The sequence below is a fragment of the Salvelinus sp. IW2-2015 genome, linkage group LG32 (assembly GCF_002910315.2).
Source record: "Salvelinus sp. IW2-2015 linkage group LG32, ASM291031v2, whole genome shotgun sequence".
Classification (NCBI taxonomy): Eukaryota; Metazoa; Chordata; class Actinopteri; order Salmoniformes; family Salmonidae; genus Salvelinus; species Salvelinus sp. IW2-2015.
In genome coordinates, this window is record NC_036871.1 from 6,566,746 (window position 1) to 6,638,834 (window position 72,089).

At 43.8% G+C, this 72,089-nt stretch overlaps 2 protein-coding genes across 2 annotated transcripts in view; both read left to right on the forward strand.

Moving 5' to 3' along the window:
* Nucleotides 1–1,651: 1,651 nt before the first annotated feature.
* Nucleotides 1,652–28,543, forward strand: LOC111957209 (neuronal tyrosine-phosphorylated phosphoinositide-3-kinase adapter 2). Its single transcript, XM_023977975.3, has 7 exons — nt 1,652–2,505; nt 5,944–6,147; nt 14,801–15,123; nt 18,408–19,487; nt 21,702–22,745; nt 23,694–23,791; nt 26,019–28,543. The coding sequence occupies exons 2-7, from the start codon at nt 5,969–5,971 to the stop codon at nt 26,232–26,234; spliced, it is 2,940 nt and encodes a 979-aa protein (XP_023833743.1). The 5' UTR covers nt 1,652–2,505; nt 5,944–5,968; the 3' UTR covers nt 26,235–28,543.
* A 26,212-nt stretch (nt 28,544–54,755) lies between these two features.
* LOC111956261 (collagen alpha-3(IV) chain) overlaps nt 54,756–72,089 on the forward strand; it is a 62,781-nt gene continuing 45,447 nt past the window's right edge. Inside the window, exon 1 of the mRNA XM_070436788.1 lies at nt 54,756–55,126. Within this exon, the coding sequence (XP_070292889.1) occupies nt 55,061–55,126 (66 nt within the window). The 5' untranslated portion in view covers nt 54,756–55,060. The remainder of the gene's footprint in view (nt 55,127–72,089) is intronic.

Sequence of the window (72,089 nt, forward strand, 5' to 3'; positions counted from 1 at the left end):
ACCAGCCAGCTGGTCTGCGCATGCTCTGAGGACGCGGCTAGGGGTGCCGTCTGGGCCAGCAGCCTTGCGAGGGTTAACACGTTTAAATGGGGTGTCCACATACTTTGTAGTATATATTGTTCAATATTTTGTTGATCAATACATGATTATCTTTCTTTCTCCTGCCTTGGTATTGGCTCTGAGATGAAATAGGCTAACCTATTGCACAGCAATACTGCAGCCTACACATACAGTTGAATAGTTTAAATAGGCTACTGTTCTATTTACTTTCAAGCGTGCTTGGCTATTGAATGAACAATGGATAAAGGGTAGCGGGAATAAATCTATTTGACCTTTTGATGTCAGAAAAGTAGGCACAGTAATATGTCCTGCAATATGATTATGATTTAAGCCTACATAAGAAAAGTAAAACAAACATAGGCCTATTCGGCTACATGCTGCTTTGCGATGTCATTACCAATGGCAAATGCATCTGTTTAATCATTTGGCCTACGTTTGAATGTTTTTACTATAATTCCCATCCACCAAATACCTCCAAGTCCCCCAAAATAACACCATTAGCTTGCAATACAATTGATCAACCACTAGAAGTTGTGCGTCCACATGGTTTAAGCTTTGCGTGGAGACACGTACATTTTGACCAACCTTTGCAAGACAACTGAGCCTCCACTGCTCCCTATCTGCTCTGCTCTCTGCTGTCCCTAATTCAATACAATTGAATTAGGGACAGCAGTTAATACACCCTAAATTCCCATTTGTTTCTGTAAACTAATTTGTGGTCGCCTCTGACACAGTCCCCGCCCCCCCCCCCTCCCCTCTGCAGGACTCCTTGTTTCTGCAGCCGAGTGCGAGACCGAGCGAGGGGGGAAGGAGGGAGGGGGAAAGTGAGGGGGGCGAGGGGAACGGAGGGTAGGGTTGATGAAAACAACAGATCGCTGCTACCCTAATCCTTTTGTGTATACGGTGTTAATCCAGCCGTAAAAGCCCGCTGCTTCCGTGCCTTGTACCCGAGCGCTCCCATCACACAAACAACTACCCTATGTCCTTATGGAAAGCAATGTCTGGATAGTCATACTGTAAACACAGCACTAGCAGCAGTAGCATCTCATAACAAACACACAAGAACACAACCTCAAACTCTAACTGTACCTGTTTGTGTGTCCATTCGTCTGAGTTGCGCACCAGGGATGTGTAGCCTTAACATAGATTTCCTCTTTGCGTGTTTGTGCAGAGTGCGTTTTAACTAATGGGGGGGGGTGAAGTTGTGTTTTGCAGATGGGTTTTGTTTTTTGGGTGCTTTCTGACATTTTCTCTATGTGCATTTGTTGTTTTTGTTCCATTTGTGCATACAGAGTTGTTGGTTTGTTTGGTATGGATGTATGAATGCATACATGTGAATGTAAGTCAGTGTATTCATTGTGTGCTGTGTTTTTGTGTGTAACCCAGGCTTGTTTACAAGCTGAACGAGAGGGGGGGGGGGGGGATGGGGGGGGGGAGCGGTAGGGTGGTGGCCAGGGCAGGGGGGGGCTGTGTCTAAAGAGGACACACCCTGGCAGCAGCGGAGGCACCAATGCCCCTCCCACCCCCAACCCCCTCTACTCCAACCCACAATGCCAGGCAGCTGATTAGAGAGCTCTCCGTGGTGCTGAAAAGAGAAAAACACATTCAGACACACAGTGAGTGCAGTACGGCAATGAGAGAGAGCGAGAGAGAGCGAGAGACAGAAAGTGAGAGAGAGAGAGCGAGAGAGAGAGAGAGGAAGGTAGAGTAGGCGTGTTCTTTGTGTTGTGATCCACACTTCTGAAGCCTGGACTCATCTGCTGTGGCTCAGGCTAGCAGAGAGGAGCTCTGTGTGGATGAGAGAGGCAGTGGAGGGATGCTCCGACTGAACACCCCCTGACACACACATACACACACCGCTCTTCTTTTCAACTACGGACACAAACTGCACCTGTGACACACACACACACCTGGAAAGCCGAGAGTTCATCGGATCAGACAGAAAAAGCCACGAAGAACAAGTCAACTCCGGCGTGTGAATTCATTCTGCAGAAAGTGGCTGCAAGTCAAGAGGAGTGTGTGCGAGGCTTGTTTGTGTCTGTCTGTTTGTCACTGAGGTTGTGTGTGTGATGCTGGTAGGGTCTGGTCCAGTGCTGCTGCCTCCTCCCGTGCTCTGTAGCATGTGCAGATGAGTGTGAAGCTGGCCCCTGGGTTGGAGTCTAGCATCGTTTGGACAGGGGGCTTGGGTCTCTCCGGCTACCCAGGGGAGGGAGCACTGGTCTGGGCATCCACCGGCCTTGCTGGCACTGCCCCGGCCCTGGAGGACTCCTCTGAGCAAGCCTTACTGTCGGGAGCGTACAATGGCTACTGGACTTCCCTGTGGATTTAAGTGGAATTCTGCACAGATGCTCCAGGATCTGTCCGAGTTGTTCAGCGGCTCGCACTGGACTCACCTGGAGAACACCGCTTTGGCCCTCCTCAAGTCAGCTGGGACACAGCTCCACTGTAAGTATCACCACACACACACACACACACACACACACACACACACACACACACACACACACACGACACACACACACCACACACACACACAAACACACACACACACACACACACACACACACACACACACACACACCTTCCCCTAACCTATCAAATGAAATTGTATTTGTCACATGTGCCTAATACAACAGAATACAACCTTACCGTGAAGGTCTTACTTACAAGTCTTTAACCAACAATGCAGTTCAAGAAATAGAGTTAAGAAAATATTTACTAAATAAACAAAATGTAAAAAATGTAATACAATTTTACACAAGAAAATGACATAACAATAACGAGGCTATTTACAGGTTAGTCGAGGTAATTTGTAAAGTGACTATGAATAGACAGCGAGTAGCAGCAGTGTAAAAACAAGAGGGGGGGTCAATGTAAATAGTCTGGGTGGCCATTGATTAAATGTTCAGGAGTCTTATGGCTTGGGGGTAGAAGCTGTTAGGGAGCCTTTTGGTCCTAACTTGACGCTCCGGTACCGCTTGCCGTGCATGAGCAGAGAGAACAGTCTATGACTTGGGTGACTGGAGTCTTTGACAATTTTTTGGGCCTTCCTCTGACACCGCCTAGTATATAGGTCCTGGATGTCAGGAAGCTTGGCCCCATGATGTACTGGGCCATATGCACTACCCTCTGTAGCGCCTTACGGTGAGATGCCGAGCAGTTGCCATACCAGGCGCTGATGCAACTGGTCAGGATGCTCTCGATGGTGCAACTGTAGAACTTTTTGAGGATCTGGGGACCCATGCCAAGTCTTTTCAGTTTCCTGAGGGGGAAAAGGTGTTGTCGTGCCATCTTCTCAACTGCCTTGGTGTGTTTGGACCATGATAGTTCATCAGTGATGTGGACACCAAGGAACTTGAAACTCTCGACCCACTCCACTTCAGCCCTGTCGATGTTATTAATGGGGGGTCAGTTCGGCCCTCCTTTTCCTGTAGTCAACGATCAGCTCCCTTGTCTTGCTCACATTGAGGGAGAGGTTGTTGTCCTGGCACCACACTGCTAGGTCTCTGACCTCCTCCCTATAGGCTGTCTCATCGTTGTCAGTGATCAGGTCTACCACTGTTGTGTCGTCAGCAAACAGTGCCATTGATTTCATAGGGTTCACTTTTGTTACCTGATCCTCTGTATGATGAGTGATGGTTTTCACTGAGCTGGCTGTGCAATTTTGACACCGCTCGAGAATATCCCCATACCCCCAGTGCCACCGTTGCCTAGATACGGACGTAGTGTGCCACTTTCGTTCCCGTTTTGAGAAAAGGCCATTTTGGATGACCAACTGTTGCAGTCAATGTCACCTAAGGAGAGGAGAAGATGGAGAGGGCAAGAAAAAGTGAGGTATAGTGAGGGAAAGAGAGGATGTGGGTTAGGTTCGGAGCAGCAAAACATCATTTTAAGAGAAAAGATTGAGTGAAGAATTGCCCCCACGGGAGAGAGAGCTTCTCCAACAGATATAGCTGATTTAAAGAGAGAAAAGATAAGAGAAAGAGGTGAAAGAAAGGGAAGAGATGAACTGTGCAGGACCATAGGAGGAGAAACAGGGCTGCGAGGTTTTACTGAAAAACCGTGTGATAAACAAGCTGATGCCAGCGCTGCACAGCGCTGCAGGCTTACAGGGATTACAGAGGCAGGCTTAATTCAGCTCCAGCAGTGTTTGAATCCTGCATAGCCCCCCCCCCCCCCCCCCTTCATGTTCACTGACAGAATTTTACCTCTGCACTGAACACATCCACTTCACATATCCATATCCATACTCTGTGCCTGTGCACCATGATAAACTTCAACTATGAGATGCAATTCGGCAGCATCAACTGTAGCGCTCCAGCTACGAGCTAAACACAGTACTGTAAATGAGGTCTGTCTCTCGTCTCTCTGTGACACTATTCAAAACTGGGCCCTTTAAAAATGAGTAGTCTCTGGAGCAAACCGGAACAAACTGCCCCACATGCAGTTAAACTCACTAACCCCAACGTCGAGGTTATTCATGGACAGACAGAACAGACAGTAGAGGTATGATTGCCAGACAATTTTCTGGTCTTTTCTAAGTTAGCCATGCCATCCATTTGGCTGCTCTCCAACCTCTCTGACTCACACACGGTCTCACATGCACACATGTGGCAGACAGACAGTCTCACATGCACACACGGCAGACAGACAGTCTCACTTGCACACATGGGCAGACAGACAGTCTCACATGCACACATGGGCAGACAGACAGTCTCACACAACACAACACACACACACACACACACACCACACACACACACACACACACACACACACACACACACACACACACACACACACACACACACACACACACACGCCACACCGCACACGCACACACACACATGCACACACATGCATATGTGCTCATACACGGTCACACACAAACACACACAAACACACACACACTGTCCCCCAGGTCCCCTCCCCCCACTCCACACACAGTCCACTCAGTGCCGCTCACACGTAAACAGCATGAGTCTCTTAGGCTTATCTGAAAACATTGACCTACATAAAAGTGTGCGTTGTCTTCTCTTCTGCTACAGACTCCTGCAGGATGCACTGTGCTGTTGCACACACACATACCGGTACACACACATTCCCTCTCAAACAGCATCTATGCACAGTGTACACTCTGCATCTACGCACACATTGAATCGCCACACCACATCATTAGATGCTCAATGGTGTGTTTGGATGTGGCTGCAAACAGTGCTGTATTCACCGTCCATTCTTCTCATTTGAGCGAAAGCAAAGGGATAACAGTCGAGCAGACGTCAGGGAAGAGTCATTTTTTTCAATGGAGCATCCTCCCTCACGCAGCTCGCCAGTGACGCACAACTGTTTGTGGAGGAATCTTATAAAGAATAATCTGGTGGAGAAGCAGGCAAAAGCACAAGCCAGATTATTTGATCAGGAATCGCAGCAGTTCTACGTGTAAATCCAGCACAAACCACAGGAATGCACATAAATGCATGCAGTAACATGCCTGATATTCTGTATGCACAGCACATGACGTTGAAGGACTTCTCAGTACTGTATGTTGCTTCATCCTAAGCCTAAGGCTACTGTCATTCGGTTTTGTGTCATTTGTTTTCCTTCTTTCATCCGTAAGTTCTTGATCCATTGAAGCCATTTATCAGAGCGACTAGATTGTGGGGCCCCTTCAGAGTTGTGCGTTTGTACTATACGTTTCCCATGCTCCGGGGGGGAACATGATGAAACTTGTGGTCGCAGCCATGACGCAACTGTTACCACTAATACTAACAGCCCTTTATAAGCAAAAAAAACCCCGCCCATACACAGCCACCAGCCACCGCAAACGTCACCGAGCCACTATGCCATATTTGTCATTAACACTACGCTATGTTCCTCTCGCAGAAGGCTGCCGGATCGCTTGTGAAGAATGATGAGCTCCAAAGAGGAAGAAACTCTGAGATTTCTCCAGTATGTTGAAGATAGCGGACTAAGAGCCTACAGCGGGCTGGTCTCTCAGAACCTGGATCACGCCAGGAATGAGAGGAACAGGATTTACCTGCAGGAGAAAAACGACAAGAAGAGAAAACAGGAAGAAGCCATTAAGAGGTAGGAGGCTTAAAATGTGTTCGTACACCTACAGCACACTCCTTCCAAAACCTGGGCCGCAGACCTTTGAGAAATAATACACATGCACAGGCACGTCATGCTTGTCTGTAGATGTGAGATGTCACACCATACTAGTGTGAGGACTTAACATTACATGTAACAAAGCATCAAAGACCATCATGCATCTTATAATACACCTCAAAACACACACACACACGCGCACACACACACACCGCATGCTTGTCCAGTTATATATAAATCCACTTAGACATGACATGCTTGTGAAGTCACAGGCTTAAGTTGTTGCACTGTGCTGCCGATGCCACGGACCTCTTACAATTACAGCTAACCCAAGCCTCCAAGACAATGAAACCGGCCTAAACAAGCCCTTATGGCACCTTGTCCAATCTTTCAAGGAGGCCTTCGGAATTCCATTTCCTTAAGCTGGGTGTACACTATGTGATTTTGGCCCCGAAGTTTTTGAGATCGGAGACAAAATCCCCATGTCGTTGCCTAATTGGGGCGCGCGGCCGCCGCCAACCCTCGTTTGATGCGAACGAGTCAGAGACACAATCTGAGGGCTTTGACCCGTCTTTGAGCAGTCTCAGACGTCCCGGTATTTGGAAACATGTTCGAATTTATCGGCACAAAATCCGCAATGCTCTTGAAGTGTGAGATATGCAACGACAAGATTTGAGAACTGCGATCTGCAGTAGCCAGTGAGATGATGAAGTTGTTTCGCATCACTCAGAATGTGTACACTCGAGCAGGGGAAATGACTCTGACAAGCTCTTAACCACACAATGTTATTAAATTCTAAATGTATTGGCTAGATATTTCAACTCTGTATCGCAAGCGTGAATGTCTGACTGAAAACGTTTATGAGGCTGCTTTGAGCCATAGCTCGTTCTAGCTATCTAAACACAACCTTGTTTTAGTGAGACAGCGTGGTATCGAGAATCCTCACCACAAAGGGAAGAATCTTATAGTGTGTGACCCACGTCTGCGCCACATCGTTTAGTGGGCACAGTGCACACCACTACGTCGGCAATACAAAAACACAACAGGGAAGACGGTCACTTAATGTGAGAGGCTCAGCGATGTTAGGATTTTAAAAGTTCCGCCCGGCGCTGTGGTGTGCCATTCTGATTTGGAGCAATGGCTTGTCCTGCGTTGGTCAACACTGTTGAGTTTCCATACACAACAGAGAGGAAAGGATGTGTGTACTGTATGCGGTTTCTTGAGTGGTGTGTGTCGGGTTGTGTGTTGTGGTTGTGTGGTGTGGTGTGGTGTGTGGTGTGTGGTGTGTGTGTGTGTGTGTGTGTGTGTGTGTGTGTGTGTGTGTGTGTGTGTGTGTTTGTGTGTGTGTTGTGTGTGTGGTGTGTTGTGTGTGTGTGTTGTGTGTGTGTGTGTGTGTGTGTGTGGTTGTGTGTATGTATGAGTTTCTGAGTGTGTAACATGGCCTCAGTCCCTTCTTTTAAGAGCTCACAGTGTGTGTGTGTCCCCCTTAAGCCATTGCATATTGCTATACTTTGGGGTGCCAGTGTGTCGGTGCGGGCCTCTCTACGGAGTAGAGTTAATTTATCATTTACTGACTTATTTGGGACTTGTCCTTGGCTAGAGGTCGTCCCTGCCTGCTCCACTTGACGGAGAGTAGTTTTAAGGTAGCCTGGTCTCAGATCTGTTTGTTGCCGTACAGCCAACCCTTATGGTCATTGGTTTGGCATGGCAACAACAATAGGACTTGGCAAGAAGGCAGAAACAGATGACAACAACCATAGGAGCACAAACAGATCTGGGACCAGGCTAGATTTAGGGAGATTGTGGATGAGGGAGATTGATGGATGAGCCCACGTTCAATATTGGACATAAATGCACAAGTGTGTGATTGGTTTAAGGTTGTTTTTAATGTAGGGTCTATCAACAGAACTATAGGCTATATTTGTTAGCTGGCTAATGATGGAAGAGTTTGGCCCAAAATTGGGCCAAAACTCAAAACCAGTCATATATAATGTACATAATATTATTTACGAACTGAGAGTTTGTAATTTCAGTCGTCCGATACAGTGGTTACAAACACTCCTACAAAGCATTGGAATTTGCATTGGAATAGTCAGTAGTGTCTTGCAAATGTTTGCGTCCTCTTTCACCCTCTGTCCAGGTGAAAGTGAGGCAGAGGAGACTGGTTGTCCTTACTTGGGGCTATGTTAGCGGCACCACGTGGCATCCGGAAGCTGAGCGAATAGGAAGTGGCTGCACGACATGGGCAGCACGTGGAGACGGCGTGCTTTGGTTGTGTGTGAACAAGTAGGCGGTTCGCCCATAAAAGATGACAGCAGGTGGATAGAGAGGCGTCTGGTTGTGTGTGCTTTCCAATGCTACATGTTAACAGTGGTAGCAGAGTTCCTCGACAGATTCTCATTCTACAAGTGTTGGCAACATTTTCTAGGTCTAGGAAATGTGTTGCAATTCTGAACAGTCATCACTCTTTAAGCCTTGTATGGCATTGATTGTTTTCACCTGTTAAGCTCTGCAAATGTTGTAGAGAGTGTCGAGTATGTGCAGTGTATGTGCAGCTTTGGCCATTTAGTGTCTTCTTCTGATAGTAAATCTGACATCAACTACAGTTGACTCCTAATATTATAGTAGGTGCCAGCAGTGTAACGTTTTTCCATTCATTAACTGTATATGTTCTCTGCACTTGCAATGTTTCTATGCACAACGCCGTTTACATGAGAAGCGTTTATGAGCAAGTGCTATTTGAGAAACCAATAGTGCGCGTTTTGAAGCACGAAGTCCTAGGTCCTCCAGTCGTATGACGAAACGTTCTGGGGAGTGCACAAGAAACTCATAGAACTTTTCACTTAAGCACATTGCAGCAAAAGTTACCTGGCACGCCGACAGCGAGTCTGAAGTCATCCTAACTTTGTACCCATTCCAAGGGAGGTGCTGCCTTGATGAAAGTGCTATCTAGTGTCCTGATATCTCTCTATCTGTCTCTCAGCTGTTGTCAATGTAAAATATTAATACACAGTAGCTAGAGGTAGAGTATAAAAAAAATTGCTGGATTTTTGACGAGGCCTATAAGTAGGTCAATGAGACGACCCATTTTTACAGTAACTGACGGAGGGAGAGAGAGAAGCAAAAATAATGAGAGATCGAGCGGGGGAGAAAGAGAGATATACGAGAGAGAACGGGAGAGAGAGAACGAGGGAGAACGGGAGAGAGAGCGAGAGAGAGAGAGAGAGAGAGACAGAGGAGAGGGAGGGGGAGAGAAAAGAAACCTGTTAGAAAGAGATTAAGTGTGAAGAGCTCGCTAGCAGGAGATGTGTTCTGCCTGGTGACAGCTGGAACAGCCGCAGGCCAATCAGATCACCAAGTTGGTTTGAGTGAGGAGGGTCTTCCTGCCTACAATGCCATCTCACTTGTGTTTCCATTGTATCTGAAGGAATAGTTATTCACACACACACAGGGATATACACACACAGGGTTGTTGTCGGGCAGTTCTGGTTCTGTGTCTACTTGTGTCTCTATGTGACTTGGAATGTGCAATATGTCACCAACAAACAAAATAATTGGGTTTATGTGTGAGATTAATTGTAAGGGGGAAAAAGTCTGTCCATAACACTCAGTGTGTGTTGTCACACACGCACACACGTGCACATGCACGCACACACACACACACACACAGATTGATATGCACGGCAAACCTCACACACAAACTTAGTTCTGTTATTTTATTGGTGTCTTATCGTGCATTCAATGTCACATAGACTCAAGTAGCCTACTGACACAGAGCCAGAACTGCCCGACGACAACCCTTCATCCAACTGTTCCATGTGCACCTGTGGTCTAAGTTCCAGCCAATCACTGGGCAAGGCAAAGATCCTATAAATAACACACACATACACTCCACCAGTTACACACCTGGTACATACACAGTTCTGTATGTGTTTATGTTCATGAGTGCTTTCCTGCAGACACCTGTGTGTGAGCGAGCAGAGCTTAATTATTATTACGTATGATTATGATTACATTATTATTGTCATTTCTGCAGAGTATATGAATTAAGTACCACCATGTTATAGTGAAGCCATATTTCCACATTGCGTGGATAACGTTTTTGTAATTCTAATGAAGTAACAAATGATTATGAAAAAGGGTAATGTGACGACATTATTATAATAATTTCTGCAGCGTTTATGAGTTCAAAGCAAAAGCTACAACTCGTTACTTGATTTACTACACTGAAAACAATGAAGGTTCTTAAAGGGTTCRTCCTCAGCTGGTAAGGTTCCTTGGGGAACTCTTGGCCGAGAAAGAACCTTTGAGTTAAGTGGAGGGTTCTTGATGGGACATCTACAGTTCTTCGGAATTCTTAAAGGTTCTTGAAACAGATGGAAGCCTGCAGATGTGTCCCTTTCATAGCATACAGCAAATTGGCCAGTGTTAACTAGTGTTGATTTTTCTGTGTGACATTTTTTTGTGTTGATTCAGGAGTTAAATTAACACCGTAAAGAGTTAAATTAACACTCAGTGGTGTAAAATAACCCCAGTGTTGGTGACGATAACCAAAGTTGAACCAAAACCATGCCCATCGTTATCATATTTCCCAGCATGCTCTACTGCAGGTGTATTTTAAGAATTGTTTGTTTCAATATCTATGTTTTTGCATGTACACGATTGATTAATTAATCGTATTCTACTCAAATATAAATAACATACATTTTTGTAAACTAATTCAATCTGTTACTATGGACTGAGTCTATTGCACCCATTACTGAAATGATTGTTCCACTTTATATCATCTCATATCTTAGTCTTCCTAACCCTGGCAGTCATTCTGAAAGCAAATGCTGGCTATCCCCGCTCTTCCTGGATTCCAATAGGAATTACACATCACTTTGCAAGACAGCGTAATGTGACTTTCAGGCCTGATGTGGCCTGTAAACCATGAGTTTCAGGCCACTGTATTAGGGTAAAACTAGGGTCTCAAAATAAGCCTTATGAATTATGCTGTGTTAAAAAATATATATTTAATGATAACACATTCACTTAGGATTTCACATGGTGAAGGCCACAGGACTGAAAATGTATGAACGCAACAACCATGTCTCTGTCACTAGCAAACACAGTCATTGGTGGTACTGGTAACTCAAAAATGTACTTGAAAGGCACCCTGAGAAATATGCAAATTAATCTCAACAATAAGGTGTTAAGTGTGTGTGGTTCTTCAAAGGACCATCCCATTTAAGGTTCTTCAGAGAGCCTAAAATGGTTCCCTTATGGCAGGGCTGCCCAACCCTCTTCCTGGAGATCTACCGTCCTGTGGGTTTTCAGTCCAACCCTAATTGAACACACCTGATTCTACTTATTAGCTGCTCAACAAGACCTTAACTAGCTGAATCAGATATGATAAATGAGGGTTGGACTGAAAACCTACAGGACAGTAGATCTCCAGGAAGAGGGTTGGGCAGCCCTGCCTTATGGCATCGCCCTAAAGAACCTTATTTGGTTTCAACTTGAACCTTTATTTTTAACAGTGTACATGGGGGGAAAAAATAACTCCTGCCATTCAGATACCATGGTTAGTGTGTTTATGGTCAAAAAAGAATAGGGAAGTACTAAAGAGAGTGTTTGAAACAGGCACTGTCTTCTAGGCTACATAACATCAGCTGGTGCCAAGCTCCTCTGGGCACAAGGCATGACCAGGAATACACACTGAGAGCTGTGTGATTTTTCCCTCCCTGGTCTTGAAAATGCCGGCTCAATGCTACCTCTATCATGTGCGTGACTGGCACGGTCCACCGCAGTGATTCATAACCTGAGGTCCTGGAACCCTCAGGTGGTGTGTGATAGGTTTGATAGTTGGAGGAGGAGGGTAGGTGTCATATAGCTGTACACAAGGGAGGTCTACAGGTTCAAGGAAAGAGTCCCCCATTTTGAATGCTACATCTCTGAGCGATGTTCTATCGATTCCTGGGGTCATTTCATGTCTTCGTGTGTATCTGAGCTATTGCCGTTCAAGCATGCAGAAATTCGCAATGACATAGCATTGCGATAAAGCTGCTCTAGACTGGAAGTTAATAAGGAATACGACTTTTTGCAAAGTACTGGCTGATGTCATAACGCGGGAGCCATTTCTAATATTTTTCCAATATTCCTACCTTGAGAAATGTGTAATTTAACAGTGGGTCCTCCACATGTCTCCTATTTGTCTGCCTCTTCGGTCCAGGGTGCATTGCAAGGCCATTGCGAATGTCAGACTCTGCGAAGCACACCGATCTGTAGATTGAACATGGTGAGATTGTAGACTCCTACATTTATAGTGCTGTTTGTTTAGGCGATTTTACAGCTAACTAGCTACTTCACAAGCTGATATTGACTTTGGTATTGTTGTGTGTAGCTACATTTGCTAGCTAGCTACCTAGCTTGCTAGCCTGCCAGCCCATTGAGAGAGCATTGCGCGTGTTGTAGTCGACTTGATCTGCAACAGTTTTCCACAACGATTTTCAGATGTTGCATACAATCTTAGTATTTCAATAAAATTAAACATTTGTTCACCAAAAAATATTTTTCTCACAATATTAGTGTTTTTTAACACTGTGAATTTGAGGAATGAATGGTTTTGGGTGGATTTTTCCTTTAATAACTACAGATGGAAGTTTAGGACTTGGGAGTTGTAGTCTCTCATGTGTTCGTTTGTTGTGCGGAGCTGGACAGCAGCAGGCTTTGTGTCTGGTTTCCGTGGGTACCCTGTTGCTAGGCAAAGTTAAGCCCCTGACCAATGAACCCAGCCCTGCAAGCTCCTGCTGCTCAGCAGCTGGCTTGGAGTCAGTGGGAGTCAGCAAAGTCACACACACACATAAAACGCAAACATCCACCCACCCCCGCCCATGCATGTATTCAAGCATTTGTACGCACACAATGCCACTTAATGTCACAATAATCTTCCAACTTTGCATTTTGACTGACGCATCGACTTAATGTATGGATAAACTCTTGGACTTAATTTCCACTATGTGGGCTAAACCACCAAAAGATACCAAAAACAGAAAAGGTTTTAGGTTGGTTTTCCTTTAACTAACTGATTCAGTGCAGATGATCGATTCCCCTCAATGACAGTAACTGGACAAAAACGGTTTAAAATACTAATATATCAACATCACTGTTTCTGTCCAATTGGTCTTGATGGGACATTCATTCTATATTGTCCAAAACAATTTGGAAAGTTGGTCATTCCAATGTTGTAACCTTTTCAAAGAGGCACTCTGCAACTGGAGTACTGTCTCCACCAGGGTTGCATTAATTGCGGTTCAACTTTCATCCACGGACATTGTGAAAACTCTGCATCGGGGCAACGAGGTGTTTGAGTTGGAGTTGAGCACCAACAGAGAAAGATGCACGAGTAGGGAGGTAGTACGTATTCAACACAGCGGATGATGCACAGCAGTTTGAATGGCCCCCGTGTGAGTGGGTGTGTGCATGTGCAAAAAAAGTTCTCTAGTTTTGTGGTTGGAGAGAGAATAATTGTTAGGCTATTTGTTTTTGGTGTGTTCAATTGACTTACAGGTATTTACTCTGATTTAAAAAAAATGAATTCAAGGTGTTGACCATATACTGTACCACAATCAACACATTTTTGTATCTGACAATATCTGATGATATAGGGCTATAATAATTAAGACCAAAAACAATATTCAGACGCCCAACTAGACTACTTCCTATTTTTGTCCGCCTCATCATCTCCAAACTTTATTTAAACTTTCGCCATGATATATTCTGTTTGCTGGTGACCTTCTAAATAAATAAAAATAGTACTAGAAATGAAGCTAAAGTCCCCACCATCTGGCAGAAAGAGAGTCAGAAATCAACTCTACAGTCCTGTGACTGTTAAAGCCCCATCCTGCCACATGAACCACTCCATTCAGGCTAATCATCCATGTTTTTAAAGAGGGATCGATGGTGGCTGGAGTGGGGAGACTTCCATCGTGTCATTGTGTCTCTGCGGCTGGGAGCGCCGAGCTAACCATGCCCAGGGTTAAACACAAATCAATGGCTACCCACAGAGAGATTCTCTCGGCTGAGTGGCACTAATGTGGCTCTCATTGTTGACGCTCGCATCATTTGAGCACTCGCACAGAGAGTAGGGCAAGCGGAAACACACACACGTGCACAAACAAACATCGAAGTAGACCTCTGTGTGCTATTTTTGGTTCAAGTTCTTGTGAAAGGGCAGACCTCCAGAGGTGAGGGAAGGACTGATGTATCGGTGATGTTTTCAGTTTTCGAATTATCTTTATAGATTCATCTTTGTCACAGTAACTTACTACAACTGTTTGAATGAAAGATTGATCGATTTATTGTTTATCATTTCTGGATCAATCATTTTGGATTTGAAAGCAAGACATTTTGTCTTTATAGTGCTCAGTGTGGTTTCATTTGCTTGTTTTTCCATCCATAATAAATTGTTTCTATGTCGAATGCAAAGATGGTTCTACGTACCGTCGTGTGTTATGACACGAGCACCTATACTATCAGATTCCAGATCAGTCATCATGTATCATAACATAAACATCTCTCTCTCTCTCTCTCTCTCTCTCTCTCTCTCTCTCTCTCTCTCTCTCTCTCTCTRRCTCTCTCTCTCTCTCAGGACGGGCGAAGAGGTGGTGACTGAGGGGAAGCTCCTGCGCATGGGCTCCATGACAATGCCACCCCCCCCGGAGCGCATGCCCGTGCCCCCCTATCTTGCTTGCGGGCCGGGCTTCGCTGTGCGCTCCCAGTCCCTACACTCGGTGGGTGGGGGCAGTAACGGCGGTGGGGAGGAGGAAGTGGGCAGCCCCACGTCCCGCAAGCAGCCCCCACCCAAACCCAGGAGGGACCCGGCTACCAAGTTGAGCATTTCCTCTGAGACAGTGGACCACAGCCCCACCTTGGTCTGTAGGGGCTGCAGGGCCAATCCGGACAGTTGTGATGGTAAGTATGGAATGGCACGGCTAGCTAAGCAAACTACCTAGCTATAGCCTGTAATTCAACGTAGCTAAGGCAACATGGGCTTAGTACACAACTATGAAAAAAATACTACCCAACACGCAACTACACAAACACACAAGACCTGACAAACACTCTGAGAAACACTACAATACGCACTGAGTGGTTTATGTGTGACAGCACTGTACAGCATTCCTGTCTGACTTTACATAACAACAACACAATTTGGCCCACACTCCGTAAACAAATGACCGTCCGCTGCAGTGGGACTGAATGAGCCCTTTACAAGCCAGAGTGCAGTGAGTGTACATGAGGTTGAGTGTAGCAACGCGGATGAACATTGGCTTCCGGTGAGTGAGGCTCTGCTTGGCCATTCAATCTCACTGCTCCTGACGGTCGTGAATGGGGTTTACGTAGGCCCAGTCGGCCAATTTTTCCCACTATTGTTGGATGGCGGATGTGCGTGCAGGCTTTCTTTTCATCATATTTTCTCCTCCCCTCATGGACATGTTGCAGTGTTAGATCCCCCCCCCCCCCTCCAGTCGTTAAGACGAGCACGTTCTCCCCAACTAAGGTGCCACCAACCTCCTGTGGATTTCACAGCAACACAACCTGACTCTACTAACTCATTCAGGCTTGAGGAGGTTGGAAGGGTGCGTGCAAAGTGACCGGTCTCATTTTTGATGCGCTGTCGAAAGCTAACCGTTTGGAAAATGCCTCCCCACAGCATGTGCAACCTACAGTGTCTGCGTTCTACAGTGTCTGCGTTCTACAGTGTCTGTGTTCTACAGTGTATGTGTTCTACAGTGTATGTGTTCTACAGTGTCTGTGTTCTACAGTGTCTGTGTTCTACAGTGTCTGTGTTCTACAGTATCTGTGTGCTACAGTGTCTGTGTTCTACAGTTCTGTGTGCTACAGTAGTGTCCGTGTGCTACAGTAGTGTCTGTGTTCTACAAATGTCTGTGTTCTACAGTGTCTGTGTCTACTAGTCTTAGTGCTCTGTCGTGCTACACGTGTCTGTGTCTACAGTGTCTCGGTGTTCTACAGTGTCTGTGTTCTACAGTGTCTGTGTTCTACAGTGTCTGTGTTCTACAGTGTCTGTGTGCTACAGTGTCTGTGTTCTACAGTGTCTGTGTTCTACAGTGTCTGCTCATCCGTTTTCTCCTTAAAGCCCACAAAGATCCAGTTTACATTTTGCAAGAGAATGTGCTCCGAGAATGGGTCACATCCGGAGAGATCTGAATTTGATGTCCTGGTGTGACTCGTTAAGCCTATATCCACTTTGTGATCGGCTCTAGCATGAATCCTCACCAGGTAGACAAAAGTGATCCGCTCTGAGGAAAAAGTGTCAGAGGTCACTGTAAGTCGTTGTTGCATGCAATCGGCAATTCCCCTGAATTGAATAATAACAGCAGATCTCAAAGGAAAACATATGAATGAAACGAATGACGGAAGCGGGACACATTGGGAAAAAGATGGTTACTGGAATAGAAAATGTAAGTAGAGACAAGGTAATGAATGGATCGACATTCAACCATCTCTAATCAGATATGATTTGTTTTAACTTTATTCACTATAAAATCAGTAGTGTGGCCTTGTGGATACTGGGATGTAAACCAATAGAGCATAAGAGCCATAAATTCAATCACTGTTCCGCTGTAGACCTATATCAAATAGCATGAAAACAAAAAAATATTTGACAGAAACAAAGAACACCTGCTAAGCAAGGAAACAACAAGTGAAGAAATTAACAGGCTATTAAAGTCTTATAGTCTTAAAGGGCTGTGAGAGACTTAAAGGTGAATATACGGCCGCATTTGACTGCGTTGCAGTTTGACGTGTGTGCCAATGTGATGGTTGGTTAGGGAGTTGCCCTGGCTGTCTCAGATTGGAGGGGATCACTGTGTGCGCACAGATCTTCCTCTGCACCACGGCAACCATCCCACAGAAACAAGACCCCCCGTAGCCCGGCCAATCAGAACAGAGGCAGGCAGCGAGGGCCAATGAAGCGGCGGCAACGGTTGAGCTCTAAGGCGTCCCGGGCCAATCGCCGTCGGAGTGTGGGGGTGTCCATCACAGAAAGAAGGGTTGTTGCGTGAGCCGGAGCAGGCTCTGCGCCGAGCAGGGGGGAGGGGCCAGTCGGAAGCAGAATTCATTCAGGAGGAGCGATTGACCTAGATTCCTTTTCCCCTAGGAGGAGAGGGGGTGTGGGTAAACACATCCGCTACGGGGGAGGGGGCGAGAGAGCGGGGGAAGGGAGGAGGGGGAGGATGAACTCATCATCTGTGCGCGAAACAGATCTCAAGATCCACCATGCAACCCAGTTAGCATAATGATAGTAATAACAGGCCACGCATCCGAGTGCGGAGACACAAGTTACACTGACACATAGCCACATCAACAATTGAAAAAAACACACACACACACACTGAACCACAGCTGACTGTGCTCAAATGAGGGGTTGGGTGAAGTGCGGAAGAGACATTTCAGTTGAATGCATTCAGTTGTTCAACTGACAAAATATATATATATATATATATATATATATCCTATTATCATCTCATTATCTGGTTGAGAAAGTGGTGCTGGGATCTTAAGCCCTGTTGAATTTACAACCTGTGTTTGTGCAACCTGTGTTTTTATGTGCACTTGTTGGAGGAAAACAACACATTTGCCCTTTGCCTGTGTGTGTAGTAGGGAGAGATTTAAGTTCAGAGACTATGAATGTGAATATGTTGAGGTTGGGTTGAGGTTATGGATGTACTGTATATGAAAGATTTCAAAGGGATGAATGGTGTGTGTGTGTGTGTGTGTGTGTGTGTGTGTGTGTGTCGAGATGGCGGTGGTGAGTCATAGAGAGGAGCGTGCGCCTGGACCATCTGGCGTCTGAATTATTAAAGGTGTAAAATCTGCAGTTTGAAGGAGACATGTTCCAGCTCTTATCTTCCATCTGACCAATGGGAAAAAGGGACACACTAATACACTACACTATTTGACCTAGAAATACACTCTCTCTCTGCGCTACAATATACTGTAACCAGAACATATCTAGCCTAAAGGAACACCTGTCTCTATATGGCTGTGATATACAAGACCCAAATGGATTCACTGTCATACCAACCTGAAAAAACACACACAGTTTGACTCAGATACACTTAACTACTACACTACCTCATATCTGACCTAAAAACAAAGACATGTAAAACGTAATAATACAGTGAAGCTTTACTGTGATGTGGCTAACGCGTTTTGTTTCTCTGCTCCTTCAGCGCCACAAGGCTGCGGCGAAGACTGCAAGAGGGTCCCTCCCCCCAAACCCAGGAGGAATCCCAACACCCAGCTGAGCACCTCCTTCGATGAGTCCTACATCAGGAAGCACGGAGGCTGCAAGGGTCACTCCCCCTCTGCGGAGCGCGAGCGCAACCCCTCGCCGCCGAGCGACGAGAGCCCCAGCCACCACTCCGACTCGGATGAGCCCGTCTACATCGAGATGGGCGCCAGTGTTGGGGGCGGGGGGCAAACAGAGGCGCCCAAGAGTGAGGACGAGGAGCCGGACGAGTCGGTGTATGAGGAGATGAAGTACCCCCTCCTGGATGACATGGACTACCGCTGGGACCCCCCGGGATGCCGCTCCGCCTGCCCCACCCCGGCACCACTGGACCCTGAGCCCCTCAGCCGCTGCTCCACTCCGCGCAACATCCCCCTCTGCGACATTCCCGCGCCCTTCCCCAACCTGCTAACCCACCGGCCGCCTCTCCTGGTGTTCCCCCCTTCGCCAGCCCAGTGCTCGCCAAACTCAGACGAGTCCCCGCTCACCCCTCTGGATGCACTGACCAAACTGCCCATGATGGACAACCCCGGTGCCTACAGCAAGTCACCCACCTCCTCTTCCGAGCCCCCCTTGGCGCACCTACGCCGGGAGCTGACCGCCACGCCCACCCTGACCGTGTCGGGTCGCTCGTCGGCCCCGCCCCTGCCCTGCACCCTCTACAAGTCCTCGGCCTCCTCGGCGCACGGCTATCAGCGCAGCCACTCAGCCTGCCCCTCGCCCGTCAGCATGGGCCGCTGCCTAACTCCCCTCAGCCTGATGCGTGCGCCACCCTTCGACACCCCCATTCCCTTCCCAGGCGGGCTGCCGCGCAGCGCCTCTGCCACGCCCCACGGAAAGGGCTCGCCGCCCCAGGACTGCYTTGCCGGGGGCAGGCTGCATGGGTCGATGCAGAACGTGTCGACGGGGCGCTCACGCACACCGACCAGCCCCCTGGACGAGCTGACCAACCTGTTCACCGCCGGTAGGAACATGATGAAGAAGAACACCAGCGGAAGGAAGTCCAAGGAGCCCGGGGAGAGTGAGTGTCAATCATTCATTCAGTCAGTCAATCAGTCAGTCAATCAACGCATCATCTATTTGTCAATCTAGTTACAGAATCAGTCAGTATCAACATAGAGGTAGAGTAACAAAATAGTTCCTCCACAGGTATCCACTATCCAGTCTGATCCAAACGGACTGCCATGCCATAACCCACACAGTGTAACCTTGACACGTTTGTTGACACATTGATGCACAGACTACAGCAATGGTTCGAGTTTTTTTTTGTTGGTGAAATGATTTATTAGTGTTCTCATCAGTGTCGCGTTAATATAAACCCCTTTTCATCTGGTAAAACAAACTTCCAATCCCGCTAAATTAGGAGATGCTGCTGCTGATGTTTGCGGTGGGTGTTTGTGGCTCTTTGCAAGCATTTCCTCCGTGAGCCCGTTTAATCTATTCCCACCAAACATAGATTGATACAGATCATATGATTTAATCTGGCCCGGATTAGGGAGTAAAGCGGTCGGCCTGCCTCGCAAACCCTGCAGTGGCATTAAGCCACCGCACAGCATTACTCTTAAATATGTAAACATGTTTAAACACAGGAGGCCAATGCAGTGCAGTACGGTGCCAAAATTGCACAAATGGTGAACCCAGATAGTTACCCAACTCCGGAGATGAATACATTTTTATAAAACTTCAGAACCGGTTTTCCGTATTCATGCTTCGTCGACCATCCTGTAATCTTTATATTCAATCATGGATATATTTATTGAATTTCTATGCATAATTCCGCCATTGATTTCCTCCTAATTGACGACCCCTGTTGACACACGCTCTGAAATTTAAATGGGCCTAATGCAAAGGAATAAAATATGAATTGGTGTTTGAAACCACATAGGCTATGCATTGCATATGCACACAATACTGTATAACAAATTGTAGAAGAGTAAACCGTGTGCAGGTATTCAGGACTTAATTATGGTCACAAGAGCAGTGAAGTGCGTTATTGGGTTTTTACCAGATTGGCTGATGATTTGGAGAGAGATCTAACACAGCAACTAACTCCATGGGGGAATTCCCACTGGTTGAGTGCATTTGAACCTATCTAGGGCTATACATAAAAAATGACTGGGCACGTGTCAATCTGTTCTTAACTCCGAGAGCTTCATAGCAACCACCAACTCCAACCCAGTCATAGCAACAGAAGAAGGAGCCTCTCTTATTTGCAGCATCCCTCCCTGTGGGGAAGTGGGCCAATCGCAGCGCAGGTCACTCCAGCTTCCAACTGATCATGTGCAGCAGCAGCAGGCTTCCTAAGAGACAACCAAGACATTTACACCTGATCAGAGAGTTCTATTCCTATCTTGGCCCAATCAGCTCGTAAAGATTGAACCAATCAGGGAAACAGCTTCACAGTCACCAATCAGGAGAGAGAAAGAAGACCCAATCTATGACAGTTGCTGACTTCCTGGAATTGTAACACCACAATCTTCCCTGAATGTAGGACATCTTGTTTGGTGGTTCTGGCAAATGTTTGCATCTAGCCTTTTATGCAAATTCTGTGTATTTCTTAGCATTAATTGGCTTGTGGGATCATTTGTTGGCTCTGTCCTCTTCATGCATATGCAGTAATGTCTTATTGATGCACAGTTCTGTGTTGTCCTTTAGCCTAACAGAGAGAGAGAGAGAGACGAGCAGAGAGAGATAGAACATTACAATTGTCATATATACCTACTGCAATGTTTTAGAAATATTTCTCCAAATATGACAGATTAAAACAGCAAATAAATGTGTTTAAATAAGAATGCATTGAAAGCGGTTACTGAGCCTTTACCTACCCATTGATAATAGTGTCTATGCAATTCACATCCTGGATGTCTCCACGACATCTGTCAAGTGAAACAACAGCATTTCCCAGTAATTCAGGCAAAAGGACCTCGTCTCATCCCAGTGGTTCATAGCACCCACAGTGCATGGGTGAAACCAAGTGGCCGTATAGCGTTAGTGCAGTGCTTTAATAAAAAAAAATATTTTTAGATAGGTTATGTTTACTAGATATTTTGTGTTGAAGTAACAGAATATACTACTAACTAATTGGCAAGGACATGCAGGAACTTGGTATTGTAAGGTATTTGACTGTGTTTCTCCTAGGAAATAACAGTAGATACCACTAGGCCTAACTAACAACAACGGACTTAAAGAAACGTGCTATTTCATGGTGTCTGACTGTGTTTCTCCTCTATTACAGCCGAGTCCAAGAGTAAGCCTAACAGCGAGTCCAAACGTGACGGCAAGGAGCGGCACAGTCACAGCAAGGAGTCCAAACGGGAGAGCAAGGAGTCCAAACGGGAGAGTAAGGAACGTAGCAAAGAGTCTTCTTCTCACAGACGCGACACCAAGGACAGGGGCTGTAGCAGTGTTGAACCCCTGCCTATGAAACGGGACAGCAGAGACCGGGGTTGTAATAGTGTGGAGCCCTTGCCTATGACAAGAGACAGTAAAGATAGGGGTTGCACTAGTATTGAGCCCCCGCCTGTCAGACGGGACAGCAAAGACAGGGGCTGCAATAACATAGAATTGATGCCTAGACGCAATAGCAAAGACAGAAGTGTCCACGGCATGGAGCCTTTACTACGGCAGGACAGTAAAGACTCTCCCCGGAATGGTGTGGAGTCCAGACATGACAGCAAAGAAAGGCTCAGCCACCAGAACCCACCGGAACTTCTACCCAGGCAAGATAGCAAAGACCGAACCAGGAACGAAATGGATTCGAGACATGACAGCAAAGAACGAATTGATCAGCCACCAGAGCTCCTACCCAGACAAAATTGCAAAGATTCACCCAGAAATGGCCTTGAGTGCAGACGTAATAGCAAAGACCGAGACAGGGCGAGCTATGGCCTGGAGTCTAGACAAGAGGGCAAAGAACGAAGTTACAATGGAATGGAGCTCTTACCCCGACAGGACATCAAAGAGTCAGCCAGACATGGCCTTGAAGCCAGGCGTGACAGCAAGGACAGAAGCTGCAATGGCTCAGAACTGCCCCCCCGGCGCGATAGCTATGGCAAGAGTGCCAATGGGGTAGATCCTAGGCGCGACAAAGACCGGGTGGGTTACAGCTCAGATGTCTTGCCCAGGCGTGATAGCAGAGATAAGGGGACCTACAACTTTGAGCAATCAAAAGCACAAGAGAAGAACGGTGTATCAGGGCAACAATCGTCGACGGCCACACCAARCCGGCATGGAAGACCTGCTGGCAGTCCGCCAATGATGTTGGGAACTGGCAATACAGGTGAGGATAGCCTAATTGAAATTGCACATACAGCTCAACACAACCAGACACCAGGAAGTGACTGTGGTAAATGATTTACACGCACTAAACATGTCCTCATCAAGCACAATAATCTGCAAAGTTTAGAGATGCTATACTGTTGATTGCAATAACATGCAAGTAGCTTATCCATAATCAAACAATTTGAACATTCTCTAACTGGGTTACATGGGTAACCAAAAATGTACATACAACAAAGGTAGTCAGGTTCTTCAATTAAGTACGAGGGTGGAGCAAAAACCCGCAGACACTCGGGTGACTCGGCCCTCCGTGGAATGAGTTTGACACATGCTGTAAAACAACACATTTCACTGCAGCTATCCGGTGTGTGTGACAATAAAACATGTTTTGAGTGCGCTTGTTAGCTAGCTTGCTAGGCTAATTTAGTCAGCACATTGTCCGTCACCTTGATTGTCATTTGAAGACAATTTGAATTAATTATAAGGATATTTCATACTAATCAGTAAAGTTTGAAAATTAAAAGAACAAACACAATTTTACAATTTTCACACGAAATAAGCGACTTACCTAGGCCAACTGTTCTCATCAAGTTGCAGTTTCAAACTCAAGAAAAGTAATTTTTTCTGGTTTTGGCGAGAATACTGAGACCAGGTGCAGGTACCCTTTGAACCACACTGTCTAAATAGCTAGAAGCCTAGGCTACACAACATAAAATGAAATGTGATTCCAAGTGTTATCTTATAGACAAGACATAAAACATGCTGAGAGAACTACAAAGTCGCCTACACTATTTATTCTGGTAATGCGGTGAAGATTGGTAAGGGTTTGAGATTGTGATTAGGCTCACAAGTGTGTATTGCTTCACCATAACTTTTAGTTTTGTTGAATATAAACTATTAAAAGAGTGAGCGAAATGTTTTAATTTAAATGCATTGTCCCTCTTTATAGAACTGAAACCAGCACTTCCGAAGTATGGCCGCTCCTCCTCTGCCCCAGTTACACCCTCTCCCTTGGGGACCCCACAGAGGCAAGCACCAGAGGCACAGGTAATTCGATGAGATATGAGATATGCTGCCAATAAATCTACAATTATCGAGAATTTCAATAAACATTTTTCTACGGCTGGCCTTGCTTTCCACCTGGCTACCTCTACACCGGTCAACAGCTCTGCACCCCCCGCAGCAACTTGCCCAAGCATCCCCCATTTCTCCTTCACCCAAATCCAGATAGCTGATGTTCTGAAAGAGCTGCAAAATATGGACCCCTACAAATCAGCTGGGCTAGACAATCTGGACCCTCTCTTTCTAAAATGATCCGCCGAAATTGTTGCAACCCCTATTACTAGCCTGTTAAACCTCTCTTTCGTATCGTCTGAGATCCCAAAGATTGGAAAGCTGCCTGAAGTCATCCTTCTCTTCTAAGGGGGAGACAGTCTAGACCCAAACTGCTACAGACCTATCCTCCCATGCCTTTCTAAGGTCTTCGAAAGTCAAGTAAATAAACAGATCACCGACCATTTCTAATCCCACCGTACTTTCTCCGCTATGCAATCTGGTTTCCGAGCTGGTCATGGGTGCGCCTCAGCTATGATCAAGGTCCTAAACGATATCATAATTGCCATCGACAAAAGACAACACTGTGCAGCCGTATTCATCGACCTGGCCAAGGCTTTCGACTCTGTCAATCACCGCATTCTTCTCGGCAGACTCAACAGCCTTGGTTTCTCAAATGACTGCCTCGCCTGGTTCACCAACTACTTCTCAGATAGAGTTCAGCGTGTCAAATTGGAGGGCCTGTTGTCCGGACCTCTGGCAGTCTCTATGGGGGTGCCACAGGGTTCAATTCTCGGGCCGACTCTTTTCTCTGTATACATCAATGATGTCGCTCTTGCGGCTGGTGTTTCTCTGATCCACCTCTACGCAGACGACACCATTCTGTATACTTCTGGCCCTTCTTCTGGCCCTTCTTTGTGTTAACTAACCTCCAGACGAGCTTCAATGCCATACAACTCTCCTTCCATGGCCTCCAACTGCTCTTAAATGCAAGTAAAACTAAATGCATGCTCTTCAACAGATCGCTGCTCGCACCTGCTCGCCCGCCTAGTATTACTACTCTGGACGGTACTGACTTAGAATATGTGGACAACTACAAATACCTAGGTGTCTGGTTAGACTGTAAACTCTCCTTCTAGACTCATATTAAGCATCTCCAATCCAAAATTAAATCCAGAATCCGGCTTCCTATTTCGCAACAAAGCATCCTTCACTCATGCTGCCAAACATACCCTCGTAAAACTGACTGTCCTACCGATCCTTGACTTCGGTGATGTCATTTACAAAATAGCCTCCAACACTTTARTCAGCAAATTGGATACAGTCTATCACAGTGCCATCCGTTTCGTCACCAAAGCCCCATATACTACCCACCACTGCGACCTGTATGCTCTCGTTGGCTGGCCCTCGCTTCATATTCGTCGCCAAACCCACTGGCTCCAGGTAATCTATAAGTCCTTGCTAGGTAAAGCCCCACCTTATCTCAGCTCACTGGTCACTATAGCGGCACCCACCCATAGCACGCGCTCCAGCAGGTATATTTCACTGGTCACCCCCAAAGCCAATTCCTCATTTTGCCGCTTTCCTCCCAGTTCTCTGCTGCCAATGACTGGATCAAATTGCAAAAATCACTGAAGCTGGAGACTCAAATCTCCCTCACTAACTTCAAGCATCAGCTATCAGAGCAGCTTACAGATCATTGCACCTGTACATAGCCCATCTGTAAATAGCCCACCCAACTACCTCATCCCCATATTGTTATTTTTTTTTATTTTTTTTGCTCCTTTGCACCCCAGTATCTCTACTTGCACATTCATCTTCTGCACAACTATCACTCCAGTGTTTAATTGCTAAATTGTAATTATTTCGCCACTATGGCCTACTTATTGCCTTAGCTCCCTAATCTTACTTCATTTGCACACACTGTATATAGACTTTTCTATTGTGTTATTGACTGTATGTTTGTTTATTCCATTTGTAACTCTGTGTTGTTGTTTGTGTCACACTGCTTTGCTTTATCTTGGCCCGGTCGCAGTTGTAAAGGAGAACTTGTTCTCAACTGACTTACCTGGTTAAAAAAGGTGAAATTAAAAAAATTATAATAAAAAAGATTGGCCCCTACTGCAGACCTGGATCAATATCTATTTGTTTTCTTTCATTCTTGGGAAGTGCTTGATTTACTTTCCCTGGTTGCCTACTGCTCTTCTCCACTTTTCCCCAGGTACCCCAGATGCCGTGGATGTGTGGGGACAGCACCATGCTGGAGCAGATCGAGAGGAAGCGCACCCTATGCATGGAGATCCGCTCCAGGCAGCGGCCCCCAGACAGAAACCACCCGGACAGGAACCTGTGCAAGCAGAAGAACAACGGGGCCAAAAAGATCCAGCCGCCCCCGTACCCCACACAGACCACTGTGTTCTGGGACACAGCCATCTGACTATAACCAATGATTAACTATAACCCACTTGGCCCCACGCCCAACCCCCATCTAGACTTTGTGCCTACTGATTGGGCCTACTCCGCATCACGGGGGTCAGGGGCAGCCAATAAGAGCAGGGAGGGGATCGCTGATGTCAAAGGACAATGGTGGTTACCATAGCAATATTTCCGCTTGTTCAGGTTGTAATGTTTTCTCATCATCACTGGTGATATTTGATATTTTTCTATTTCAAGTGACTCCATGTAAGATACTTAGTACGAATAAATATTTTCTAAACAAAAAGGGATAAAGCAGCAAAAAACGGTGTCGATGTAGAGCAATCCAATGTTTCTTTTACGTTTTTGTTTTGGTATTTCACATTTTAAAGCATAATCTATCACGGATCATTATTTATGCCAAATGCTGAATGAAGTCCCAGTACTCAAAGCACTCTTTTGAATGGAGGATTTTCTGACTGTCAACACACTGCCACTGTTGTACGTTGACATAGGTTTCTATCAGAGCCATGTATTTCGATCTAAATATGTTCTAGTATGTACAATACTTAGTCCGAGAACAGGTCAGGAATCTTGTGCTTCAGTTTGTAAGTTTACAAGCTGTGTAGTCAGTCAGAGCCTTTGACAAGGATTTATGTGTTACGAGATGGGTTGGCTAGCATGTACATAGTACACAACACTAAGATAGAAACGATGGTGGGTCAGGGAGATAAACCTAAGGACAAACCTATTATCCCAAACCAGCCTGCTGGGGTAAATTGTGGGTGAGGTTGCACTTTGCAAGGGTTGGTTATCTAATGTGGGTTGGTGGTAATAGCTGGCACAGGTCAGCTCTCCTACTCTGCCAGGCACATTGAGGGCATCTTCCCACAGAGTAGATACGGAACTCAATCCACACCAACAACCAGCCGGAACAATCCATGCCTGAACTTTTAGACAAAAACTTCATCTTACGGCAGAATATGTGTATATTATGCACTTGCTTGAGAAATAACTTTGGAAAAAATATGCTTATATATTTTGGGGTAAAATGTAGAGTAGTAGAGCTGTGCCATGTAATACGTTATCACTGGTTGGCTGGGTGGTATGATCGCAGATGATTGGCTGTCTGTGACATGCCGTCATCCGTGACTGGCTGTCTGTGATGCATTGTCCCCCGTGATTGGCTTGGCAGCATCCATTTTAGGGATCAGATGATAAGGACCTATAGGGTGGCCACAGCTCTGCCCAAGTATAAAGACATGGGTTACACAAGGGCCTACAGATCAAGGCTTTGTAAAGTAAAGATTAATAATGAAAAAACTGCACTACCCATCATCCTCCATCACACGCAATTAGGCTGGATCCATGTCCAGCTACCCCTCCACTCCCCCTCTACCTCCTACACCATCTAAAGAGGTTATCTTTTGCACGTAAGAAATGCAATGTCTGCATTGCCAAACTGTTTTAGATGTACCCCCCCCCCCCTCCTATTCCTGTCCTCCATAGACCAGCATGCACCTGCATGGGCAATATGGGTGTGACTGAAGTCATGGGTGACTCAGGAGTTGCCTCTAACAGCTGTTCCAGGGCCAGATTTCTTAATGGTCTCCTAGGTTAAGGTTAGGATTTGGGTAATCTAACTATAGATCTGTGTTGGGGGATGYTCCTACGTCAAGCGATGAATCCCTTTGAGGTTGTTTAAGGTGCAGTGTACTGTAGTGATGTTGGGGACGGGTGAGAGACCAATAAACGGCTAGATCCCCAAATCTGTCCATTCATTGGCAGACATGAGCAGCAGTGCTATAGGAATGGAGGAAAGGAAACCTAGGAGTAGCATGAACAACCTAACTGGTTAAAAGCCAGTGCAGTACCCCTTCCARTGAGAAATCAACACGGAGGTCCCAACGAGTCCTTTATACCTGTATGTGTGTGTGAGTGTGTGTTAGTGTGTGTTAGTGTGTGCCAAGCTACACTGTATGCAGGTCAACTCTGAAATGATTGTTTTAAACATGAACTTTTCTGCCCCGCACAGTTGGTCGGCGCAGGCAGGTCTGAAATGTATAACGATGTACAATCTCTTTTGTGTGTGTATAGAATATGTGCACTGTGAAAGGTAGAGCGAGCACAGCACTGTGAAAGGTAGTGAGAGCACAGCACTGTGAAGGGTAGAGAGAGCACAGCACTGTCAGAGTCATCTGTCTTATTTCGAAAAAGGAACAGAAGAAGAAGGAAAAAAAATGTTTGAGAAAATGAAGTACTGTATGCTGATTGTCACATGGGTTCTGTTGTCGAGAGAAATAAACATGAACTTTGACCCGCTGTGGAAGAGCTCGGACTCCTGGTGGAATATGTGATTGTGCTTTTGGTCTTTACAGTTTACTCTGATTTACTTGGATACATATGTTTGGTCAATAGTAACCCACATCGTAGTACTCAAAGGGCACTTGGTAAAGTTAATGAAATCACAACGTGATTCAAAGGGATCTTTGTTCTTGTGGGTGAAACTTTTAAAGAATAAAAACATCTGCTGATCTGTAATACAAACAAGGCAGAGGGCAATTTGATGGCAAATTCAAAACCATAAGAGCACCACTGTTATCAGCACCAACAAAACAAAATGAATATTTACACCGACGCAGGCAACAAAAGGAAACTATTTAATTTGTCATTTCATTTTGCACAACTACAAACAGGAATATAACACAGATACTGTATGATGTACAATTAAATGGAACCAGTGCATTTGAAGCTGTAATAGCAGTAGTGTAAATTATATAAATTATAACATTATGACATGGGTATTGATATAAGAATATAATATTATTGGTGATTTCAACTACACATTTGAAGATGAGTTCTGATTAAGGCATGTTGTGTCTTTTAGCTTTCACTTCCTGGTCTGGGAGGTGCTCAATGCAGGTTGACCAGTGCTTAACCATTGTGCCTATTGCCTGGCCAATGCCCACCATCAAGAAGTTAGTTTAAAGGATTACTCAGCGAAATTACATAATCTTCCACACTTTATATATTTGTTTCCTTACCTTGAAAGCAGTCTATCGACAGGGATAGACAGCAACCCACAATATGGTTTTGTTAAATTAGCCTCCGTGGTCAAATGGTAGATGATGGTGGTAGCCCTGAAGAGTTGACAAATGTATACGGCTATACAGCGGGAAACCGACAGGGCTAGCATAGCACTGGGAAAAAACAAAATAGCAGTGATTTAGAGGGTGTCAGGGAAGTTRGGTCATCATACTACGAGGTAACTTGACGTATGGATGAAATAGCAAGTGACGTGGCCTGGAGTGGTTTAATGGCCTATGCCGCTGCCTCTGGAGCACATGTACAGCTTGGGTTCAAATCCGMCCCACTGCTCTTTCAGCACCTCTCTCTCCTATCGTTCACCTCCATCTCTCTCCATCCAATAAACATCCAATAAAGAACAAAGAAAATAAACAGGAGGTGACATAAGGTGTTCGGCCCTTGGTACACACGTGGCAGCAGCTGACCTGCTGGCGCTGTTGATTGGAGGCACACGCCAGGGACGGGGGCGGTGCCAAACTGCTCGGCTCGGGTAACAAGGGTCGGCCAGACGCTGTAGACATTGGCAAAGTATTGGCACGTGCCACTCCACGCCGGCAGCTGCTCGACGAGGTCAGAGACTGACCCTCGCCACCTGCTCCGGAGTGCTGGAGAGAGGAGAGGATAGTACAAACACACACACACACACACACACACAAACATCAACAAACAACTTTGCACACAATAAAGTCATACACACATACAGAGGTCCCCCACCCCCCCCACAACACACTCACCATGAGGAAGGAGTAGCTGGCCCACAAACTCCTCCATCCGCGGGGACAGCTGGGGGCGTTGCCATCTTGGCTGCGAGGGCGTCTCTCACACACGGCACAGCTGCTGATGTGGCCGAGGATTTCGCAGCCCGACACGGGCATCACGGGCACGGCCGCAGGGGTGGAGAGCCAGTAGGACTTACCGTTGCGTCTGGCGTAGTCACAGGTGTTGCAGTAGCAGAAGGGCATGGTGCTGAAGAGCCTGCCTGGCTCGTGTCTCCAAGTCTGTTTCTCCCTGGGGGCCCTCGCAACCCAGCAGGACCCTTAGGACCCAGGAGAGAACACAAACACCACGATCAGTCAGTGTGAAGGTAAGGGGGCGCGCACACACACACAACACTCCTGTTTCTGTTGGTCAGCTACCATGAGGCCCAGGGTTTCCACAGGGCCCAGCATTAAAATGTGCCCTTTATTTAACAAGGCAAGTCAGTTAAGAACAAATTCTTATTTACAATGACGGCCTACCGGGGAACAGGGCGTTAACTTCCTTGTTCAGGGGCAGAATGACAGATMTTTTACCTTATCAGCTAAGGGATTCGATCCAGCAACATTTCGTTTACTGGCCCAACCACTAGGCTACCTGCCGCCCCTGGGGTTGGGGTTCAGGTAGACCTAATGATCCTGAGGGGCCAGGGAGACAAAGGAGGGTTCCTCAATGGTACTGTCCAGGACGGCCTTTGGGACCTGCAGGTGATACAGAGAAACCGCGTTATCAGAGGGACAGGCTAAAACAGCTAGAATTGTCTCAGTTAGCTCTGCTGATCTCAGTGGTSACCTGCGTCTGCCTTTGTCACCTTTGGGCCCCAGGAGGCCATAGGTACCTAGACGACCTCTTGATCCATTGGGGCCCATGTGACCCTCTGGGCCTCTGGCACCTATCAGAAAATAACATTAGGCACCAAAACAGAAGAAAACAGACTGCATCAGGGAGGAACTACCTCGACTTGCCAAATAAAAAATGTAAAAATGTGTTTTCTGTTTCGGAGTTGTGTGGTTATCTTCGGTCTTTGTGGTCCTGAGTAGTCTGGTGGCCCGGGGGGGCCTGCGTCTCCTGGGGAAGGCACTGCAGTACCAGTGCGACCCGGTTCACTGGGTGGTCCTGAAAACAGAGCACTTGAATACTGAGACAATAGAAACACATGGTAAACCCCTCCAACGCACCAGAGTATGGGAGCGGAGCTGGAGCAGAGCGAGGAGCAGAGCATGCCCAATTTGACTGGASCCAGAGGGAGATTCATAAAGTCTGGAGCGTTGGCCTTCTAGCCTGCTCCAATTTCATTCCAGTAGCCTCCAGTAGAGCTCATTCAAGCCCAGCATGCATTTGTAGTCTACTTGTGTGCTGCTATAGCCCCTTGCTTTAGCTACTGTTATGGAGTAAAATTGATAGAACACACAGGTGCAAAATCAAGGTGACTTACAAAGATGAGGACCAAGAGCAAGAGAGGGAGTGTGGTGATGTACTGTCCACAACTAAAGAATCATTATGGAATCTGAAAAGACACATATCCCGAAAGCATGATGGTGTACTTACTAGGCGCACATGCTAAAAGAAAGGAACGAGGTGGGTAGCTAACTATACTGAACAAAAATATAAACGCAACATGCAACAATTTAAAAGATTTGACTGAGTTACAGTTTGTAACGATGTGGCCCTTTGGGGGTGTATATCGTGGCTCCCCATCTCTCTCACTCTCCCCACCACAAGTTTTATGACTTTACAAAAGGTCATACATACCTGGTAGAAACTGCCATGCAGTATTGAGGGAGAGAGTCTACCAGAACAAAGAGCTTATCTTAGTTCAAAACTCCTAATCCCCAAAATGGGAGAACTAAACAATATTCTACTTTTGAGAATGTGGGAGTTGTCCGTGGACACTTAAGGGACAGTAATGACAAGTGTGTTTKATTTGGTGATCTRATGAAGGACAGGAAACACACACAACTGTATCTCTTAAAGTGTACATTTCCCAGCTGTCAGGTTTATATCTACATATTGTGAAACATATATGATTGAACATGCAACTATTTGTGAAAAGATGTAATGTGATGTTAACCTTCTAAATGAGAAAATCTGGGTTTTCATATWAAGTTAACCAAGTCAGTAACCACGCCCACGTGAGCATAGACATTACGTCGGCGTCATGGAKCAGCCTTTTCTCTGAAGTGTATATAACACACACCAAACGAAATTCACATTAGACTAGAAAACATGCAGCTGATGCTTCATGTGAAATGGTTAAGAACTACAATAGGCCACGGAGACCATACAGCTGTAGTTTGGCTACACGGCTGGAAATGGTTAAACTCTGAGACTATCGATCACTACAGAATAAGAGCAAATCTTAGACGTATAATTACTAGTCTGGAGCTAGAAATTACGTAAGTCTAGAACGAGAATACCGACGACCACTGAAGCCTCTATCTATGAGATCATTTCCGAATGGCACTCTGAAGTATCCATTCTAACCACCTACAACCACGAAAGACATTGTATTGTGACTTCTGGGAAAGTTAACCAGAGACTCTGATGAACTCTATTGAGTGATTGAGTGATTCCAACAGAGAAGACAACAACGACATACTGGCGTAAATATATACATTGCAATTATTCTCGAATGAGTGGCCGTTCATGTACAAAGGATTAGCATTTCAATGATTATAATTATCCACTGTGTATTGTGAATCCACTTTGTCTTTCCCGCTCTTTCCCAGTCCCCTTTCCTTTGTKTACCAAGCCGTCATATCGGCWTAGTCCACTAGGGACTTTTCTATCATTGTTAGTAACCAATATCTACTGTTTGTTTGTTATGTAATTCTGTGTGATTATTTAGTTAGTAAATAAATAATTAAGCCAATTTGTAAATTGCTGATTCATTATGGAAACTAGGGTTCGTGCAGATATCCAAGGGTTTGCGACGTTCAGTAATGAGAACTGAACTGAATAATTAATTAATAGACTAATTGATCAGATATTAAAATATCTGAAGAGTTATATTCGGAAAATTATAACTTTGTAATCTCAACATTTTCCGTGGTGCCCTGACTTCCTAGCTAATTAATGTTTACATGATTAGTTTAATTCAACCTAGAGTGATTGATTTGATATAAATAAGTCTTAATTAATGATAGTCCAGACACGACAAGTTCATWTAAGGGAATCAGGCAATTGAAAAAAATTCATTATGCCCTAATCTATGGATTTCACATGACTGGGAATACAGATATGCATCTGTTGMCCACAGATATCTACAACAAAAAGGTAGGGGCCTGGATCAGAAAACCAGTCAGTATCTGTGCAACACYACACATCTGCTTCACATAGAGTTGACCAGGCTATTTATTGTGGCCTGTGGAATGCTGTCCCACTCCTCTTCAATGGCTGTGCGAAGTTGCTGGATATTYGCGGGAACTGGAACACGCTGTTGTACCCGTCAATCCAGAGTACCCCAAACATGCTCAACGGGTGACATGTCTGGTCAGTATGCAGGCCATGGAAGAACTGGGACATTTTCAGCCTCCAATAATTGTGTACAGATCATTGCGACATGGGGCCATGTACAGTCGTGGCCAAAAGTTTTGAGAATGACACAAATATTAATTTTCACAAAGTCTSCTGCCTCAGTTTGTATGATGGCAATTTGCATGTACTCCAGAATGTTATAAAGAGTGATCAGATGAATTGCAAATAATTGCAAAGTCCCTCTTTGCCATGCAAATCAACTGAATCCCCAAAAAACATTTCCACTGCATTTCAGCCCTGCCACAAAAGGACCAGCTGACATCATGTCAGTGATTCTCTCYTTAACACAGGTGTGAGTGTTGACGAGGACAAGGCTGGAGATCACTCTGTCATGCTGATTGAGTTCAAATAACAGACTGGAAGCTTCAAAAGGAGGGTGGTGCTTGGAATCATTGTTCTTCCTCTGTCAATCATGGTTACCTGCAAGGAAACACGTGCCATCATCATTGCTTTGCACAAAAGGGCTTCACAGGCAAGGATATTGCTGCCAGTAAGATTTCATCTAAATCAACCATTTATCGGATCATCAAGAACTTCAAGGAGAGCGGATCAATTGTTGTGAAGAAGGCTTCAGGGCGCCCAAGAAAGTCCAGCAAGCGCCAGGACCGTCTCCTAAAGTTGATTCAGCTGCGGGATAGGGGCACCACCAGTACAGAGCTTGCTCAGGAATGGCAGCAGGCAGGTGTGAGTGCATCTGCACGCACAGTGAGGCGAAGACTTTTGGAGGATGGCCTGGTGTCAAGAAGGGCAGCAAAGAAGACACTTCTCTCCAGGAAAAACCTCAGGGACAGACTGATATTCTGCAAAAGGTACAGGGATTGGACTGCTGAGGACTGGGGTAAAGTCATTGTCTCTGATGAATCCCTTTTCCGATTGTTTGGGGCATACGGAAAAAAGTTTGTCCGGAGAAGACAAGGTGAGCGATACCATCAGTCCTGTGTCATGCCAACAGTAAAGCATCCTGAGACCATTCAGCTTCAGCTTGCCATAAGGCAAAAGTGATAACTAAGTGACTCGGGGAACAAAACATTGATATTTTGGGTCCATGGCCAGGAAACTCCCCAGACTTTAATCCCATTGAGAACTTGTGGTCAATCCTCAAGAGGCGGGTGGACAAACAAAAACCCACAAATTCTGACAAACTCCAAGCATTGATTATGCAAGAATGGGCTGCCATCAGTCAGGATGTGGCCCAGAAGTTAATTGACAGCATGCCAGGGCGGATTTCAGAGGTCTTGAAAAAGAGGGTCAACACTGCAAATATTGACTCTGCATCAACTTCATGTAATTGTCAATAAAAGCCTTTGACACTTATGAAATGCTTGTAATTATACTTCAGTATTCCATCTGACAAAAATATCTAAAGACACTGAAGCAGCAAACTTTGTGGAAATTAATATTTGTGTCATTCTCAAAACTTTTGGCCACGACTGTATTATCATGCTGAAACATGAGGTGATGGCGGTGGATGAATGGCACGACAACGCTGTGACAACGCTATGCATTCAAATTGCCATTTATAAAATGCAATTGTGTTTGTTGTCCGTAGCTTATGCCTGCCCACAACATAACCCCARCGCCACCATGGGGCACTCTGTTGACAAAGTTATCAGCAAACTGATCGCACACACAACGCCATAACYTGGTCTGCGGTTGTTAGGCCGGTTGAACATACTGCCAAACTCTCTAAAGCAATTTTGGAGGTGGCTTATGGTAGAGAAATTACAATTTTAATTCTCTGGCAACCGCTCAGGTGGACATTCCTGCAGTCAGCATGCCAAATGCACACTCCATCAAATCTTGAGACATGAGTGGCATTGTGTTATGTGACAAAAATGCACATTTTAGAGTGGCCTTTTATTGTCCCCAGCACAAGGTGGACCTGTGTAATAATCGTGCTGTTTAATCAGCTTCTTGATATGCCATTTCCCATGATGTCAAGCAAAGAGGCACTGGGTTTGAAGGTATGCCTTGAAATACATCCACAGGTATTAACTCAAAGGATGTCAATAGCCTATCAGAAGCGTCTAAAGCCATGACATAATTTTCTGGAATTTTCCAAGCTGTTTAAAGGCACAGTCAACTTAGTGTATGTAAACTTCTGACCCACTGGAATTGTGATACAGTGAATGATAAGTGAAATAATCTGTCTGTAAACAATTGTTAGAAAAATTATTTGTGTCGTGCACAAAGTAGATGTACTAACCGACTTGTCAAAACTATAGTTTGTTAACAAGAAATGTGTGGAGTGATTGAAAAACYAGTTTTAATGACTCCAACCTATGTGTATGTAAACTTCAGACTTCTACTGTATATCCACTCGACATCCGGGACACCCAAATCCTCCTCTCTTTAACTCAGGAAGACATGAAGAGCCACTTGAACATTTTTGTTCGTCATTTCCCTCAGAACCTTCTGTGGGATGTGCACATTGGCAAACAGATGTTGAATKTTTGCTAGGGCCACAGCCTCTAGCTTGGCCACAGGCAGAGGGGAAATGTCCAAGATAGCTGTATGTTTCGTGACGAGTGTACACTGATTGGTTTATTCACTAGTGTAAACGTTGGGGGCTTATCAGTTCTAGACATGTACCAGCYGGTGCCGACGCTGCGTCTTTCATAGAGCACTGCACATTTTGTGTCTTTCACTTCCGGGCCAGATCTTTTCAAAACAAGTCATCTGTGCGAGAGAGCATGTCTTTGATAACATGCTCGTCTCTGGAGGAGATCTGAACTTCATCAGCATACCAGTCTACTGTGTTTGTGGACMGCACATGGGCTGGGGAATACTGGCATAGCCAGCCACTGGTTAATGGCTAGGATGAAGTTAAAACAGCACTCTATGGGCAGGCTGTTTTTATGCCAACCCTGAGTGGGAATCAGTCAGGAGCTTCCKACAGATAACTTGGAGAAAAGAGCCTTTGTACACATCGGATATAATGTCCACATAAGGCTGAGGCAGTTGTATTTCCTKGAGTTCACTGATCATTATATTATGTGATAAAGTACCAAAGGCATCTCTAAAGTCAAAAAACACAGTGGAGAACTTTGTGGATTCATGCTTGAAGTCKTCAGTTCCAGTTTTTAGGCAGAAAACATACTCATTCATGCTCTGTCTGTCTATATGCCTTTTCTTCGGGAGAGAAAATGCCTGTATCTACGAGCCATGGTAATATGCGGGTGAGCAAGCATTTCACGAACACTTTATAGACAGAGGGTTTATTTCCTCGATAAAGAAGTTATTAGCGAAGTCGTGCTCGTGGGAAAAGACAGACAAGGGCAGTTTTTTTAAAGAGGAACAAGTACATTTTTGTACAAGTCTGTTTCAATTTATAAAAAAGGAAAATGTGGACTTTTTGTGTAGTTCTTTACGCGGTTTCGCMGGCTTCAGAGATAACCTTTTGGTTCTAACGTAATGTACTTCATGCATATAACCACTAGATGGCKTAATATTCCAGTACTGGTCACAATACTGGTTCTGTGAACTCTAAAATTAGTCTCTCCCTCTCCAAACTATTTGTTGATCCTTATAATCAATTGATTCTGATATGGTATATGTTACAAGCCATATAATATGATATTATAAGAGCTCATAAACAGTTATAACAAGTAATAAAGCATTATAACAGTTGGTTGTTTGATAAAGTGTTCCCAAAGTTTCCATCACATATAGCACAATTTCTGATTGGGGATAAAAGTAATATTTCACCATATAGGACTAAAGCTATGGTGGCTTGGCCAAGACATACAAACGAGCACACACACACACACACACGCTCACCCTATCCCCTTTATGCCCCCTCCAGCCCAGGTGGTCCCTCATCGCCCCTCCTTCCCTTCTCTCCGTGAGGCCCTGCAAGGCCCCTGTGACCATCTGGGCCCTGTGGCCCCTGCTTCAACCTCCCTGGTTCCCCCGGGAGAGGTAAAGACAGCTAAAGTAGTAGCAATGGGATTTACACATCAAATGTGTCTGATATAGGTGTAGTGGTCCTCGAGAACATATTAGCCTAGTAAGCTAAAGCCCAGGCATGAGCTGTGGGAGCTAACATGAGTATTCAGGTCTGGAAAACATGGATATGTATGAGCTGAAAGCATGTGATGAATCGCTGCTACTGCATGGAGCACAATATTACCCTTTTGTCATTCCACCATGTACATCTATCAATAAGTCGGCAGCTTCAGCTCAGTCTTTTTTTCCGAGCGTTGTGCGGACATCACTTTCTCATGAACGTATATACCCAATACATGATAAATAACACACTCTTAAAAAAAGAAGAAGCTATATCTAGAACCTTAAAGGGTTCTTGGGCTGTCCCCATAGGAGAACCCTTTGAACTTTTTTMGGTTGCAGGTAGATCCCMTTTGGTTCCAGTTAGAACCRTTTTGGGTTCCATGTAGAACCCTCTGTAGAATGGAACCAAACATGAAACATCTACATGGAACCAAAAATGGTTCTACCTTGAACCAAAAAGGGTTATCCTATTGGGACAGCCGAAGCACCCTTTTGGGACCTTTTTTACTAAGCGTGTAGGATACTGTTTATGTTTGAACGCGAGCTCATGGTGGAGCTAGTGCAACAAAAAAAACACATACTGTATCACACACACAGACCAATGAGATGCTGACAGACATGAAAATTGACCAATGATGCACTGAACAGATTAGTTAGTCGGAGAAACTGTAATGTGTGAACTAGTGGTGGGCATCAATATCAATAAGATATCGATAAAAAAGCATACATGACTATTCCTGCATGCACAATACCCTCTCACAGCCCTTCTCATTGGCTCTCAACCTAGCCTACTGATTGGGCAGATGGGCTTTCAAATCAAATCAATTCAAATTGTATTTGTCACATGTGCCGAATACAACAGGTGTAGACCTTACAGTGAAATGCTTACTTACAAACCCTTAACCAACAATATAGTTTTAATAAAATACCTAAAAAAATGTAACACAAAAAAGAAATTGAGTCATGTGCGGGGCAGCAGTGTCGAGGTAATTGAGGCAATATGTACATGTAGGTAGAGTTATTAAAGTGGTACTATGCATAGATAATAACAGAGACTAGCAGCAGCATAGAAGGGGGGGGGGCAATGCAAATAGTTTGGTAGCCATTCATTAGCTGTTCAGGAGTCTTATGGCTTGGGGGTAGAAGCTGTTCAGAAGCCCTTGGACCTAGACTTGGCGCTCCGGTAGTGCCTGCCATGCGGTAGCAGAGAGAACAGTCTATGACTAGGGTGGCTGGAGTCTTTGATGATTTTTAGGGCCTACCTCTAACACGCCTGCTATAGATGTCCTGGATGGCAGGAAGCTGGACGCGGGATGTACTGGACCATACACTACCCTCTGTAGTGCCTTGAGGTCGGAGGCCGAGCAGTTGCCATACCAGGCAGTGATGCAACCCGTCAGGATGCTCTCGATGGTGCAGCTGTAAAACCTTTTGAGGGTCTGAGGACCCATGCCAAGTCTCCTGAGGGGGAATAGGTTTTGTTGTGCCCTCTTCATGACTCTCTTGGTGTGCTTGGACCATGTTAGTTTGTTGGTGATGTGGACACCAAGGAACTTGAAGCTCTCAACCTGCTCCACTACAGCCCCACGATGAGATGGGGTGTGCTTCGCCGTCCTCCTTTTCCTGTAGTCCACAATCACCTCCTTTGTCTTGATCACGTTGAGGGAGAGGTTGTTGTCCTGGCACCACACGGTCAGGTCTCTGACCTCCTCCCTGRAGGCTGTCTCATCGTTGTCGGTGATCAGGCCTACCACTGTTGTGTCATCAGCAAACTTAATGATGGTGCTGGAGTCGTGCCTGGCCGTGCAGTCATTTAAACTGGTTGGGTAAGTTTAAGGCCCCCAGAACATTCATACCTGGCCTAAAGAAAAATTAACATTGGCACAGTTTCGATATTGTTGTTTTCAAACATTGCAACTGGGGTAAACTGGGGTAAAAAGTGTTTCTGATATACAGTATTCCAATATGATATCGATATCAAGTGGAAAGATTCAACAAAATCGGTGCCCATCACTAATGGGAACTMTGAAACTTTGCATGCATGTTTTACGACAGAAGATTCTAAAGACGATACGGAATTTCTTTGATTCCTTTTACTATTTTCAGCCGTAGTGTCAGCCATAGAGTTCAAGTTGTATGGGTCACACACAGTCGTGGTCATTACACTAGGCCATCCGTCATAGACCCCCATGAAAGTGTATGTGTGTGTTTGTGTGTGACAAATGTATTTCACAGCTTGTGCTTTTTTTTTATCAACTATCCCTATCTGTCTCCTCTCCATAGCTTGTGTTGAAAGTTAGTTTCACAAACACGGAGCAACATTTACTTACGTTTCCTAAATATTTGGATATTTGTGGGATTTATTTTGTAGGACAGGATAACTCCCACTACACATCTGGCAATAAAACTGGCCTACTTTCACTTTRCAAATGAGTTGAGTTTCAATCCTTGTGTGAACTCTTAAACCAGACTTACATMTAACAGTTTCTTAATGCCTTAATGATTGTATTATCCTAGATGCGTAGCTGTAGTCCATACAGTTAACATAAGCATTAATGCAAGTGCTGAGGGCGTAGGGCAATTCCATTGGGATCCTATTACTCTAGATCACTACAAACCTTGGACAGTACCATGGGGTTTCACAATGTGTAACACTTGAACATGGACACGGACAGACAAACCTAATGACACTGCGTAATCACTCTTAATGAAACAGGTGGAGTTAAGGTCAACACAGGAATTCCCCAGGTGATGGATTATAGTTTATCCTAGCTCTCTAAACAACTACATTTCGCCAGTGAAGCTAAAACACATTACCAGCAAATACAGCAACAATTCCCGGAATGCTATTCCTCACCAGAAAGAGGCTCCTGCCAATGTTTACAGGCGAAGGTATGAAGGAGAGGGATGCATGTTCAATCAATAAGGTCAGGTTAGTTTAGCGAGGTTAAGCTGACACTAGATCTGTCTCTGTACGTACAGATGCAATCTTTTTGTGGGTGTGGATCACGGCACAGAATTATGGAGGGTTAAAGGCCAATTCTAAAATGCAATGCTTGAATGCTAAATTGAAATGCTAGAGTTATAAATGCAATGTTTATGCTAAATTAGAATGGCCAAATGATAAATGCAATAAAAAAGCTAAGTTAAATGATACYTTCTTTAATCATTGTGTGTTCYTTCATATGCCTTGCAACCGTGATATATAGACCTAAGGCCAAGACAATAAAAAGACAGTGGCAGAATAAATTCAACCACACCTTTGTTTCATCACAAAACCGGAGRGCAACCTCTGACCGGTGATGTCGACAAAGCATTTTGCATGTAACAAACAGTTACATGACCTACAGCATGGTCAAGCAAGTTAATGTTTTCGAGATTTTTCGGACTACTAAACAACTATTGACTTAGATCCACAGAGAGTTACCGCAAGTCACAAAGAAAACAGGAGCTGCCTCCACTATTCCAGCACCATTTCAACATCATCAAATCACCTATGCTTAGTCTAATACAGTGACAACTYAAATACAATAAAAACAATATAGTTCAAATCCTCGTCAGCTAAATATGATTTGTCTGTCTTTGGTTCTGATTTMTGTYTGTGTGTGCGCGTTCGTGGAAGTAGAAAAAAMTCACCCTACTTGTAGAGAAACTTGTAGACATCCTCCTCTCTTTCATGTTGATGAAACGGTTTATGACTCTGTGATACAGTACATGCTTTTATTTTTTRGTTGTCCTAGGCTACCTGGCTAAAATGCTTGCTCGCTAGCCTAACTTCCTTTCATGGGCAACGTTAGCTAGTTAACATTAGCCTTCTACATCTAGCTARATAGTGAACTTCCATCCTCTCAGTCCARGAACACAATGTATGAGTTCATGGTTGGATCAGAATCGCTGTTATAATCATTGGCCAGTATGGAAAATTAAYTAAAACCACTTGTCCAAATCCCTAACTCCATCCATGGCTAATTTAGGAAAGGGACAATTTTAGCTAGTTAGCTAGCCACCYGAGGACAACAACACAACAAGATGCAYCAWTTCAAGTTGTTTCTGTCAATGATGTATTCCTGTCAATGATGTGATAGGAGTGAAGTCAAATCCAAACTGGCTTCCCTTGATACWWTTTTTTGTGTGCACRAGGACCATTCACAGWTGAGCTCACTCAGTTTAGCTCAACACTGATTGGCTATTCTTTTATAAAAAAAAWTATCAAGGGAMGCCAAYTGCTRGCTGGCTTCCTTTGCATTCAATGCTYCAGGCYGCAACAATGTCATACACTTTTTGACCAGACAGCATCAGATAGATGGCCTACACATACAGAGACAGAGGGGCACTGTTTCACTCGCTTGGATGCTTTCACTGTTGAGATGCATTCAGCCTCTTGTGAATTGAAGGACAATATTGAAAACTACAGTAGGTCTACTTACTTACAGTGGTAGCCAACACACTTCAATGCAAAAGATCACCTGTCTGTTCACCTGTTAAATTCTACAGTATGTTATAAACCGCGCTCCCCTTCGGATGCATATAGACCAACAACTAGAAATGATAATAGCCTATCTAAWAGGCCCAATTAAATGAGAGATGTGCTTGGTAATTTGTTGTATGGATAATTTGGGAATATCAGCTCATCACGGCCATAAAATGTGAGGAATTTATTTTGCAATGGTTAWCATAACCATTGAAGAATAAATACTACTTACAGTGACTTCGGAAAATATTCAGACCCTTTGACTTTTTTCACATTTTGTTACGTTACAGCCTTATTAAAAAATTTATTAAATATATATTTTTTCTCATCAATCTACACCCCAAACCCCAAAATGACAAAGCAAAAACAGGGTTTATACAATTTTTGCAAATGTATTAAATATAGAAAACTGAAATATAACATTTACATAAGTAWCCAGACCCTTTACTCAGTACTTTGTTAAAGCACATTTGGCAGCAATTACAGCCTCAAGTCTTCTTGCGTATGACGCTACAAGCTTGGCACACCTGTTTTTGGGGAGTTTCTCCCATTKTTCTCTGCAGATCCTCTCAAGCCCTGTCAGGTTGGATGGAGAGTGCTGCTGCAAAGCTATTTTCAGGTCTCTCCAGAGATGTTAGATCAGGTTCAAGTCCGGGCTCTGGCTGGGCCACTCAAGGACATTCAGAGACTTGTCCTGAAACCACTCCTGCGTTGTCTTGGCTGTGTGCTTAGGGTCATTGTCTTGAAGGTGACTCTTTGCCCCAGTCTGAGGTCTTGAGCGCTCTGGAGCAGGTTTTTAWCAAGGATCTCTCTGTACTTTTCTCTGTTTATCTTTGCCTCGATCCTGACTAGTCACCCAGTCCCTGCCGCTGAAAAACATCCCCACAGCATGATGCTGCCACCACCATGCTTCACCATAGGGATGGTGTCAAGTTCAATCTTGTTTTCATCAGACTAAAGAATCTTGTTTCTCATCGCCAGCGTCCTTTAATTGCTTTTTGGCAAACTCCAAGCGGGCTGTCATGTGCCTTTTACTGAGGAGTGGCTTCCGTCTGTCCACTCTACCATAAAGGGCTGATTGGTGGAGTTCTGCAGAGATGGTTGTCGTTCTGGAAGGTTCTTCCATCTCCACGGAAGAATGGAGCTCTGTCAGAGTGACCATGGGGTTCTTGGTCACCTCCCCCGATTGCTCAGTTTGGCCAGGTGGCCAGCTCTAGGAATAGTCTTGGTGGTTCCAAATTTTCTTCCATTTAAGAATGATGGAGGCCACTGTGTTCTTGGGGACCTTCAATGCCGCAGAAATGTTTTGGTACCCTTCCCCAGATCTGTGCATCGACACAATCCTGTCTTAGAGCTCTACGGACAATTCCTTTGACCTCATGACTTGGTCTTTGCTCTGACAAGCACTTGCAATTGCGAGACCTTATGTAGACAGGTGTGTACCTTTCCAAATCATGTCCAATCAATTTAATTTACCACAGGTGGACTCCAATCAAGTTGTAGAAATATCTCAAGGATGATCAAATGGAAACAGGATGCACCTGGGCTCAATTTCGAGTCTCGTAGCAACATGTCTGAATACTTATGTAAATAAGATATTTCTGTTTTTTATGGGGTAGATTCAACCACAAAGATCAGGGAGTTTTTCCAATGCCTCGCAAAGAAGGGCACCTAATAGTAGATGGGTAAAAAAACAACAACAAAAACAGACATTGAATATCCCTTTGATTCAATCGTAATCCTGTATTGACGCTTTGCTTGTTTGATGGTTCGTCTGAGGGCATAGCGGGATTACTTATAAGCGTCTGGATTAGTGTCCGCCATGTTCTTCGGCGCAATCTTGACAGTGTTGCCCCCGTGATAGGTACGAGTCACTTCAAAACAACCCCACCCCTTTCAGCTAATGTAGGCAATACCTGCCAAGCACAGATAACACTGTATACACATGAATATGAATACACACAAGAAAATACAAATGTAGAGTTCACACATTTACCATTCAATAATAAGCCTACAGGTTTGAACCAGTTTTTTTAAATATTGTGTCTACCTCTATGCTACAAGACGGTAGTAGGTCTATCACACTGAACTATAATAAGAACTAGAGACAGCCTCCAAGATGGCCGACCATTGTGTTCAACGCAACCTACTCATGGTTGCATTCGCCGATTCACAGGGGCTGACATCTTGCTAGTTCCGGCTTCAGGAGACCATTAATACATACGCACTAGAATTTGAGTCCAGCGTGTACGGGGAGCGGGGACGGCATTCCAGCTCGAGCTAGAGAGTGGTCGTGGACCTTGATTAGTGGGGACGGGAAATCTGCAGGCACGAAGCACCAACACAACCACTGGAAAAATGAAGAAAATGTGTCTGCAAGTAAGTTATTCAGGACTAAGAGTACTGTGCCCTAACTTTCTCTATAAGCGCACCTCAGGAGACAGTTGTATGATATTTTCTGTACAATGCAACTGCAATAATGACTTGACGCAGCCAGTAACAGCAGGTGTACTCTGGGAACTGTAGTCCTCTTAATTCAGCACATCACAAAGGTGTTTTTGTTTCATTTTTTTGTTGTTGAACACCGATCACACCAAATGAAAAAGACAACAGTTCAGACTTGTGTGTTCTACAGTACATTCTGACTCGGGTCTCCTTCCCAGTGGCTCAAGTTTGTTTTTAGGTCATAATACATTCCCTTACATTGACGTAGACAATGTATAGTGGAAGAGTGTAATGATGCTGTATCTGGTGTGTGCTCACCATCCTGACCTGTCCCCACTGAGTTGACCCTGCCTCTTAAGTGCTTTAAAGTGCCAGTGCATCAGTAGATACATGTATACAGATGAAATGTTGCTTTTAATTTGCACTCAAAATGGTTATACAAACAATAGCATTACTTGTTAAGTCAGACGAGCATGAGCATAATATAATTCATAACTTTATTCTTACAATGTATGGATTGATCACGTCGAAGCCAAAGCAAAGTAGCAGTTACGTGAATTCTCACTAGAAGATAGTGATTAACAGATACAGTATTAACCATGGGAAACATACAAGACATGAAATAATACATTTTCTTTCATTCACACCAACTGACATGAGTGTAACTCTTGCGATTGCTATTACAACAGAGTTGATTGGACTTTGTTTCAATACAGCTCATGCAAACAAAAACAGTAGACAGTAAAAACAGTATCACAAAATAAGAAAAACATCCATAAAAGCAATCATATTTGATCCATACTCTAGATCGAGGTACACTTTACATACTAGCGTCAACTGCTAACCAGAATAGTATTGTCCTCATTAAAGTACCTGTGTGGAAGCTACTAGAACAGGCCTGGGTAATTATTTTCTATGGCGGGCCACATTAGAATTTTTTTTTTTTGCCATCGCGGGCCAGAATCATATTACAGGATTATACATCATGTGTATGACTGTGTTAACAGATACATCTACTGTAAATCACGTCCAAAATATGCTACTTATTTTTACTTTTTTTTAACATGCATAGAAATAAACCACATCAATGTTCTCCTTTTGGTATGTATTTTCATTATTAAACATGCAATGAACTACACGGAGGGAAAAGTACACTGTGCATTCAGCACCACGGACAGAACTATTGTTAACGGGTATGCACAAAAACACAAGAGAGAGAGAGAGAGAGCTCAACATTACATTTAAACCACTCAATCAGTGTGAGGAGTGAAGTCTCTGATGGGCATTGACTAGAGCAGTGAAGTCAGGTATAGCTTCTGACGTCGCTATGTGCAGGATTGCTGAGAGGTGAGATTCAGTAAGAGATGATCTGTGCCTTGACTTGTTATATTTCATCACTGAAAATATCTGTTCACATACATAGGTTGACCCAAACAGTACAAACATCTTGTGAGCATGACTCCTAATCTTTGGAAAGTTTTGTTTATCGAGAGATGCATAGAACCTCGTCAGTGACATTGTTTTGAATAGTTCTCCAATCACTGCATCAGACTGAATCACTGCATCAGACTGAAGATCGATAAGTTCAAGTTGCAGGTCAGTGGGAGCATTATCCACATTGAAGGTGAAAGGAGAAGAAAGCAACAGCATATAATTTCCCAACATTTTGAAATCCTCAAAACGATGAAAAAACTCACCATTCAAAGCATGCAGCAGCAATTTATACTTCTCCCTCTGAACATCTGATAGGGAACAGACTAGTAGTGTCGGAAGGTGGGTGAGATTGTTGGCTTCTACTTGACGGGTCAGGAGGAGTAAGTTTCCCTTGAAGGCTTTGACAAGGCTGTACATCTTATGTGCAAAAAGGCCCTTCCCTTGTAGTTTGGAATTCACTTCATTCAGTAAGGCCACGATGTACACGGTGAAGGCAAAATCAGCCAACCATTCCTTATCTTGCATTTGAGGGAAACCACATATTTTCTTTTCATTTGCAAAAACTCAGCAATGTCTGACTTCAGGTCCCACACCCTTTTAAGCACCTTCCCCAAACTCAGCCATCTCACGTTTGTGTGGTAGGGGAGATCTGCATGACAAACTGCCTGTGGTTAAAATATTTTGCTCTTATGAAGTTTACCACTTTAGTGACTGTATCCACAACATGGTTCATTTTCAGAACACATTTACAGAGCATCTCCTGATGAATAATGCCATGCAGGAAAATAATTTTCTGATCTGGGTTGAGTCCAGCTACTTGAGCTTGTATCCTTTTCAAAAGGCCAACGTTTTTTCCTTTCATGTTTGGGCACCCATCAGTGGTCAAACCGGATAACTTTTCAAAACACAGTCCCAGCTTTGCCACACACTTTACCTCCTCCAATAAATATTTCCCTGTGGTTGTGCTCTTCATCGACTGCACTGAAGCATGCTCCTCTGTAATTTCAAAGGCCTGAGGTTATGCCTCGTAAGAATATCAACAACTGCACCGTGTCACGTGCATCACTGCTCTCATCCAGGGCCAAGGAGAAGTCCTTCACATTATCTTTCAACGGTTGTTCCATATTCTCTGTGATGTCCTCAACACGCCTCTTTCTTGTTTGGGCAATGCATTGCTGCAGAGTCAATAAAAACATCCTTTAATGAGTTCACCCTCAGCGAATGACTTGTTTAGCAATTTTGTGGGACAGTACATACAGTTGAAGTCGGAAGTTTACAGACACATAGGTTGGAGTCATTAAAACTCATTTTTCAACCACTCCACAAATTTCTTGTTAACAAACTATAGTTTTGGCAAGTCGGTTAGGACATCACTTTCTGTCACTTTCTTTTCAACAATTGTTTACAGACCGATTATTTCACTTATAATTCACTGTATCACAATTCCAGTCGGTCAGAAGTTTACATACAGTAAGTTGACTGTGCCTTTAAACAGCTTGGAAAACTGACATCATTTGAGTCAATTGGAGGTGTACATGTGGATGTATTTCAAGGCCTACCTTCAAACACAGTGCCTCTTTGCTTGACATCATGGGAAAATCTAAAGAAATCAGCCAAGACCTCAGAAAAAAAATGGTAGAACTCCACAAGTCTAGTTCATCCTTGGGAGCAATTTCCAAATGCCTGAAGGTACAACGTTCATCTGTACAAACAATAGTACGCAAGCATAACCACCATGGGACCACGCAGCCGTCATACCACTCAGGAAGGAGACGCGTTCTGTCTCTTAGAGATGAACGTACTTTGGTGCGAAAAGTGCAAATCAATCCCAGAATAACAGCAAAGGACCTTGTGAAGATGCTGGAGGAAACAGGTACAAAAGTATCTATATCCACATTAAAACGAGTCCTATATCGACATAACCTGAAAGGCCGCTCAGCAAGAAAGAAGCCACTGCTCCAAAACGGCCATACAAAAGCCAGACTATGGTTTGTGACTGCAAATGGGGACAAAGGACATTATTTTTGGAGAAATATCCTCTGGTCTGCTGAAACAAAAATGGAACTGTTTGAACATAATGACCATCGTTATGTTTGGAGGAAAAAGGAAGAACACCATCCCAGCCGTGAAGCACGGGGGTGGCAGCATCATGTTGTGGGGGTGCTTTTCTGCAGGAGGGACTGGTACACTTTACAAAAAAGATGGCATCATGAGGGAGGAAAATTATGTTGATATATTGAATCAACATCTCAGTCAGTCAGGAAGTTAAAGCTTGGTCGCAAATGGGTCTTCCAAGTGGACAATGACCCCAAGCATACTTCCAAAGTTGTGGCAAAATGGCTTAAGGACAACAAAGTCAACGTATTGGAGTGGCCATCACACAGCCCTGACCTCAATCCCATAGAAAATTTGTGGGCACAACTGAAAAGCGTGTGCGAGCAAGGAGGCCTACAAATCTGACTCAGTTACACCAGCTCTGTCAGGAAGAATGGGCCAATATTCACACAACTTATTGTGGGAAGCTTGTGGAAGGCTACCCGAAACGTTTCACCCAAGTTAAACAATTTAAAGGCAATGCTACCAAATACTAATTGAGTGTATGTAAACTTCTGACACACTGGGAATATGATGAAAGAAATAAAAGCTGAAATAAATCATTCTCTCTACTATTATTCTGATATTTCACATTCTTAAATTAAAGTGGTGATCCTATCTGACCTAAGACAGGAAATTTTTATTAGGATTAAATGTCGGGAATTGTGAAAAACAGAGTTTAAATGTATTTGGCTGAGGTGTATGTAAACTTCCGACTTCAACTGTAGCTAGCTCTCGCAATTCTGTCATTTGCTGAATGCAGTTTTGTGAAAAGTCCTTGCTGCTTTTGCAACTGAGACAGCAGCTCTTTCGATGCACTTGCCCTCTGCTCAGAAGACATATTCCTATATTTCTCTGCATGCTTCATCTGGAAGTGTCGGGATTTTCAAGTTGTAGTCTTTCAAGACAGCAATGCTCTCTTTGCAGACTAAGCACACAGCTTCCCTGATACCTCAAATACGTAAATATTTCGATTTCCACTCCTACTGGAACACCCTACGTTCATTGTCTACTTTCCTTTTATTTGAAAAACAAGTTTTGCTCAATTTCTAGCTAGCTACTATTTGTAACTGTGAAGTGTGTCTCAGCCTGTCAGTCACTGTCTGTCCTCGTGCAGTTGTTATTTATACGTGCCTTCAAAATAAATGTCCTACAAGCGGTGGGAGTTAAATCATTACACAAAGGCGAGTATTCAATGGGCTTTTAATTTAAACAACAAATCCGTTTTTCAAAACTTTACTGTCGCAAATTCTTTATGTGATCTGAGCATGATTCCGCGGGCAGTATTGAATCAGGTCGCAGGCCGCATATGGCCTCTTGGCCTGCATTTGCCCAACCTTGTACTAGACTATTGATATGCAGCCACAGTGCGTGTCCTAAAGAGGAAGTGTTGAAGGTGCCCCCTGGGGGTCGGCGGGAGGCAAAGGGGAAAGTCCCCGTGGGCAGTGGTGGAAAAAGTACACAATTGTCATAGTTGAGTAAAAATAAAGATACCTTGATAGAAAATTACTCAAGTAAAAGTGAAAGTCACCCAGTAAAAGAATTATTGAATACAAGTCTAAAAGTATTTGTTTTTTAATATACTTAAGATACAAAAGTAAGAAGTATAAATTGTTTCAAAATTTCTTATACTGTATGAAACAAACCAGATTGCGCAATTTTCTTGTTTTTGAAATTTTATTTACAGATAGAGAGGAGCACACTCCAACATAATTTACAAATTAAGCATGTGTTTAGTGAGTCCGCCAGATCAGAAGCAGTAGGGATGACCAGGGATGTTCTCTTGATGAGTGTGTGAATTAGACCATTTTCCAGTACTTTTGGGTGTCAGAGAAAATGTATGGAGTAAAAAGTACATTATTTTCTTTAGGAAAGTAGTGAAGTAAAAGTTGTCAAAAATATAAATAGTAAAGTACAGATACCCCCAAAAACTACTTAAGTAGTACTTTCAAGTATTTTTACTTAAGTTCTTTACACCACTGTCCGCGGGCGTGCATAATGACATCGCACGGTTTTCGTAGTAATAGGAACTGCAAGAAGTCAGCCATCATGGCGCAGAGATCCGGGTGCTGCCGCAGGTACAAGGCATGCGCCGCCTTCAACTCCTCCTGTAACACACACGTCAGGTCAGAAACTTGGGGGTTAYGGGTTTGAAAGTTAGGGGCTAGGCCAGGGGGAGAGTAGGGGTTAAAGGATAGGGTGCAGGGAATAACAATGTCACCTTTCTGTCCAGGACATTGGAGTGCATCTGCATGTCCTCCTTCAACACCAGATGCCTCAACTCAAACACTGGCTCATAATCCCTCACCTCTGACACACATAATCCTAAACATGGAAATAGGTGAACACTCCTAATAGTGTGTTTACCTGTGTATGTGTGTACCTGTGTGTATTTGGGGTGAGAACGTCAAGAGCCTRATGTTGAAGGAGAGCCCACCTGCACTCAGCTGGCCAGGTGCCTAAACAGGAACAGGATATGACATCACAAAGGGAGAAGGAGATGGCTGGAGCAGTGGTGACCTGTTTGTAAATATAATCAATGAATCGAGCGAATTGTAGAAGTAAAAAGTGTTGTCCTCTTACCCGTCGYTAGGAAGTAGCAGTGCCAAAACTGTCAAGTGGCTGGGATGTCCTCTCCATCCCAAACCTCTCCAGATTCATAGACAGGTAGGCTGTTTGAAAACTGAAACAGTACACAGACTTAGAATGTCCAACTGTCAGACTCTCCCCCATCTCAAATGTCCTCCTCCACCTGCGCCTCTCGCCTCCCTTCCCCTATCTCATCCCCTCTGTGTTACCAGTGATGGCTCCCTGTACCACATGGAGTGTTGTGATAGGTCCAAGGCTATGTGATTGCAGAAGTATGCTCCCTGCGACTGGCCCTCTCATCTCCACAGTCACCTTGAACTCTCCCAGCTCTCCACTCCCCTCGGACACAGAAAGTCTTCAAACGCACTACAGTGCTACACCTCCGCGGTCCCTACACAGAGCACACACACAAACACTCAATTCAAGAAGCTATCAAGCAAACACATCAGCTAGTAGTCAAGTAAATAGGCTGTGTTATAAATGATTAGCAAGCCATCTTTTTCACAGTGACACACAATAGCAAGTAGCAAGCCCACCGGTACAGTAACATTACAGTAGTGTTAGCTAGCTAGTAAATAGGATATGTTAACTATCTTTTCCACAGACACACAAACCCTTACTAACATTAGCTAGATAGCAAGTAGCAAGCCTACTGGTACAGTAACATTACATTAGCTAGCTAGCTTCAAATGCTAGCTAGAGTATTTTGTTGACTTGTGTGCCCAGCCGCTAAGGTAACGTTAGCTATCTTTTTCAAGCCACTCAACTAGCTAGTTTGTCTAGCCACAAACAGTTGTGATCATTTGGCCACGAACAGAAATTACACTCACTGTGTGAGATGAGATCACTGTGCTATAATAAGAACGAGCAGGTATCCAGGACGAGAGTGTGAGTGATTTCCATAGTTTTTCCCTGTGTGTGAGCATGTAACAACATGAATTTAAAATGTTAATCATTTCGGTCGAGTGATGGAGAAAAAAGTAAACAAATAAAAATGAAGAAAAAAAAAATCCTTGAAAGACAATTTATGTAAAATTGAAATGGATATATTTGGCACAAAGGTGATAAGTGTCTCTTTAGGAATTYTTTTTCTGGGCTCGGCATCAATTAAACTACAGTACCGCCAGTCGGAACCCTGGTCCCTTAGTCTATGCTGCGAATCTGCATTGTAGTGGTGCATGGGTCAGCTGTTTGTTCACCAGCATCTGCTCACAATTGCTGAGAGTAATAACCCATCTGCGACTGCCCGACTATATGATGCGGGAAGTACAGGTGCTGGAGGTGCTGCAGCACCCCCTGGTGGTGTTGGTAAAACTGCAAGAATTTGTGCTGTTGGAATTTWAAAAAACGTCTCAACTACTTTTATGTTGCATTATTGATATGATAATGGGATTGGTAGGGGAGAGAAAAAATGTATATGGGCCTCATTCTGTGTAACCGATGTGAAATGGCTAGCTAGTTAGCGGTGGTGCGCGCTAATAGCCTTTCAATCGGTGACGTCACTTGCTCTGAGACCTTGAAGTAGTGGTTCCCCTTGCTCTGCAAGGGCCGTGGCTTTTGTGGAGCGATGGGTAACGATGCTTCGTGGGTGACTGTTGTTTATATGTGCAGAGGGTCCCTGGTTCGCGCCCGGGTCGGGGCGAGGGGACGGACTAAAGTTATACTGTTACATCTGCATGGAGAGCTCTCAGCTGTGTTTTGTAAGTGGTGTGCTCATGACATGCTCCTATTTGCTGTATGATAGACAGTTTAGTTTGAGTTAAGTCACGTCTCTGTCTCTCCTATGTCCCTCTCCCCTTGTGGTGGATATCAAGTGCTCTGGAGCGTCTCTCGCAATCATTTTTACACTATTTTGTTTTGTTTACAATTCTAAACCTGGAGAAAGGGGAATGTGAACAATATCAAATAAGGAACATGGCATTCTCTCGCCCTTGGCTCGCAGGCCTGTCCTGCCCTTGTCAAATACTTAGGTGTATTAGCCCACTAGTCTAGCAAGCAACACAGCGCTGGGCGCGGCACAGCAAGTGGTGCTTCCGCCCGCTACTGCTGGATAGAGGTGAGCGCTTTTCTCCGCGATGGATCGCATAGGAACAATCTAAGTTACAACACCCTTCTCGTTATCGCTCGCTCTCACACACGTTGTAATTACGCAGTAGACCTACAAAGAAAAGTGCGCTCTGTTCACATCTGTCTATTCCTAGGTGGCGCTAGTTTCAATTTGTGAGTTTAAAGTTTGAGGAAGCTTACAATTTATCCTAACGTTTCTACCGATCTGTGTGTCAGTTATGATTTTCATATGCGCATTTCAATAATACCGTCTCAAAATCATTGTCACGTGGTTAATACAAATCGGAATTAAAATGATAAAAAAATCTCTAAGTTAAAATGCCACTTATGCGAGAGGACCAGATTTTGCTATATCTTTGGTGGTGAGTTAATTATGACAATCAGACATCCCCTAATGGGCACTTTCCTAGATGTGCAGGCAGCAGGCCAAGTACTTCTATGAGTGCTCAGGCGCGCAAGCTCCGTCAACATTAAGACAGAGAAACCAGCCACATGCTCATTGCTCACATGGAACGCTCTAAACAAAACACAATGAAGAAATTGACAACCGGTAAATAACGGTACGAAATTAACCAAAACTTGTTCTCACAAGTGTAGCAGATTGTGAACTCTGCAAACAACGTGTCCACGTCGAGAATGGGAACGGTAATTAATGACTATTGGCCTAATTAATCCATGCATTAACGTAAACAAATGACAAGGATTAACGGTAAATGTACTACTGGTGCCCTGTCTCTTATACACATCTAGATGTGTATAAGAGACAGCCCCTGGTTACATATGTAATAGGAATTGATACAAACAATCAAAGGGCAAACAATTTCAAACAATTAATGCGCAAGACTTGGCGSGAGACACACCAATATCGCCACCACACACCCCTCCCCCTCTTCTCTCAACATTTCTAATTATCTTCACATATATTTTAGATGCGTTGCTTTTCACTGACAGCCGCATCTCAATAATCAGCTAGGCCTATTGCCACGCGCGCAGCCCAATTGCGGGCCTCCCAACTAGGCTTACACGCTTGTAGTTTGAAACAATCCACAGCGTAAAAAAAAAATAAGCTAAATGATTTTCTTTCTTTCTTCATAGACATAACTAATTAGACCTATATAATCTGGCAAATGTATTTCAATTCAGTACATCACTACTGCGTTGACCTACGATGACCACATAGTAGCCTGTAGCCTACAATGTCATTTTGGAGGCCGACTGCAGACAGCATCATATCACTAGAACCAACTAACTGAAGCAGAATATTTAAAAACAATTATGAAAAGGCTTATATGTTTACGTTGTCAAAATTGTCAAACTTCTCAAAATACACTTTCTTATAAAATAGTAGCTAATKTTACAGTCCTGGGCCCGGTTTCTCGATAGCATTGAATTTAGGTTTAGGGCTACTAYTGTTTAAATMATGCATCTTTCCTACAACGGCTGAAGATGTAGGCCTGGCCTCCCGAGTGGCGCAGCAGTCTAAACACGCACTGTTTATCATCGCGCACGTTAGGCTATACATGAAAGAGCCTATATTGAGACAAATGACAGACAWTAACTTTATAACCATTTCTACCTCATTGTTACATATTGTACATGTAGTACTTATGTTCTGTCTTCACAGGCTACATTTCTTAACATGTATCACATTTTTCATGCAGAGGAGTTTTTAAGAGCTCATCTTATTCGTGTGTAGGCTCCTCCACGTCCCAAATTAATAATATTATGTGTACATTTTGTAAAGGGAAATGCCGCCACTCTCACTACTTGTTATCATGTAGGCGGCCTTTGTAAATACGAATTTATTCTTAAAACGACAACACCTGCTGCCGAAGCAAGCGCAAAAATATGGTTCATACCATGTTTTCCCAACCCTATCCTCAAACTGACGCACCTGGTACAATTCATCAAGCCTTTGACTAATTTAATCAGGTGTGCCAGTTTAGGGTTAAAACTAAAATGTGTAACTTCTGCGGGGGCCTGGGGAGAGGCTTGGGTAACACGATACCATCTAGGATAGACGCGCCCCTCTTCACAACCTGGGCTCTTCCACAAATTCTAAATCCGACTGCAGACTCACTTACCTATGGTAAAGCTTCGACATATTTGATTAACCTTTTCAAACTTTTGTCGCACGTTTGAGACGTTTATAGGCGTCGAATCACGGTGAATGTGAGTTCGAGGGTCGTTTGGCGCCTTTGCAGAGGACAATAGATGAGCTGACACCTCAGGTGACCAGCGGCACCGACGTAACTGTTGCTTGCCGCACACATACCGTAGGTGTCGGATCTGGCTTATTGTGTGTGGCACGAGGTAGAGGAGCGTGCGGAGTTGGTAAATCCGAGAGCAGCGGGAAGATGAGGACAGCATTGCTTTGTTTCGTGTTCCTGGGGATGCTGTTGCTGGGAATTGAGGCGAAGGATGTAAGCATCATACCATGTTCATGACTTTTTCACTGAATATTATTGAAAAAGAAAACTGTAAGCAGGGTTTCCCAACTGGCCAGCACAGGTGATTTTATTTGGTCCACCCAAATCTTGGTTGGACATAAGACTAAAAACACCAGCAAATCAGCTCCAAGTGATTTTCATTTGAGAAATCTGTTCTGAAGTATTCCCACTCATAATATACATATGTGATTATATACACATGTCAGCAACATTTGAAGTGATTGTTTTAGTCAAATATTATATGCTTGGGCTTGCTGTCAATTTGTAGTCTACAAATGAGCCTATTTGCAATTATGTTCTGGCTCCCTGACCATCTGCTCAAGAAAAAAATCGTCCAGTGCCCCCACACATTGAATCTGTACCGCTACCCCCTGTATATAGCCTCTCTACTGTTATTTAACTGCTGCTCTTTAATAATTGTTTATTTTTTACTGATCTATTTTTTACTTTATTTTTCTTAAAACTGCATTGTTAGTTAATCGCTTGTATCTCACAGGAATTTGGAAATACAGTAATTGCTTTCCATGCCGAAACCAGATAACATGTCACTAAGCAACAGGGACACACTAGCTTGGGGGTTGAAGCAGATTCACCCCCCTTTTAGGTGGGTCTGGGCATACTCCCCCAGGATTTTTTTTAAAGCCCCCAAAACATCTTTTCATCATGTATTTTTAGAGTAAAATCTATCAAAATAAGGTTATTTTGGTCAAGGTTGGCTAAACGTATACTTGTATCATAGTTTGTATTAGACACTGATCTAATATGACTTACTTAAATTCTATCCAAATAAAGTCCACTCTGTCCCCATCCATCCAACAAAGGGCACAAAAATGAGAGAGTGTCACGATCGTGTGGAGGAGAGACGGACCAAAACGCAGCATGAGGAAAATAAGCCATCTTCTTTTAATTAAACGAACGAAGATGAACATGAAACGAAAACACTATTACAAACAAACAAACAAAACAACAAATGATCGTGAAGCTAAATAACGCAAGTGCCCAGACAAGCAACAAACGTTAAACAAGACAACTACCCACAAAAGCCTACTGCCTATGGCTACCTTAAATATGGCTCCCAATCAGAGACAAATGAATGACAGCTGTCTCTGATTGAGACCCAATCTAGGCAGCCATAGACATAACTAGACAACCTAACAAACTCTATCCCATACACATACAACACCCATAGACTAACCAAAACACACACAACATACAATGCCCACCCCAACTCACGCCCTGACCAACTAAACAATAATCAAAATAACATAAAAATAGGTCAGGAACGTGACAGAGAGAGAGAGAGAGAGAAAATCTTTATTAAGTTTCACCCTTTTGTTAATTGTTGCTCAAAATTAACCCAATAATTCAGACACATGGAACATTTTAACCAGCATCATCCACAATGGGGCAAAACTAAATTCAACTAATGAGCTAAATAAATGAAATAAAAATCGAATAAAATGTTATTAGTCACATGCGCCGAATACACCTTACAGTGAAATGCTTACTTGGTCGTGCCCTCTTCATGACTGTCTTGGTGTGCTTGGACCATGTTAGTTTGTTGGTGATGTGGACACCAAGGAACTTTAAGCTCTCAACCTGCTCCACTGCAGCCCCGTCCATGAGAATGGGGCGTGCTCGGTCCTCTTTTTCCTGTAGTCCACAATCACCACCTTTGTCTTGATCATGGTTAGAGAGAGAGGTTGTTGTCCTGGCACCACATGGCCAGGTCTCTGACCTCCTCCCTACAGGCCGTCTCGTCGTTGTTGGTGATCAGGCCTACCACTGTTGTGTCATCAGCAAATTGAATGATGGTGTTAGAGTTGTACCTGGCTGTGCAGTCATGAGTGAACAGGGAGTACAGGAGGGGACTGAGCCCTGAGGGGCCCCTGTGTTGAGGATCAGCGAGGCGGATGTGTTGTTACCTACCCTTACCACTTGGGGGTGGCCCGTCCAGAAGTCCAGGATCCAGTTGCAGAGGGAGGTGTTTAGTCCCAGGATCTTTAGCTTATTGATGAGAATTGAGGGCACTATGGTGTTGAACGCTGAGCTGTAGTCAATGAATAGCATTCTCACATAGGTGTCCCTTTTGTCCAGTTGGGAAAGGTCAGTGTGGAGTGCAACAGAGGTTGTATCATCTGTGGATCTGTTGGGGCCGTATGCAAATTGGAGTGGTTCTAGGGTTTCTGGGATGATGGTGTTGATGTGAGCCATGACCAGCCTTTCAAAGCACTTCATGGCTACAGACATGAGTGCTGCGTGTCGGTAGTCATTTAGGAAGGTTACCTTAGTGTTCTTGGGCACAGGGACTATGGTGGTCTGCTTAAAACATGTTGGTATTACAGACTCGGACAGGGAGAGGTTGAACATTTCAGTACACGTCCTGGTACACGTCCTGGTAATCCATCTGGCCCTGCGGCCTTGTGAATGTTGACCTGTTTAAAGGTCTTACTCCAATCGGCTGTGGAGAGCGTGATCACACAGTCTTCCGGAACAGTTGGTGCTCTCATGCATGTTTCAGTGTTATTTGAGCATTGAAGTAGTTTAGCTCGTCTGGTAGGCTTGTGTCACTGGGCAGCTCTCGGCTTTGTTTCCCTTTGTAGTCTGTAATGGTTTGCAACCCCTGCCATATCCGCCGAGCGTCAGAGTTGGTGTAGTATGACTCGATCTTAGTCCTGTATTGATGCTTGTCCTGTTTTATGGTTCTTCGGAGGGCATAGCGGGATTTCTTATAAGCTTCCGTTTTAGAGTCCCGCTCCTTGAAAGCAGCAGCTCTAGCCTTTAGCTCAGTGTGGATGCTGCTTGTAATCCATGGCTTCTGGTTGGGGTATGTACGTACGGTCACTGTGGTGACGACGTCATCGATGCACTTATTGATGAAGCCAATGACTGATATGGTGTACTCCTCAATGCCATCGGAGGAATCCTGGAACATATTCCAGTCTGTGCAAGCAAAACAGTACTGTAGCTTAGCATCTGCTTCCTCTGACCACTTTTTATTGATCTAGTCACTGGTACTTCCCTCGTTAATTTTTGCTTGTAAGTAGGAATCAGGAGGATAGCATTATGGTCAGATTTGCCAAATGGAGGGTGAGGGAGAGCTTTGTATGCATCTCTGTGTGTGGAGAATAGGTCGTCCAGAGTTATTTTTCCTCTGGTTGCACATTTAACATTTAACACAAAACACACAAAACACAATCGGCTGGGGGCACTTAAAACGTCTGCCTTCTTTTCCAGCGCCATCTGACTAAAACAATTGAAAAATAAAATCTGATAAAGTAAGATCCCAAACAAATATTACAACCTATATCACAGAACTGCTCCTCCTGCTTCTCTRTTTTGATGCTTATTTTGTGGGTGGACGCATTAAAGTGTACCTCCTATTTTTAAAGGTGGGAAAGCAGTCAATGCCACTATTGTGGCTTAATGGCCCAAGCACTTCACCCTCAATGTACATGGCTGCAAGACTTGCAAGCCTTTTCTGACCCATTGTCTTACGCAACCAGGAATGCAGCCGGTGCTGTGCTCTTCAGAAGGAAAGGAAACACATCATCCAGGAGGTTATGCACAGCAAGCATATATTTGGGAGGACATCCAGCCTCTCTTTTCTGGGCAAGAAGGTTTCTGGCCACCAATTTCTCTTCTGTTTTAACATCAATACCGTGGTGCTTGGCAAACTCAGTGCTTGGCATGATGTATCTAGGAAGTGTTTGGAATTGGGGCTGCATGCCTGTATGCCTTTGAGCAGACCTGCATCTACAGTCGAGAATCGCTGGTCAAGCTCACAAACCACCTATCCAAGCAGGGGAGCAACACCTCTGTTTTCATTGTTTGGGAACATAACAATTCTGTGCCTAAACRCAAACTTGAACTTGTAGTGGTTAACTAGGGATGTACTGAAAAATGAATACACGTTGTCCAAGAAACTGAAAACTCAGCAGCCTCCGGAATAGCCCTGTATGTTTGACACAACACCAAATTAAGCTCATGAGCATAGCAATGTACATAAATTGCCCCCGGATGCAGCACTCTGAAATGTGCTTGCACACCTCCTTTGGACCCACTCATGACAGCTGCACCATCATTGGTCTGTGCAACACACTTTAGGCCTGCTACCCCTCTCCTTTGGAGCTGCTGTTGCAACTAATTTGCTATCGATTGGGCATCCAATGTCTTGATTTCTGTTAGTGCTAGTAAACACTCCTTAACTGTCCCCTCTGTCACATACCTAACACGCAGAGCCAACTGTTCAGACTGCCCATCCCTCGCCTCATGCTCCACAATGGCATACATTCCAGGCTTTGACATCTCAGAGACTATGGTGTCCGTAATCTCTTGAGCACAGCATTCGATCATGTCATTCTGACATTCTGGAGAGAGATCCGTCGCATTTGATGGAGTACTGTACCTTTGCAAAAAAGGGTCAAACTCCTTCAAAAGCTCCATACATTCAAGAAAGTTCTCTCTATTTGTGCTTTCACAAGATTCATCATTGGCACGGAAAGAGAGTCCCTGTCTTCCTAACACTGAGGTGACCGCAACAATTCTCCTCAGATACTCCCTTCTCTCTGCAATATCACTAGCATGGGCAGATGTTAAAATCTGAGCAATGTTCCCATGATTGCTCGTTGTCTGGTAGCTTTGCCATGCCACAACATTGTCTCTGTGTGTTTGTGCCATCTCATGTTTACTGAAGATAAACAAAGCTTTTTTTTCAAATTTTTGCAGCCATTACTGACAAAATAATCAAATGTAATGTTTTTGCCAAAAACTCTACATGGAAAGCAAAAAGCTGTGTTTTTGTGGACAGAGTACTCTACTCAATTGTATTTCTCAAACCAGCAGTGCTAAAATGCCCATTTCTGTGTACCAAAACTTTCGTATGGGTAGCTTTTCAGTGTCACTTGTCTGGGCCCAGTGTCTTTGTCACCTAAACTGCTCTCATTTATGGAAAGAGTTGCTGCAGCAGCTTGATTACTTTCTTTCTCTGGATGTGTTTCTTGTCCCTCTTTCTCTGGGCATGTGTCTTGTCCCTCTTTCTCTGGGCATGTTTCTTGTCCCTCTTTCTCTGGATGTGTTTCTTGTCCCTCTTTCTCTGGGCATGTMTCTTGTCCCTCTTTCTCTGGGCATGTTTCTTGTCCCTCTTTCTCTGGGCATGTTTCTTGTCCCTCTTTCTCTGGGCATGTTTCTTGTCCCTCTTTCTCTGGATGTGTTTCTTGTCCCTCTTTCTCTGGGCATGTTTGCTCTCTCTCACTTATACAGCTCGCATGTTGATCTCTGCCTTGCACAGAAGCCTCTCTTTCTGCATGACCCTTTAAGTTATCATGCGACATCATTTATTTATGCCTAACAAAAGTAAGACATATGCTGTACACATTTAACTGAAAGGTTAAACATCTACTCGCTTTAAAAAAAAATCACTAACCTTCATCAGACATGCTCCCACAGCCCTGTCAGCCTCCAGCTTCTTTCCCTCATTGTTGTCTGCTGTGTTTTGACATGAATTGTTATTAAACTCATATTTACAATAACTCAAGGCTTAATAGATGATTAATCAGTTTAGGTTTGAATTTGTTTCTTTGAACTGGTAAAATCTTAATTTCTCAACGAATTGGCCTTCGGCAGAGCTGCTGGCACTGCCTCTCTTGAAGAATTTCCGTATGTCCATCTAACGTTAGTCGTTAGCTAGCCTACAGTTGAGAAATTGAGGATAATACAATGACATTGTGTTCAACACTGTCACCTTTTCTATACATGACCGACTGATAATTGTTTTGCAATGGCCTACTGAATGAAAGCAATTGAGTATGAAAAGATATGTGCATGATGTTACGTCATCTGTCTCATTTATAGCATGGCACAGATAGCAAAACGACATTAAATACAACGTTAATTAGATATCGTCGCCACATAACTTATGCCGAATTTAAAAGACACCGTTAGCTAGCTCGCAACGTCTGTTACACTGTAGCCTACAGGCAGCCTCACATAAAAACGTTTTGGTTAACAAAGCTTTGATTATGACAAGTCTACTCTCTCTCTCTGTTCTAACTTACAACAAATTCACATCATAGGCTATCTGCATGAATCCGTCCTGTCAGAGCCTTTTCCAGTCCGTTTACTGTTAGCTAGCAGTCTCAAGCCACAGAAGTAACTAACGTTAACCAAAAGGTTAGCTACAAGTAGGCCTAAAAGTCACTAGCGCGTGCAGCAGCCTCCCCCAGGTTCTAGTGCCCACCTGGTAAGAAGTTTAAAATGCGATGGAACGGTTGCCAGGGGAAAAAATCACAGAAAATATATTGACTGATATATTGATTTATTCAGGGGGGCTAATGAATTTTTTAGGGGGGCTAGGTCTAGCGACATCCCTGATAAGCAAACAACCAAAATATCAATAGCCACTACAATGTCAAAACATGATTTTTGTCATTAATTCAATACCAATTGCTTGATTTTGCGGACCCACGACTATGGTGTATCAACGTTAGTTAGCCAACATTAGCATGCTAGCGACGCTAGTTAGCATATGTTGCTACATGATAATCAGCTTGCGTTAGCTAGCGAGCTAGCCAGCCTAGCAAGCTCTAGTCCAAGCGAAATAGATGCAACCCTGCTGGCTAACGGCTACCTAGATGACCAGTAGTGACAGTGAGGTCTCTATGAGATTCAAGGCTTTAATAAGTGCCATTGTGCAGAAATGGCAAAGAAAATACTGGTTTATGAGCTAAGTTAGCTAGCAAGATAGCTATGACAGTTACCAGTGTGCATGCACAATTGCATGACTACACATTGCATCAAAGTCAAGAAGGCATGCAGAATGGACTGCCTCTCTGGGACTTGACTGCCCCATCTAGCTAGCTAGTAGAGGGGTACAAAAATGCTGGTGCACAGATGCATAGCTCATGCAATTATCTTTTGTTCTAGTCAATGACATTACATGCTGCAAAGTAAATACCTGCATAAAACCTCTCATTGCATGCTAGTGCATACAATCTCTAGTTGTATTTTTTTTGCATAGGAAAAGGGACTCACCCAACAAATCTTTTGAAGGGGGATACACATTACTGATAGCTTGTGACTGAGGATGAAAAACCCGGTGACCACTAGATATCCTCGTATACCCATATTTAGATCAAATGCACTTGATTTTTAAATCAGTACTGTGTGAATAAGACCAAACTATTTTGGGGTATCTATAAGTGTTTTTTATACTCAGCAGGTAGGGGCCTATATGGAAGCCCTGAAGCCCATGACATAGACTCTTGCAATTATCTAGTTTGAAAGACTTTATATTTATATTCTACTTTCTAACATTAGGAAATGTTGCTATTTTAGCTGAATTAAATGTATTTATATTTATAAATGTATTTGTATTCCAAATAAAATGTTTACATTTGAAGTCCATCAACATAGAAACTACTATACTAATGTTAGAAAGTAGAATATAAACTAGATATAGGCTACTGTGGGTGGGGTAGGCTAAATAATTACAACCAACCAGGCCTAATTAAAATGATAGTGATAAAGTAAATGAAAAATGCTAGTCAGAGCATGCCCAGAGCTTGTGGCTGAACAGTACAGAACAAAATTGGAGCGGGAGAGAAGGCTGAGGCCATTTTTTAAATATGCTTGAATTATGCTCTGCTTGCTCCTGGCTCCAAACTTACATTTACATGCTCTGGCATTCAAAAGCAGCCCTGCTTTAGGCTAACGAAGGACTGCCAATGAATAATCATATCAATGGATAGAATCAGTTACTGAATGGCTGAAAAAAGCCAGCAACCATTACAGGTCTGACAAGCTGCATAACAAATTAGGACTAATTAGACAAAAGAACAATTCAGTTGTTTGAACAACATAATAACTTTTAACATAATAACATAAACGTCTTAGTATCTCGGCGAACGGATGATCTCCGCATGTGTGGTTCCCACCGTGAAGCATGGAGGAGGTGTGGAGGTGCTTTGCTGGTGACACTGTCAGTGATTTATTTACAATTCAATGCACACTTAACCAGCATGGCTACCACAGCATTCTGCAGCGATACACCATCCCATCTGGTTTGCACTTAGTAGGACTATCATTTGGTTTTCAACAGGACAATGACCCAAAACACACCTCCAGGCTGTGTAAGGGCTATTTGCAGCCCCCACAAATAGGACCGCTATAAACCCTTGGCAGTCCGCTTTTGGATCTCTGGCATTTAGCCTCCACTCAGAGGACTGCTATAAACCCTAAGCAAGCCATCTAGCCACGAGTTAATTTGAAAGACAATAGCAAGGAATTTATTTTATCTCAAATTCAGCCTGCCACCTTCCAGCTAACCACAGGCAGACAGAGGCTGCAAGTGGTTTTTGTTGTTTCTATAAATACCATACATTTGTTGTGATTTTAATTTGATTAGATTTATATGCCAATTTAAAAACACAATACAACCACACATGCGGACATAATGCATTTAAAATCATTGAGGATGACACCAAAAGCGATACACCTAATAATTTACAGTTTAAGTAGAGTTTAAGTTACTGCTATGTGACTTGTTTCAGTAAACTAGGCGTATGTCGCGCGTCACTACTTCACAGGAGCGCCATTTGAACGTAAACTTTTTTTTAAATCAATATGCGTTTTTTGGCAGAAATGCCTTCTGGAACATGTGAATTTTCATGTGCCTTAATAACAAACTTGTATACCATCTGTAAATATGAATACATTTTTTAATTACGAGCCTAGTTGGTTTAGCTACAGAAAAAGTCAGCAACCTACCCGCTAGCCATGATTGGCTGAGATAATGAGTGGTCTGGACATGCTGAGAGATGAGTTCAGATTGGTCTGCCATGTAGCTCGCTTCTGTCTATAACATGAGATGGTCAGTATGTGTAGGTAATGCTGCTTTTTTTTGAAAGATGTCACATAGTAGAACTGCATAACTGTTGCTCTACACTCCCTGGAGGACCAAGTTTTGAAATCAGTGGAATTAGAGTATGATAGCTAAGGAGATGGAGAAAATTCTGGTGTTTGATTGCAAATATGCAAAATATATTGAAAAATATTTTCAAAATAATATTACCTTCGCCGGGATTCAACCCTGTCGTCTGAGTGTTCTGGTCCCCGAGACCCCGACTCTATCTGCATCTACATGAAACAATCCTAACTACATTGTAAGTACGGTGTCCAGTAGAGGCTGGTGTTTCAAGGAAGCTTGGTATCAAAGAATGCACCGGAACTACAGCGAAATCAGTAGGATCTCGCATTTTGCAACACATGGTTTGAAAATGCAAAGTTTGTTTGCTCAAGTAAGTAACGTTACTGCTTTGCTTAATTTGTGTGTGTAGTTTTACGTGTGTAACGTTAACATCAATGAGGACAATAACGCAAGCTACTGTAGCTAGCCAAGCTAGTTAACATTAATTGGCTAGCTTGCTAACAGTAGATGGCTTGGTAACATTAGCTAGCTAGCTAAAAACACGAACTTGGCTGTTGCTTGCTAGCTAGCTAGTTAAATGATGATACTGTGAATGTTAAGTTGGCTAGTTTGCTATCTGATTACGACCTTGCTAGCCGAGTTACTTAGCTAGCTTGCTTGCTGACGTTAAATGGTTTGTTAACGACTAGCTAGCTAACAACATTAATGTTGTATGAACATTCAAAGGACAAAAAAAGCCCCTTTTTATTAATGTAGCTAATCTGGTGTGTCTTTCAATTAGGGCAATGGCCAACCCCAGCATTGTATTCACCACAACACCATGTGGATTAAGTCTCAAACTGAAGGCGGCATTCTGCCTTTTCCCTACAGTTCAGCGGTTAGCTTCGCCACGACTGGCTCATGTGAACTACAATCTCGACGCTGTGTTTTAACATTTTAGAAATGTCAATAATCATCGCTTGCGATATGGCTCTTGAAACATATGGCCCTTTTATCAGCGAGAAAGTATCCTTCAAATATAAAGATACACTTACTAAAGCAGTTTTGCACCGATCCATACAGCTATGGTTGCCTCCATCCAACACAACTACACTTCCGCTACACTTCCCGAGTTACGCTTACACACAGATGTTCAGCGCACGCTAGATAGCTAATTAGCACCGGTGGTTGCCTCTGTCTTCCGTCTGTTTTCCATAAACAAGCGCTGTAACATGGAGATATGGCCGTCTGGAAACACAAACCTTATAAAAGTGTGTATAAATGATTATTTCTTGCTGATATGAAAGATAAGGTCCTTATGCTTCCAAAACTGTACCACAAGCGATGTGTGTTAAATGTTCAGACCGAGCGTCGAGGCTCTTAACAAAACTCCCCCAAGACGCCTTCATCAGATTGTATTGGTCACATACACATGTTTATTAGATATTATTGCGTGTGTGGCGAAATTCTAATGATTCTCATGTCTAATGGAACTGAGAGTCATGATCCAGGGCTACATCTGGACGTTATAGCCATGGAGGTACTGTACTGTCTGTAACGTTACATTCACTTAGCCCAGATTAGACTTTGTTCAATATTGCCCAGATTAAACTCTGTTCATTCTTGCACAGTATATACTTCATTCCAATGTAAATTTGTTTAAAACAGAGCCAGGAGTGAGACATTACAACGGGCCGAGGATGGCAAGTTTTGGCTGTAGACATGAAGGTAAGAGCATACCTGCTTAAATGTAAATATTTATTGGAAATATCTGTCTTTACAGACTGAATGTGTATATATATATGGGGTGGGGGAAGCAAATATGTTATCATAGTGTGTCATTTCTAGTACTTATCTTGTATTTTGTAGCCTAAGTTTTTGGCTGTAATGCCAAGGACCTGAAGTCGACAACTGTCTTGCCATCGCCACAACCTAGACTGGGGCAGGTTATAAGGCCTGTTTCAGGGACTTGTTTCTGAAGACCATTCTTCACAGTAAGTTTTGATATTATTAAATGTGTTACACTTGTTTTCTTTATTTTTAAGTAAATTCTTCAACTCATGTAAGACCATGTGTGATTCAAATGTAACACTTTTCTTTGTGTATGGGAGCCATTCGGAAGAACCCTGCAACCCGGAATGCCAAAGATGAGGGGATCCAGATTCAGGTCACCTATTACCTGAAAGGGGCCTCCGATTTTGAAGGCGGGAGGCGGCAGCGCACAGGGTAGATAGATCCTAATAATCCCCTTAGCCCTCCCCCTCGTTTTCGAGTGTCCCTCTGTGGGGGAGTGGCACTCAAACTAGTGCTAAGGTGAGCTTAATTAGGCCTAGGGAATGGGACATCACCACATCACTCGCGCACATCAGAAACTACCAATGGATACAATACAATTCATTAACGACGAGCCTTGTGTTTTTCACAATGCCTGTACTGGCGGCAGTAATAGCTTTCCATATATTTGTCATGCAACAAATACGTTGTTGTGGAAATTCTTACACAGGGAAACTCGGTGTCAATCATAAATTAATCATTGTTTATTGCTAGCGTGCTGAAGAGGATCCAACAAACTTGCTGCACCATAGTCAATGTCTGTCAGGAGCTCTAACGGGGCAGTCCCGTTTAGTTCCCTTTATATACTGCAGACGAGTCATATTTGCATGATTTAGCTCATTCAGAATTAATCATTAACGTTTGCTTCATTCATGTAACCGACCAATACTGGGTCATGGACGTGACAGATCAATACCTCACAAGGCTTGTTCTCTCTAAGCTGAGATCTTGAAATTGAAAGGTTCTGGGCGTACTGCCAATTTGCAGACACTGATAGTGAGGATTCGTTCAATCAGTCACTTGCATGAACACAGAAATTGGTTTATAGAAAAGCACAAACAGAGAACAAAGAAATGTATAAAAAGAAAATCACCAACATAACATTTTCCGTCACAACATAATTACTATATGAGGAGGACTAGCTCGCTAAGCTAGCACACAGTGCCTCCTGAACATCTCCCCTTGCCGTTGTTAACAGAACTGCGGGCAAACAGTGGTTGACAGGCAGGGGCGAAGGATACTCTACTAGCAACCATTATACTAGCAACCATTGTCGCTCCAACCTCTTCTTCTTCTTCTGTGGAGTTTTATCAACGGTTGGCATCCAACGTTATGGTGCATTACCTCCATCTACTGTACCATCTAACCCTGCCTCTTGCCCATATACTGGAGTTATAGCTTAAAAAGTATGCAGGAATGCCCACATCTAGGAACGCCCCCAATTTGGTGCTGCAGTTGCACCCTTCTCTGTCGATTTGCTTCGTTTGGCGGCCCAACTAGAAAAGACACTACCCCTCACTCAAAGTTGAATTGGAACACCACTCCAACTCGATGCGGCTCGCGCAAAACAGAGGGAGKGGGCTAAAGGCGTCCGTATACATAGGTTTGGTTTCCTCCCAGCAGAACTCGGCTAGGCGGCGTGAACGTCTGTGCCCACATACTCCATTATAATAACTTTACTTGAAAAACATGAAAAAAGCTATTGGTCCTTCTTGAGATGCCGTACGCAACAACATACAGTAACACTTCCTCAAAATAGTCAGAATCAATCTAAGATAATTCAAGAAATCTGTCATTKATTTTAACGTTTTTGCCAAGGAGGTCTTAGTCGCGCAATTTTACATCTAACTAAGATGTTTGGTACAGTATTTCTCAAGTGAAAAAATGTGCATGAAAACTAGTTGTCTGTCTTTGAATGACAACACACCCTTCATTGAAAAATCCCTACTGTTGACCAATCACAGACAAAGGGGCTTAGACTTCGGCTACCAAACTTCGACTTGCCTCAAGAAAATGTTTTGTGTACTCAAACACCTGGAAAAATACCTGCCGAACGCTGCCGAACACTAAAACAAAGAAAAAAAACACCACAAAAGTTCGGTAAACTTTAGGGGGAGGGCTAAGGGGGTATTGGAATTTAAGTCTCGGACCACCTGTCTCAAAGCCAGCCTTTACCGCCAAGCCACAAGACGGTTTCAACAGCTGAACCATGGGCTGACTACTGCACCCTAATACACGTAACTTTTATTTATATTCTGTACACACTGAACTTAGTTTTGTTTACCAGAACAATGTGTCACGACTTCCGCCGAAGTCGGCTCCTCTCCTTGTTCGGGCGGCGTTCGGCGATCGACGTCACTGGCTTTCTAGCCATCGCCGCTCCATTTCTCATATGTCCATTTGTTTTGTCTTGTTTCATACACACCTGGTTTTCATTCCCCAATCAATCTACATGTATTTAGTCCTCTGTTTCCCCATCATGTCTTTGTGTAATTGTTTATTGTTTTGTGGATTTGTGCAGGCGCTATACTTTTGTTATGTTCCTTGTTTTTTGCACGTTTATGTTTTATGTGCTGTCGTTTTGGACCGGAATTAAAGTGCGCCTGTTCACTACACTCTGCTCTCCTGCACCTGACTTCGCCTCCCGTACACACACCTAACACAATGCAATAGTTATGTCACCTCACTGCACTACTAATGTATATACTGCTACTGCTGTACTGTACCTTATTCCAATCACTATGCACATGGGCAAACGCAGTCCATACTTTATCCCTATAAGCAAATATATTTCTATCTTATTTTTTTTTATCTGCATGCCTCTTGTACTCGATTTAGTTTATTTAGAATTTTTATAAGTATGTTATATTTACAATGTTTTTATTAACTTTTATTTATTCGCCCAATTGAGACTAGTGTCTAATTTTCAATGGTGCCCTGAGGACATTTTTTTTTGTTCCCCTTACTAGCTCTGACTGCTGGTATCTACTTTATTGAGGAAAATGTTTATCTGACTGTGAAATGTGATTGTCCCGCCTAGTTATCTTAGGTTGAATGCACTAACTGGAAGTCGCTCTGGAGAAGAGTATCTGCTAAATGACAAAATGTTTAATTAAAGTCAATCAAAACAACTGCACTCCTCGGTGAACTCATTTATCAAGGTTTTAAACTGCACTAGTGGCACCAGGGAATCCAAATGTAATGAATTTTGTAAGTGATTCCAAAAATGTGGAACATTAACTAAAAGTGGATGTATTTATTGTAGTTCGGTGGAGAACCAAGGAACCTAAAATATTGACCAACCCTGTGAATGGGTTTGGTATCTCATGTTTTTATACTTTAACAATGAAGTTAAGTAAGTCGGAAGCTTAAAAAGTAGAACTTTGTAAACAAAAAGGGACTAATGAAATGATCTACGGGACTTTAATGAGGACCAGCCAACATTTTGATACAGGATGCATTGGTGAGTACTAGAACTGTCACCTGTGATAAAGTGAAGGGTGTTATGGTAGACGGCATCCACATATGGAACGCCGTTTGGGTCTTTACGTGTCAAAAAAGATACACGTCAAATAAGATACACGTCAAATAACACTATCTGACGTGTCAAAGAACACTATTTGACATGTCAAATAAGCTTATTGACCAATCAGGACCCGAAAATGACTGCACGTCACAAAATTTAACACCTTCATTAATTTTTGACGTTGTTAATACTCATTGATTACACTATCACTCGTATTTCAAATGTCACAATGATTCACCGATACGTATGCTATGATGCTGGTAAAGTTTTGTCTGCCGCCCGTGCCGCTGCCGCACGAGCGCAGACACACTTACCCAACCTCTAGAGTAGACAGTGCTGGTCGTAAACAAAGCTAGCTAGCTGATAGATGCAAACAATGTTCTTCCCTGACTTTCAAATAGGAACTTTTATTTTAAAGGCGAACTGCAAATTCCACTATTGTGGCTAATCCTTATTGTGGCTAGCTACACAACGCATAACCTGGTCCGGTCAAGCCATAGTAGTCAGATGAAGCTAGCTGGCTGCTTATAACGCTAGTTTTGGGCAACAGGGTTAAGTAGCAGGCTAGCTAGTTATTTCAATAGGAGAACAACAAGTGGCTACCTAGCTAATACTTACTCACATGGTTTCCTAAATCATTGCTAAGAATATTGAAAATGACTGCAGTTTCTACTGTTCATTGTTTTCAGGGTGGTTGCATTGGGGCTAGCTTGGTACAGTGCCTTGCAAAAGTATTCATCCCCCTTGGAGTTTTTCCTATTTTGTTGCATTACAACCTGTAATTTAAATGGATTTTTATTTAGATTACACGTAATGGACATACACAAAATAGTCCAAATTGGTGAAGTGAAATATAAAAAATAACTTGTTTCAAAAAAAGTGGTACGTGCATATGTATTCACCCCCTTTGCTATGAAGCCCCTAAATAAGATCTGGTGCAACCAATTACCTTCAGAAGTCACATAATTAGTTCGATTGCACACAGGCAGACTTTATTTAAGTGTCACATGATCTGTCACATGATCTCAGTATATACAGTAATCCCTCGTTTATCGCGGGGGTTACGTTCCGAAAATGACCCGCGATAAGTGAAATCCGCGAAATAGAAAACTTTTTTTTTTTTTTACAATTAGCAACTATTACATGTATACAAATACAGTGACTCACGTGTAGGCCGTTTCACTGCTCTTCAGACTGGGCCGCTGCATCCTGACTGCGCTCTGCAGTGTTCTCTTCTTCTGAAGCCCGCGGTGCAGGTGTGTTTGTTCGGGAGAAGAACATAGTGATAGGCAGCTGTTGTCGCTCTTTTTTCTTCTTTGCAAAAAGATCCTTGTACACCGACATGCCACCATCGATTACGTTGGAGAACTGTAATGAACGGCTCATCAAAGGGTCCCATTCCTCAGCTACTCGCTTAAGTTCAGTGGCCATTCGCACCATGGTTGCTAAGCGACCAAGCGTTAGTCCTTCCTCCTCATCTCTCGTGTCCTCTTCTCCCTCTTCTCTTTCATCGTCGCTTTGTGGCTTTGTCATTTCTGCCAGCTCTGCATCGGTCAGCGGCTGTGCGTCTTTTATGTACGTACACATAACTGCACGAGACGACAAAATGATAGCACAATTCGTAGCATGTTTTGATACAAGAAGCGGGAGTGAGTTTTTAGCGAATCAGAATGCAGAGCACAATGCACCAAAAAAAAAAAAAAAATGCATTATGAAAATCCGCGAAATAGCGAATCCGCGATAAGTGAACCGCGAAGTGGCGAGGGATCACTGTATACACCTGTTCTGAAAGGCCCCAGAGTCTGCAACATAACTAAGCAAGGGGCACCACTAAGCGGCACCATGAGGTCCAAAGAGCTCTCCAAACAGGGCAGGGACAAAGTTCTGGAGAAATACAGATCAGGTTTGGGTTAAAAATAAGCAAACATGTTTGGTGTTTGCCAAAAGGCATGTGGGAGACTCCCCAAACATATGGAAGAAGGTACTCTGGTCAGATGAAACTAAAATGTCTRGCGCAAACCCAACACCTCTCGTCACCCCGAGAATAACATGCCCATGATGTTTTTCATCGGCAGGGACTGGGAAATGGGTCAGAATTGAAAGAATGATAGATGGAGCTAAATACAGGGAAATTCTTGAGGGAAACCTGTTTGTCTTCCAGAGATTTGAGACTGGGACTGAGGTTCACCTTCCAGCAGGACAATGACCCTAAGCATGCTGCTAAAGCAACACTCGAGTGGTTTAAGGAGAACATTTAAATGTCTTGGAATGGCCTAGTCAAAGCCCAGACCTCAATCCAATTGAAAATCTGTGGTATGACCTAAAGATTGCTGTATACCAGCAGAACCCATCGAAATCGAAGGAGCTGGAGCGGTTTTGCCTTAAAGATACCGGCAAAAGTGGCTAGATGTGCCAAGCTTATAGAGACATACCACAAGAGACTTGCAACTGTAATTGCTTCAAAAGGTGGCTCTACAAAGTGTTGACTTTGGGGGGGTGGATCGTTATGCACTCTCAAGTTCTGTTTTTATGTCTTATTTCTTGTTTGTTTCACAATAAAAAATATTTTGCATCTTCAGAGTGGTAGGCATGTTGTGTAAATCAAATGATACAAACCTCCCAAAAATCAATTTTAATTACAGGTTGTAAGGCAACAAAATAGGAAAAATGTC